The sequence below is a fragment of the Scardinius erythrophthalmus genome, assembly GCF_964197995.2.
Source record: "Scardinius erythrophthalmus genome assembly, chromosome: 10".
Taxonomy (NCBI): domain Eukaryota; kingdom Metazoa; phylum Chordata; class Actinopteri; order Cypriniformes; family Leuciscidae; genus Scardinius; species Scardinius erythrophthalmus.
Window position 1 is genome coordinate 11179014 of NC_138230.1, and position 72089 is coordinate 11251102.

Consider the following 72089-nt stretch of genomic DNA (forward strand, 5'->3'; position numbering starts at 1 on the left):
TCAGAGCGGCACATCAGGTTCCCAGAACAAATATTGTCTGAGATGAGTCACAGCCTGAGTAATTAGAAATGGCGTCTTCCTGAGTCACGGGTGTGCGTCTGCCACTCTATTACTGAGTCATTGGATTATGTTCATTGAACAACACACACCCTCACAATGGGCAAACAGCTCAGTTGACAACGGTACAGCAACACAAGAGTTCTGAAAGAGAACTGCATTCGGGGTTAGATAAGACAATGCAAGGCTTGATGTGTTTAGCTGCAAATGAACTTCTCTTGTTCTCTCTAGGTGATGGAATGGATGATGTCGGAAGTACAGGGCACTGTGGAGTTCTCACTGGAGTTGCACAAGTTTCACAATGTGGATCTCTTCCAGAGAGGGTGAGTGTGTTCTTCTGCATGTTTGAAGGCTCTGATGAATGGCTTTGTAAATCATCTGTTCTCTAAACAACCTGTTCAGGAATAGCAATGTTGACGGCATCACGTACAAACCAGTTTGGATCACTCTGTGCAGTTTAACTGAGAATGTGCTCTCACATTCCAGATTTTTTTTCATGTTCTTTTTAAATGCAATGAATAGATGGCATTGTGTTTGGCGTTTTAGTTCATGTCTCATTAGCTTTCAGAACATATCTTAACAGCAAGTGTTCCTAAAACTAGAAATTTTCTAACTTTTAGCAGAGATATGCATTTTCTTTAATGGAAAAATGCACAAAAAAATGACTCATCTTGGACTCAAGGTTGTATCTAAAACTCCAACCAAATGCTCTCTACTATGAGAACCTGAATAACATCTGCTAAAGGCTATTTAGACTAAAGAATATTCTGCTTTTTACAAAAATATACTACCCTTAAATAGTTTAGAGTCAGTAGGATTTTTTAAATGTTTTCGAAACAAGTCTCTTATGCTCAACTAGGCAGACTTCACCTGATAAAAATAAAAACAATAAAACAGTTTTTTTTTTACTTTTAAATGGTAGTGTGTGTGTGTCGATATGTGTCGCTCTAATTTCCTGTTTCAACAGGAAATACATTAACAGAACTCATGCAATTCCAGAGATTTTTTCTAGGCTATTAGGACTCGTTTACACTGCAGATCTTGATGCCCAATTCTGATTTGTTGCCTATATCCTCTTTTTTTTTTTACCATCCGTTTACACGTTCTTTCAATTGTGACCCATTATCCGATTCATGTGTTTACACTTGACATACTATCTGAAACATCGCGCATACTTAAAGGGGGTTTTGCACAGATGGACGAACGCGAAATATGCTTGAAATTCGTGCTATAAATACGCATTTTCATGAGATCGTGGCGGGCTTTAACGAGGAGCAGTACTGGGTCCGAAATTTTAGGATGAGCAAGCCAACCTTTGATATGTTGTGTCAACGTTTGTCCACATTCCTCTCCTACGACGACACAACGTAGGCGGGGTTTCTCTCGTCATTAAACCGGGGAGATAGCCTAATGCCTCAGAAAATCCGATCTGCCTGTTTACATGACAGTCGCATTGGCACATATCTGATTTATATCTGCTTTATTTCCACAAATAAATGAGGCTTGAAACCGATCTCGAAATATCCGAATGCATGCAATTTTTTCCTGTTTACACAGTCATAGAACACATCCGATCTGTGTCACATATGAGCAAAACATCAGAATTGGGTCACATTTCACTGACAGTGTAAACGAGGCTTTAGTGACACCAAATGAAATTGCAATCTGTTTGAACAGCCTGATTGGCTGAGACATAACATTCACTCAACCAATGGCATGAGTTTGTTAGACGAATAGCAGACAGGGAGAGTCAAACTGAAATGTATATAAAGGGAATATATTTGGTACCACTATTGGTGCACAAAAATAAAATAAATAAATATCACACTTCATTGTATGTGTATTCAACACCTATTTTAGGAGTTTCATCTGTATCTATATGTATGTTTCATGTAAAAAAAAGTTTACTGACAATATTCCCATAGAAAAGTAATGAGGCTGTTATTTTTAGCTACAAGCATATCATGTCTAGGCATATTGGCAGAAATGCAAGCTATTTCTTGAGGAGAGAATCTTCCGTGCTAATAACATTGTTATTTACACCTTACACTTTACCTTAATGAAGTTACTAGAAAAATAACCACTCTGTAACACTGTCAATGCACTCATTATCTACACTGCAAATGCAAAAAACGAGATTGCTTTGACTATAACCAAAAAAAGCTGTATCTGAAGCTGTATTGTTTGCAATATTGACATCTTTACTGATTGTTATATAACAGTGAGGTACAGCTTGCTCGTAGTGTGGACTGAGTGTTAAACACTGTTTTCATATACACCTCCCCGCTAAGACCATAAGGCATCACATGAAGGTGTTCGGTTCAGTAGACTGGTAAATTAATGATTGATTTTTGCTGTTTTTGTACATTATTTTCCTGTCATTGGTTCAAGCCAAATCAATTACACCCTTGCTGCGAGCAGCAGGTGAAGTCTACAGGGAATTCAATGACTTTACAGGTCACGGATTTTTAACTATGCAGCATATAGAGATCTGACTAGGAACTAATTTGAGGTTCAGGGACAAAATTGTGCTGCCCAACATGACTTTTATGATTCTTCTGGAAGTTCTACTACAGTCACTTTGGTGCTAATTCAGTGTTTGGATGAGGCGTTGACATTATAGATAATTGACATGTTATATACTACTGTTCAAGTTGGGGGTTGGTAAGATTTTTTTTATGTTTTTGAGAGAAGTCCCTTATGCTAATTAATTTGATTCAACTTTTTCTATTTATATGTATTTACAATGTAATTCATTCCTGTGATGCAAAGCTGAATTTTCAGCATCATTACTCCAGTCTTCAGTGTCACATGATCCTTCAGAAATCACTCTAATATGCTGATTTGCTGCTCTAGAAACATTTATTATTATTATTATTATGTTGAAAACAGTTGTGCTGCATATTTTTGTGGAAACCAGTGCTACTTTTTTCAGAATTCTTTGATGAAGAGAAAGTTCAAAAGAACAGTAAAGACATTTACTGACGTTTGAATGGCAGTGTATATTAAATATGACTAAATATATAAAAAATGTAATGTATACACTAAATATAAATTTTAAAAAGTGTAAACAACATTTTACTAATTATTTTATAATTACACAAGTTTTTTTATGACAATGGAATAGAATAATTCATGTTAAAAATTCTGCAGGTTCGTTTAAAATGAATTAGCGAAGGCAAAAAGGAGATTAAAATGGGTCAATTATATAGGACTTTACATTGATACTTTTTTTTATTTTACATACAATCAAAATGACCAAAAACTTGAGGTTAATAAAAAAAAAGCAAACTTAATTATTTATCGTATTTAAAAGATATTCCTGGTGTTACTGTATAAATTGCTATTGGTCATAAATAATATAAATTGTTGTGAGTGTTAACAGTGGAGTTGGCAGTTAATTTGTACACATTCTGTGCACTGTTGTTGAAAAAAAATTCTACTAATTGAACTTGTTAATTTTATAACACAAAAGACTGGCAGATGAATAAACGAAAAATAATACTGCCCTGTAAATAAAATGTGCCTATTTTATTCAGACAAAAACCACTTGAATACACATCACACTACATGATTACTGAACTCGTAGGCAACTTCCATAGAAAGACTTGAAGACCACAGAATGCTAAAGGCATTGTTTATAACAGAGAAAGTTCATGTTGCCTTTAAGAAGCGGGCAGAGCTAACACAAAGGCAATCAACAAGGGTGATAAAGTTTCTAAAAAAAGAACCTAACAAGTTTACTCTGTGACTACGAATCTACAATAAAGCTAGACATCCTGACTCTAGCAGTACATCTAAAGTCGGTTACGTCTCATTAGACACCAGATCTAGAATACTATTTCCTCTGTATCCTCAACCAGTCTCCTGACAGCTGTGTGAAGCAGAGGTTGTGATGGAGGAGAGGTCACTCATAATGTTGTTCAGCTCACCGCGTTTGCTCTGAGATTAAAGCAAGGCTGTTGGCTGAAACATCAGCTTTGCAGAGATTTGACTACCCCTTCCCCCTCCATAAAGCAGAAAGCTAAACCTCTGAATCTCCTCTGAAATAATCCCCAGAAGACACAGACTGCTGTTATATACTGTTTGTTTTTACAGCAACTGTATGTACAGTAGTTCCAGCTCCGAAGAGAAGCATCTAACAATAGAACGGGACAGATTGAACTAATACAATGTTAGCCTATATGTGTCTGGTGGAGCCCAACAGAACACGTTATAGTGAGCATGGAGAATCTGTTTGGGAATGAAGTATTAGATGAGCAGTCATTCGTTGGTGTGTGTGTGTGTGTGTGGTATGTGGTTGAAGAAGATGTGGATTTGGTGAAACAGAAAAGAACAAATATGTCATTTTACTCACCGTCAGGTTGTTCCAAACCATTATTTTCTCTGTGGAACAGAAAGAGACATTTAATACAGTTTTTCTTTGTAGTTAAAATGAACTGAGGCTAAAGCTTTAAAAACGATAAAAAAGCACCATAAAAGTAGTCAAAATCATTCACATGCTAAACGCATGCTGTTTGTCACAAGACAAAAACATTGTGTTGCAAAGGTATTGTGTTTCAACTGTATATTAAAAAATGGCACCTCTAGTGTTGTCATTCCTCTAGTGACGATTCTCTGTAAACCAATAAACGTTCTGCAGTGAGTCTAGCTCCACCCTTTAATACAGCGCTACAACTATAATGAAATGACCCTTCACAATAGATCATGCTTTACAGTTAACTTTTTTTGAGAGCTACATATGACAATTTATCTGTTCAATAAAATACCGTACCTGTTGAGTAATAAATACACCATCTCCGCATCTCCTCAGTTCTCGGCATCTCCAAAAAGCCAAGCCGATGTTGATTCTTGTTTAATTACGAGCTCTGTCGGGTTTTCTTGTTGCCAGAAGACTCTCCACTGTTTGGCGTTTTATTTAAATGGGTCATTCTCTGGAGGTTGGATATTTTGCTGCTCCATGTCAACCTTTCCCGCTCGTTGTGACACAAACCTATGCCACTCCCACACCAGACACACGTCAAAATATCCGGAGAAACGTTTCTTGATTTACGTATATGACGAGACACGCAAAGGCAATATAATGTATGTAAGCAATTTTCCTGCAAAATTATAATATATTTTTTTTTTATTCATATGCTTCCAAAAATGCAATACTGCTTCCATTTAGTTAGCAATGTCCAACTTCCTATGATCCAATCAATTCCCAAGGACAAAATCAAGTCACATTTTTTCTTATTCCAGAACCCGTTACACCTGAATATACATCACAATAGGGAAGGAAAGAATAATGCCGCTTCCATTCCATGCCAACTTTAATTCCATGTGGGAAATTTACAAAACTTGCAAAATTAAAAATTGCTTATTTTTTTGTGTAAACGCTAGCAAGAAGTTGTTGTTTTCAGCAGCATTCAGCACTGCATGCTTTAACATGTGCTATATCATTTCAGACATGTTGTAGCTTGTGTTACGCTGTAAACAAGCTTTAGCATGCGCTACAGACATTTAAGCACATGCTGCAGCAGCGCATCATGTATTTCAAACATGTCGTAGGCAGCTTGCACTGCACTGCAGACAGTGTTTTAGCATGTGCTACAGACATTTTAGTGCATGCTATTGACACTTTAGCATTTAGCACTTTAGCAGTGCATGTGTGTTTTGTTGCAGCATGCTGTAGACATGTATTAACGTGAGCAAGTGTTATGGAAACATTTCAGCGTGGAACTATGTTAGACGTATGTTAGCATATACTGTCAACATACTGTGGTGTAGATGTTCTTGCGGAGCTGATGTGAAGTACAGGGATGACCCGACTCCAGAGAGTATGATCTGTGAAGTGCTTCAACATTTAACATGCATCCGCAGTCACTTCACTGGCCAAGGTGACCTTTGTACAATCCCCCTGATGGAGTCTGGGCCGTCTGAACATGCCGACTAAGCTTTCACATTAATTCATCATCATTATTTATGATCAAACAGAGATTCACTGCATAAGATTTCACACTGGCCAGATAAAACAGCTGTTTATCTCGGTCTTGTTCAGTGTAAATGGTATAGGTACATGCATTATATCCATTATTTATTGCCATTTTGTCCTGAAGGGATTAATAATTTAGTCACATTTGTAGAGAAATTTACCAGTATGGTTGGGAAGAGCATCCCACAGTCTTTTATTAGGAAACCAAATCTTGGTTTATGTGTTTTAATTTTTATATATACTATATGCACTAAAAATTATTCTAAAAGTTTGGAATAATTCATATTTTTAAAATGTTTTTAAAACAAGCACACCATGGCTACATTTATTTGATCACAAATACAGTAAAATATTGTGAAATATTATTAACATATAAGTGTCAAAACATTAAATTAACCATAATTCATTAAAACTTCATGATTACCGGTACATAGGTTTCAAGAAATTTATATTATTCAGTGAAAAAAGAAATATGATTTTATTTTATATCTTGATTTTATGTTAATGCTATGTGTTTGTTTTTAAGCAAGGACATCATCTATTTCAGACACACTGTAACTTGCTCTGTGTTTTGGTTTGTCTCTTTTAACTGCAAACTTGTACATATCTGATGATAATTCGTCAAATGAGGTCTAATTCTGGGTCTTTGTAATATGTGAATTAAATCTATAATGCTTCAATAATTCTGTCACTTGCAGCTTCTATCAGGTGAGGGCAGGTCTACGCGTGTCTCCTCGGGTTCCCCACAGAATCACTGCCACAACACCTGGATACACAGGTGAGAACTTTCTATACTGACCTACAGTATGTTGACCTTCTTTACTTTGTGTTGTTTCAGTGTCTCCATAAATTTATGTGTCAGAAAATATGCAACTACTGTAATCAGTCAGTGACACTGGCTAGTGAGTGTATCTTTGATTCCATTTTTTAGATTTAAAGGACAAATTCGGTATTTTACACTTAAAGCCCTGTTTACATAGCCTGGTAATACCAAACTCTGCTACTTCGCTTTGCTTCGTAGACAGAGTCTGGCATGGCATAATTGAAAAGTGTTTTCTTTCTCGCGGGGGCGCTTGTCTGAAAATCATTGGTTACCCGTAAGCCAATCACATGACGTTTGGTTATGGCGTGTGTTATGCGCATGCTCAGCCGCATCTAACTTCCACTGTAAACACATGTATGATGCGAAAACAAAACCATCGAGCGAAATACCGGAGTGAACATGGCTGTGAACAACTTTTGCAGATTATGTGAAGTAAATCTACGCATCCAAGGTACAATCAGTGTCTACGTCACGGCTCTCAGCCCGCCCTCTGTTCGTTGATTGGCCGGCTGTTTTCAGGCCGGAGGGAAACGGAAAGCTATTACGCTGTCTCAGACTGAGTACAGAAGCGAAATGAAATTGAGCGGAAGTACGAAGTCTGACGTAGTCAGGCTACTGTTTACTAGGGTTGGGAATCGTAAGACATTTTCCGGTTCCGGTTCCGCCAAACGATTCCGGTTTCGCTTCTGGTTCCCATTCAATACAAATTATTAAAACAACTAATAAAAAAATAGTAGTACGGCAAAAATCCTTTTTGTGTTTATTTGTCAAATGAGTTTAACAGACTGGTAATGTCAACAAATTCAACATTATTATTTAGCAATTTTTGCAAAAATAATAAATTTTTCTGAAGGAAAATAAATATTTCTGCATTCTCTAGGATAATTTGGGACCTCTCCTATAGCTTAAGCCTTGTATCTTCAGCAGTGGAGAATATCCTCTCAGAAGGGGTAGAATATGATTGAACACACTTGTAAGATCTAGACAGGTGAAACATAATATTTCGATTTGAATGATTGATTCATAAAGACTTCACTTCATTACTGGATGAATCAGCGCTCTAGCAGTTAAATAAACAGAACGTTTTGCGGAAGAACATTGTAGCCGGAGCTACTTCTCTATGTTTATTTCTGTGACGCGGGTGAGTCACTCAGGCACTGTGCTACTCCGCAGCGGTGCCGGTGTAAAGTAGTCCGAGTATAAACGCTTATTACAGGCTTGCTGTAGTGATTCAGGATGAGACAAAAACACGGTTCGAAAAAAGGCATTCATGATGTACTCACTCATTATATACATTTAAATTCTGAAGCGTATTTTCGCTATTTGAAGCGACTTTCAAAAGGTGATTTACTCAGTTTTGGTTGCTACCGTAGATATCAGTGTTTATTCTCGAACTATAAACTTTTATTTCAGTACTTCTGTGATCATTTGAATATTTGTAACACCAAAATACCGATACTGTGTTATTGAAAAGATTGTGAAAGTAAAGCTGTTTTATATTGACAACTGCTCTCTCAGTGACAGCGCAAACAGATTTGAATGTTCCAGTGTGAAGTTTTTGTCATTTAGGAATAAGATTGCGTGAGTGTTTGAATCGAGATCGTCTCTCTCTCTCTCTCTCTCTCTCAAAACGTATATGAGTAGCGCGAGTGCTTTCATTACTATTTTAATATTCATGAGGTGAGTGTGAGGCATCGCTGAAGGATAAACTGCCAGCACTACACCCACACATCGGTCCAGAACCGTTTTTGGAACCGAAACTTAGGAATTTCGCACGGTTCCGGTATTTTTCAAAAAACACTACCGGTTCTGGATAAGAACCGGTTTTCGGTTCCCAACCCTACTGTTTACAGATCGTTTCTGATGAAATAGAATGTTTAAGATTAAAATTTGGACACATGCTGCTGTCCCGAGAATTTTAATCTTAAACATTCTATTTCATCAGAAACGATCTGTAAACAGTAGGGTTGCTTCTATGAATTTATTCCATTAAAGGACAAATTCGGTATTTTACACTTAAAGGGTTAGTTCACCCAAAAATGGAAATTCTGTCAGTAATTACTCACCCTCATGTTGTTCCAACAAAAATCGCTGCAAAAGATGCTTTCCAACATGTGTTTTACCATTCGTTGTAAAACTGTGGACCTATTTTTCCAAACGCCTCACACCCGTACATTCTTCCGTTGAGAGCTTGAATAATAGACACTCCAGCCAAGTTTCCGGCGGCGGAGTAATACCGTACCTCACACAGCACATCCAATACAAGTCAATGGAGTTGGACAAAAACTACGATAAAACCTGTTGGAAAGCATCTTTTGCAGCGATTTTTGTGTGAGCATATCAGTGAACACCCCTGACCACTCGGTAGAGAGGGGGAGGAGGCCGCCGCAAGTGAGTTTTTTACGACCGTGTTGTGAAATATACGCCCCCCCACAGCTGTAGGGGGAGCTCGTGGGGAAACATGCGGCAACAAAACGGAAAATCAGCGAAGAAGTGACCAGAGTTCGCTAGAGTTGCCGAGTTCTCCTTTAACAGGGCCACTGTGACCATTAAAGCAGCACTTCAAATTTTAATTCACCTCCTGAACAACGATTTTAGAGACAATTACTGTAGAATTTGCTGCAAGCACTGTTATTATGCACAGTGCATTTGTTTGTGAGGACTTTAATAATTTTGGTTACAGTTATTCAGTCTATACCTTGTTTTAATGGATACAGGACGATAGTGAAGCCCATCGGAAGAGTCTGCTCCAGGGTTTCAGTCGAGGGCTCTTTCCAAGAGGCTTATGGGAGGATTCCCCTCACTGTTTTTCTACTCCTGAAGTTAAAAATAAATGTGCAGAATAAACCACTCGGATAGAAAGTTTTCTGAGACAAAAATACAGCCTTTAGAGGACACAGAGAGAGAGAGAGAGAGAGAGAGAGAGAGAGAGAGAGAGAGAGAGAGAGAGAGAGAGAATAGATATGAGGCTTTTAAAGTCTGACAAATTATCAATTATGCACTAAAACTATAAAAACAGATCGACAAAGGAAATGAGAGCAAAAAAGATTTGTTCAACATTGATGTTAAAGATTTGAAAGTGAAAGAGTTTACTATGCTATTCTAAATTTTTATAATTTCTTTATTTTATATAAAGAAATTATATGTATGTATGTATGTATGTATATATATATATATATATATATATATATATATATATATATATATATAAAGAGAGAGAGAGATTTTTTTTATTTACATGTCTACAATATTACCCAGAAACTAGAATCTAACAGAACAATTTTCCTATAGTATTATTATTAATAAAAAATAAACAAATGCACTGATACAACATTTCCAAAACCAATTATTGAGAATATCTGCCCATACCATACTTTGATTTTCTTAAGGGGAAAAAAAAGTCTCTCCCAATTTATTATGTAAACTATACAGGGAACCCTCTCATTTTGTATATTGCTATAATATTTGAGGTTAAAATTAACAACAGAGCCTATTAATCTGTAACTGCTATTCATTTTCAGGTATAATCATTGCACTCAAATAAAAAATGTAAATGACGTTTACTTTCCGCGGTTGAAACTGAGCGATTACATGAGCCATTATACATTTTGATAAGTGTACTGTATCTTTCAACAAACCTGTTGGTGTTCATGGAAGGTTTTTTTTGTTTTTTTCGTGTTATAATATGAACAAAAGAGTAGACTAGCGTTCCGTGTTGCTGCTTGAACTGAGGCTGTGAGGTATTAGCCTACATTACGTCACATTTAAGAGCGCCAAAACGCCATTGTTTGAATTTTGTGATAAAATGGACAGAATTTTAAATCTGAGAATTTTCTAATAATCAGAAGTAACAAAGCACAAAGCTCTATGCGATTACTGAATGGGAGGCGCGATACAAATAAAGTTTGGTGTAGGAAAAAAATTCAAGCAATCCTTGAACTATGGGTAGCCTACGGGTGATTCATAGGGTCAAATGGTTTAGAGGGAAAGATAGTTTGTAACTTTTTGTTTTTACTTACTCACCCTCAAGTTGTTCCAACCTTTATGAGTTTCTTTCTTCTGTTGAAAACAAAAAATATATATTTAAAAAAATACTTATTTTATTAAAAAATAGTATTTGTTGGGTGAAATATTTAAGGCTATTTTATATTGCATTATTGTCCAGAAGACAGCCCTCAACTCCAGGAAATGAGTTTTTGCAGGGTGGGATGTCTAAATTCATGGCCTCTCATTGGCGTATTCTATATTAAGCCTAAAGGTTTACATTTGCTGTTGTAATAGTTTTGCTGCGTGACATTTTCTCATGGTTTTCTGTGACCTGAACCCCCTCACCTGATTACACAAACATGCACACTATGTAATTTAGGTTACCTGTGTGTCCTGTTCTGTGTACTAACTTACATTCTTCTCACATTCTCATCACACACTCTGTGCTCAAAACAGTAATCTACAGACGGCTTTAGTTTTATGGCCATCTGACGGCAGTCCGGGACATGGGCGCATGTTGTGTCAGGTGAAAATATAGTCTGTTTTCACAACATTCACAGCTTCTGGTCTCTCTCTCTCTTTCACACACACACACACACACACACACACACACACACACACACACACACACACACACACACACACACACACACACACACACACACACACACACGCACACACACTCACCCCAGCCAGAATCATTTCAGTTGACAGCACTTCATATTATCTACAATTATTTAACACAATATTGTCAAGAAACCTTTTTTGTCATATCTTACCAAACACATTTTTACTTCATTACTAAACTGTTTTTACCCATTCTGCTGTTTACTTGCAATTTTGCTTTCACAGTAGTGAGTAGAGTGAGTGTTAGCATGCTTCTGAAAGTGAAATGTTTGTTCAGTAAGGCCTCAGATACTCGTGATTCCAGCACACTATTAACTACAGATCAAATACTGCCGTCTGAATACATCACTTCACCGTAATGAGCTTCTGGGCACACTTTCATCTTTATGTGCGAGGCACTAACACGACTAGAAGTTTGTTTTTGGATGTCTGCTGTCTGAATAGTATAAAAAGACACATTTCTTTACATTACATTCTCTGCAGTATACGCCATTACTCTAGTCTTCAGTGTCACATGACCCTTCATAAATCACTTTGAAATGCTGATTTGTTGCTCAAGAAACATTTCTCATTATCATCAATGTTAAAAACAATTGTGCTGGAAGCCATGATAAATCCGTGATTTTTTTTTTTTTTTATGAATAAAAAGTAAAAAACAGCATTTATTTTGTAAGACTATAAGTAACACTTTATAAGGTTCCATTTGTTAGTTAACATGAATGAACAAATAAAGCATTTATTAATCTTAGTTAATGTTAATTTCAACATTTAATGATACATTATTAAAATTAATGTATTGTTAATGTTGAGATTCCCCCTTCCATATGTAAAAGCGCTTATACCTAGAAAAGAGCTTTAATGTAACGCATTATTATTATTATTTACATTAAAAGGTGCATCTGTTAATATTTTTTAATGGACCTGAGCTGACTGAACTAACAATGAACAGCTGTATTTTTTTTTTATTAATTATCATTAACAGAAATTAATAAATATTAACAAATGTTTTGATCGTTGCTAGTTAATGCTAGTTAATGCATTTACTAATGTCAACTAATGGGACCTTAATGTAAATTGTGTTAAATAGCCTTTTTTTAATACAGACACAAAAAAACACAGAACAGTCCTAACCAGGAACAAAACAACGCAATTAGAGATTAAAAATAAGATTTGTCCTAACAAACCAGGACACTGATAAATTAAGTATTTCCTGTTCATTCAGTTGCTCATTGTTTTAGTCATATGAGATCAGCAGTTTTTTCTTTGGCTTATCTTAATGTCTTTATTGAGGACTTACAGTGTGTCTCTGTCTCTCTCTCTCTCTCTGTGTGTGTGTGTGTGTGTGTGTGTGTGTATGTGGCAGCAAAACTCTACAGCCTCTGTCTGACATTGAGTCTTGGCACAGCTCTTTGACTGAATGCCAGCAATGGTCTGAATAAAACTGTCACACACACTGGCATCAGCGGCCATTTTGGATCTGTCAGTCATTCTGTCTCTGAAGTGATTTCATTTCCAGTTTTAAAATGCCATCCGGTACTCCGGTTTGGTTCGTCCCTCACAAGTTCTTCCTCAACCTGAGATGCTTAGGATGCTTCCCGCTCTGTATTATTAATTATGCACATTATTCCTCTCATGATCACATGTAAAAAATGTAAAGCAGTGCAACACAGTGCATTAAAATCTCCACAGGTAACACTTCCAGCTTCATACAACACGGACAATATTATAAGTATGAAAAGAATGAATCACATGCCACATCATATGATAATAAAGCCTTAGAGACATGAGCTAAAATGCTAATTCTGACTGTACAACATGTCAGATTGCAGTGCAGTGAATTACCATACTGCACTCGACAGCAGCAGAAACGGTCCTGTTCAGTCTCTCTGTGATGCTCATCAGAAACACACTGTCCTGATTCATAATCCAGTGCTGCTGTGTCCACAAACACCATCCTAACAGTATTTGCAGGAGTTGCTGTGAAATACATAAGATGGTACCAACTGAAATTGAAATCTGTTCATTTAACAGACACTCTTATACAAGCGACTAACAAATGAACAAGTATACTTTGTAAATGTTGCTCAAAAAACATCTTCCTGTATCAAAAGTTTCACTGAAAAAAACTACTTGTAAGATTTACTTAATAAAATCCTCGTAACAATTTGCACAAGTATATTTTAAGTAAATTTTACTGCTACAATATCAAGTACAACTTACGTGTCATTATCAAGTAAAATTTACTTAGTATTGAATGTAACGCTCATGAAGAAATTAAGTAAAAATTACCTATTTACATTTCATTTAGAAGTTATATTTATTTAAAGTAATTAAGTAAAGTTTATTTATTGTTTTATAATTAGGAAGCTTTCTTTTATGAAATTATTAAGTAAATCTTACCATTTAATGAAGTAAATAAGTAGATTTTATTTAATTTTTTTTGTTTTCATTTACTTAGTTTTATGAAATTATAATACTCCCTATAATTATGTAAATATTGCTAATTTCTTTTTTATAATCATGAACATAAATAAATTAACATTTTCTTTATATTTTTCACGAATCACACAATTAAAATACAATTAAACCGTTTATTTTTCAGTCATCAAAAAATGTTCTTCATACAAAAATGAACATTCACAGTCATCTCTTGACACAGGTGAATTCAGTAAAACTTCAGAATTATACTGTAACCCTTGTTTTAAACATAACAAATGTATTTTTAAAAAAATATGCAAAACATTCAACATTCAAAACAGCACTCTGAAATAGTGAACTTTTAAAGAATACCATTACAACTTTAATGTATTAAAACATGAACAGCTGAATGTTTAAACAGTTACATCATACCATAGCATTTAATACAACTTCATCCTTAATCTTTGAACTTTTGGGTAAAGATTAAAGGAGAACTCCGGTCATTTTTTTGTACATTTGGAGTGCTGTCAGTACAGAGAACAACGACAAAAATCGGTGTTGCCTACACCGTGTTATCCTCTTTTTAAAAATTTGCACCCTGTTGACTTCAATGGGGCAAGTACTAAACCTACTTTTAGCCTCGTAACATCCTTGATGTGTCATTACAAGTGCACAGCTAATGTGAGTGATTCCTTCAGAGTGAACACAGTGAATCTGACTGCAGTAGATGTGAAAGATATGAATAAAAGTGATGTTAATTCAGCCAGCGCTCATACCTGCATTTTCTTCCTGTTTTCGGTCGAAGTCCACAGTAGTTGATTGTCGAGTTCTCCACTGTTGCTGAGTTACCTATGATCTACTGCAGTCAGATTCACCCGTGTTCACTCTGAAGGAATCACTCACATTTTCTGTGCACTTGTAATGACACATCAAGGATGTTAAGAGGCTAAAAGCAGGTTTAAAACGTGCCCCATTTAAGTCAACAGGGTGCAAACAGGGCAGCAAAAAAAAAGGATAACACGTGTAGGCAACGCCGATTTTTGTCGTTGTTCTCTGTACTGACAGCACTTCAAATTTACAAAAAAATATTAAAATTGACCGGAGTTCTCCTTTAAGAAGGATGGATGCATCAATTGACCTTTCGCCGAGCCCCGCCCCCCTTAGTTACTGTTGCTACGTCCGACAAACAAATGGTCAAACACGACCAGCGCGACAGATTGCCATGACGGAAAGAGGTATACCCGTGCGTGTCAGTGACCTTTTTTGGAGCAATACCTCCGCGATATCCTCCAGATCGAGGCAAAAAGTGTTACAGTATGCAGTGGAGGGATATATTATAATATAAAAATACGCAATGAAGGAGACACGACTACTATCTACGTCTCTATCGAGGCTAATGCTTAACGTTACCGGTGTTCATACACATCATTTGTGATTATGACAAAGAACAAGGAAACAAGTGTTTAAAAGCATTGTAAGACACTTACTGTTGTGTTTTTGTGTGAAAGAAAAAACTGTCTCTGAAAATAAAAGTGCTGTCAGCAATAATTTCTTATGTGTGTTTTTTCGCATAACACGACTAAAATTTTAAATGCTGCAAAACACATGGGAGTTATATTCCCGATGCTGTAGTTTATTTGATCAGTCACAGTATATCATTAATCAAGCTTAATTTGACTTTTCAACTACAATTAGGCAGGGTGAACTGAAAGCTTTTACAATCTTTTAGCTATAACTTATATCACTGACAAAAGTATGTGGTGGATTTTCTTCCAAAAATGATTTTCTTTCTCAAATTCATGCTTCAAGTTGACAAAGCACAATAAACGAAATCACACAATAACTGTTTAACCAGACATAGCCTTAATTTGCATTTAAATAACTTTCATTGATTGTCTTTCTTAATGCACTTACCATAATATTTATTAGGGGGACAACAGATCACAAAAATCGCGGTTGAGACCATATTTATTAGTGGTGCAACGGATCATAAAACTCGTGGTTCAGACAATATTATGTTTTTTGAGTTACAGATAGGAGTTTTTCAGATCAGAAAAACAAAACAAAAAAAAACTTTAAGTAACTTAGCCATCGATACCACAGCCAGCAGGCGTATTTATGCCTCTTAATGTTCGACACATTTAACTGGGATTGGGGCCGTCCACACTGTTTTATCCATTGTAGCAGTAGCAGTGAAAGAACACAACTCCTCCAGACAATCTCTCGGGGTTTGTAGTGTCCGATTTACAAACGCCATGGGCGCACGCTTCACCATCTTGCTAATGTTTGTCGGACCTGCTCACATAGTAACGGTTGCTATGATGTGTGATTGGACAATGGCCGTTTTGGGGGAGGGGCCGGCGAAAGGTCAATTGGATCTTCTCCATCAGCACCATGGATGGACGACCAGTATTTGAATGATGTGCTGAGTGATGTCACTGCAGCTGTCCTCCTGCATACAGTTTAGAAGAAAAAATATAAATCTTTTGAGAAACAAAAATAGAAAGTGACTTCATTATCACAACAGAATGAACACATACACTTACTAAAAAAAGTATTATCTCTACGATCAACTTAGCGCACGATGCTTTTAGAAACACAGACCTTATTTTGAGACCTCATTTATGCACGATTTAGTGCAATTGAAAAATTGTAGCTTTATGTGTAAACCTTCCTGGGCAATATTCATTAAGAAAATTCAAACTTTTCCATAGTCAACAGTATAACGTTAACGTTACTTAACGTTACAGCAGGAAAGCGGTTAATGTTAATTTTAAGGCCTAATGTTAGCAAGCTAACGTTAGCAGTTACAACGGTATCCAATCAGTTTGAAATTTTTACACGAAAAACAGTGCTTTATGAATCTATAAAACTATTGAAAACTTTTCCGATTAAATATCCGTTAACTAATGTAGGAAGTGAAATGTAAAGGCGGGGTTATAACGTTAATGTACTATGGATAACCCAGACCCGTTACACTAATACGAGGCCATGTTATAAGATCCATGTTATAAGACCGCGGGCAGTTATACGATAATGTCTATTGAGTCAAGTAAACAAGAATCATCAATCAAAATCCTCACAGACCCATCTTTTATTAAATGTAAAACAGAAAGACAAACTTACCTCAAACACGACAAAAAGCAGCCACGCAGCAGCTCGTCAATCCGTCTGACCCAAAGTGGCAGTTAGACTGTCTTGTCCAAACACGCATGTGCGGATTCAAACGCGCTATACTTTTTCGATTAAAATTTACTTAAAATTACTATGTTTATGTGAAGTGACTATAAAATGTTTAAATATTACAAGCAAATATATAATAAGATTTACTCTTTCCAACCAGTTAATTTATTACTTCAATTAAATGTGTAGATATTTCAAATTTTACTTAGAAAATTCTAGTTCTCATTGAATTTTAATTTTATAAAGTAAAAATTATGATGGTTAATTTAATATATATTACTATACCAAAAAGTTCGTTTTTACAGTGTTTGCATATATAGTGACAAATGTTGGATCAGCATCAGCACTAGAACAATACAACCAGAAGCATATGCTCTCATTTACTCACCGGCGCCACACTGTTACAGACTCGTATGGCTTTCTTTCAGTGGTGAAACTCAAAAGGAGAAATTTTGAATATTGGAGACACAAAAGAACCACAAAACACAAAAAGACACAAAAGAACCATAAAAGTAGTCTATCCCTCAGAGTCTCACCACAGCAGAATTACACGGTTTGTCTAATTTGACTAAACATGGGGGAAACACTATTCTTAACACTTTTGGAACACATTTATTTAGTCTGTTAACAAAGTATTTGACATGTTTTATATATATATATTTGTCTAGTGATGGCATATTTAACATATTTAAGGCAAAAAACAACAACAACAATAATAATGGACATCAATGCTTGGGTCTCTGTGGCCTATATGACTTGTGCACGATATTCCAAGTCTTTACCGATTAAATTTGGTGCCGTGACCCAGGTGAGAGTGAGGTTTAGGGGGTGAGTGTAACTCACTCCCCTGATCTCTAGAGGCGCACTAGGGACTGGCGTTAGAGGCTGCAGTCTTTAGTGTCCTTGTTAGTGTGCCTGCCTCCCATGTCGGAAACACAGGTTCAAATCCCGTTTTGAGTGGTGCGAATAGAACCAGAGGGGTTGCATTGGTGCCGTGACCCGGATGGGAGTGAGGTTTAGTGGGGTGAGTGTTACTAACGTAGGCCAGTAAGAGCTGTGCATGTAAACCTCACTGCCCTGGCCTCAAGATGCGAGCTAGCGAGTGATGCTAGAGGCTGCAGTCTTTAGCATCCTTGTTAACGCGCTTGCCTCCCACGCTGGAAACCCCGGTTCGAATCCCACTTGGAGCGGGTCGAGTAGGACAAGTTACACGAGGAACAAATTGATAATTAAGTCACTGAGTGGGTTGTTAACTGGTAAACTGACTGGATCACTGAGTGAGTTGAACATGAGAACTCAAACAGTTCAAGTTGTGATTGATTCATTAAAGATATTGAACTCAAAAGAATAATTTTATCATAAATCAAAGGTTGCAGCTTCTTCATAAATATGCTAAAGTCATAGTATCCCCTTTTTCAGAATGCTTGACTCTGTCTAATTCCTGTCTCTATGAAGCCTCTACTTCTAAAAACAGCTATGTGCTCTGATTGGTCGGCTGGACCAGTGTGTTGTGATTGATCAACCGCTTTGGGCGTGTTTCAAGACTACAATCGAGGTATTTCAGGAAGTTCAGAAATAATAACTCCCTTTGGAGTGACTTTGTGCTTTGTAATTTTGCAGACCTTTTTCATGCTAAAACAGCAACATTACACACTAAAGAAAGCTGAACGTGTAAAAAAGCCTAATAGATCCTCTTTAAGTCTTAAAGTCGGAAGTCTTAAAAAATAAAGTCTTAAATTTCAGTCTGTTCTTCACATAAAGCTATCATTTGACTTCAAAAGACTTGTAATTTAGTGCACAAGTCATTTGGGCTACCTTTAGGATCATTTTTATTGATAATTTCATTATTTTGGAGCTTGACAGCCCCAGGCCTCCTTTATGTTCATTATATTGAAAATAGTGTCCAGGATATTCGCTTTTCTTTTTCTATAAAATTCATCCAGGTTTTTAACAAGCTAAAGGTAAATAATGGCAACATTGTCATTTTTGGGTGAACTATCCCTTTAAGGAATATTATAGATTATACAATATGCCGCATTACAGTGCAGTGCTGTGAATTTCCATACTGCTGTCAGGCGGCTCGAAATAGTCGCTCTGAACACACTGACCTGATCCATCATCTTTTTCTCGGTTTCTGAATCTTCCCCTCCATCAAACACACACCATGACTCCTCTGGCAAGATTCGACTCTACTCTCCGACTCTCTCTCTCTCTCTCTGTGTCTCTGAGGCATTGGCACACTGCAGATCTGTTTTGGTGGCATGCAGCGAGGAAGAAAGATATAGAAAGAGAGAGACAGACAGAAAGAGGTAAGAGACAGACAGACTCAGCAGGGGTCTGTCTTCATGCGAGACCCTCACTGTTCTGCTCAGCACCTCTCTGACACACGCTATCATCCTCTCCACTGAAGAGAAACCCCACTGAGGTGCTGTCATCGGTCACAAAACAAGATCTCTCTCCGGGTGGATGTGGAGCCAGTGGCCACCGTTTCATGGTTATGGCCTTGATGGTGGCTGTTTTAGTGGCTAGAGAAAAACAGGACGAGTAATGCTGGATTTGATGGACGGATTCACGATTTTCTCTCCTTGGAAACTTTCCTTGCTCTTATGTTGCTCTTGAAACTTTTGTCAGATATGTTTCTGCAGAACTGGAGAAATGAAAAGAATTCACTCAAATATGGAAAATGTGTCAGCATTTACTCACCCTCCTGTTGTTCTAAATGTTGACCAGGGACTGTCAAATACTAAAAATGACAATATTTTGCAGTCATGTTACAGTATTTAGTCTTTAAGGCTAAAAACATCAGAAACACATTCCACAAACATTGTAATGTGGCTTAGTTATATTTTGGATATAAATGTAGGCTAATCATAGCTGACTATAGGCTAATCAAACTGGACATAACCGTGACATTTGTTAGAATGTGCATTTTAAATATGCCTAGTCCACAAATGTCACTGTTATGTCCAGTTTTCATGGTAAACAACAACTTTTTTTTTTACTTTTTGAGGCTACTTAATGTAATTTGCTAGAACATGTCTTGGTTACTAACGTAACCTCGGGCGCATCCTGAATTGGTAAGTGTGGTTTCTAAAATATTTTTAAAACATTACACTGCAACTAACTAAAATGCAAAATAAAATAAAAGATTAACCATTGTACTGTTTTTTCAATGTGTGGTGTGAACTGCGACATTACTTAACTAAATAAAATAAAATACATTTTAAAAAGAGTGTGTTTGTGTGTGTGGTTTCTAAAACATTTATAATTACTGCACTCCAACATTACTTAACTAAATGGAATGAAATAAAATAAATGAAAACATTGTACTTTTTGGGGGTTTCTTAAACATTTTTAAAACTTTGCAATGCAACATAACTTAATGAAATAAAATAAATGACAAAACATTGCACTTTTTGGGTTGTTTTCTTAATAATAAAAAAAATTGAATTGCACTGCGACATTAATTAACTAAATAAAATAAATTACAAAGTATTGTACTTTTTTTTGTGTGTGAATATAATAAATATAGGACTTTGAGATTGAGATATACAATAATTGTATTCCTATTTAGGATAGGATAGTATTTTCATTTGATTTTTTGTTTTCTCTCAATTTCATAGCCCTGAGCACACACACAATCAGTCCTGCCAAACACTGTCAGAAGACTACACACTGAATATGAATGAAACAGGTCTACATCTCTCTTTCTGCTGGGAACCATCACTGAAGGTGCTTTCTCTGGAGATGCTTTGATGTGAACGGGGGAGAAACTAATCTTCCTTCTTTCTCTCCGTCTGTCTGTCTGTCTTCCTCCGGGCAGGCGAGTGCAGTTTCAGCAGCGCAGGGGTTCATGATGGCGGAGTGTTCAGTCGGATCTTTCAGATCCTGTACAGGAATGAGGAGGTGACCCTGGAGGACCGCATGAGCTTCAGAGTGCACCTTCTGCTGGACGGTGAGAGGGTGAGTGTCCCGCTGCTCTGAAAACATGTGGATTATGGTCATATCAGCAACCTAGCATTGAAAAAAAAACTAGGCTGGAAGCTGAAAGGTTGTAGGTTCAAATCCCACAAAAAAAATCAGCTGCACAAAATACAGCGTGAGATGGAATAAGAAGAATTTTTTTTTTTTTTTCCATTAGGTCACCTGATGGAGGTTTTTTTCGGTTCCTTGCCACTGTTGCCTTTGGCTTGCTCAGTTGGGGATATTTGGGGATATTTAATTTTAATTAATCAATCAACAATACTATTGATCAGCATTACCAAACGTGGACGTTTTCCACTAGAAACAAACATTGATGTAAGATAAGAATAAGAAGAACTTGTTCCTACTTAAATCAAAATGCTTCTAACTTAAAAAAACGCAGAAGTAAATCGCAAATATTATAGGGTGGAAACTTATACACTGCTGTTCAAAACTTAATTTTTTATGCTCACCAAGGTTGCATTGAATTGATAAAAAAATACAGTGAAAACAATAATATTGTGAAATTATAATTTTTTAAATATTTAAAATAACTCAATTTCAGTGTCACATTATCCTGAAGAAATCATTTTGATTTGGTGGTACATTTTTTTTTTCGGGATTCTTGTGAACAGAAAGTTCAAAAGATCATTAATTTGAAATAGAAATATTTTTTAACAAAATAAGAGCTTTTACTGTCACTTTAAAAGTATCAATCAAAAAAATAAAATAATAATAATCTTCCTGACCCCAAACATTTGAATGGTAGTGTAGCGATTTCTGAGAAACACTGTTGAAAGTGGATTGAACCAAGCAGCACAACAGCCAATCAGCAGTAGGGGGCGTGTCCACTCATGATGGGGGAGGAGAGAGAGTGAGCCAATCAGCAGTAGGGGGCGTGTCCACTCATGATGGGGGAGGAGAGAGAGTGAGACAATCAGCAGTAGGGGCGTGTCCACTCATGATGGGGGAGGAGAGAGAGTGAGCCAATCAGCAGTAGAGGGCGTGTCCACTCATGATGGGGGAGGAGACAGAGAGTGAGCAAAAGGGAGATTTGAAGAAAGACTGTAAAAAGAGAGATGGCTGAGAGACATTAAAATAGAGAAAAGGTCAGAGAATGAAAGCTTCCCACTGCAAGAACCAACTCTTTCTTGAATATATTCTTGTGTACTGTATATTCATCTTTTGATCTTCCTTCCTTAGCTTCAGCTATGATAAAGAGATATCCACTATTGCATTGAGAGTTTGTGCAGTTTGGGGGTGGAGCAATGAAGAGAGGGGTGTATTTGTGTGGGTTGTATATCAACAGTGTTTCTCAGAAATCACTTTAATGAGGGGTGTACTAACTTTTTCCACACAAGAATAGTCTATATTTGTTCATGTAAGTTGTTACAAAATGTAAAACCCATGTGCAATTTGTTAAATTATATTGCCTTTTATTGATCAACATTGATGAAATGCTAGTCCACTATCAGTATGACTAAAAATATTCATAAAAACAAAGAAAAATACTTTTCATGTGGTGTACTTATTATTTCACAGCATTGAATTATTATAATTTCAAATATTATGACTGATCGTACCCTGCTGATACACAAGCTCATTTCAGACATTATGAAATATGGGAAATGGGAAAAAGAGAGACAGAGAGAGGCTGTGGGTGGGAGAGTGTCTTATCAGATTTCTATGGCCATCTTTCTTATTAACCTTGAAGCAGTTATCTGTGCCCGCTCTCCTCCCTGTCTCACTCTCTCTCTCTCTCTCCCCTCAGATAAGAGGTCTAAAAATAGCTTTCCATTTCCCCAGAGCGTGAGTTCAATCAATCCGTGTATCAATAATTGGGGGAGCCCTGTTTGTTTTCAAAGATCGGCGGAGGAGTACACCAGTTTATTACCCTGGAAATCCAGAGTTCTCGCGAGAGCACAAGGTGAATTTGCTCAGCGAGTTAACTCTGGCGTCGAGTAATGATGCTCATTAAATATGCCCTTGTATCCGAGCTGCACCAATCACATCGGGTTATCTGATATAGGCGGGCCAGAGGCGAGCTAAACAGAAGACGACAGCGCTGTGACGTTGAAGTCATTAGTAAACATTGCAAGATGGCTATGGATGAACACCAGTTGTTTGAAACGGCTTTGACCTCTACAATGAACGAGTTAGACTTGGCTTTTTATCTAAAAGAGGAACAGAAGACGGCGCTCTAATCGTTCCTTTGCAAGAAGGGCGTTTTTGCTGTTTTGCCGACCGGATACGGCAAGAGTCTAATCTACTAGTTATCTCCGCTAGTAGCTAAGCGTATGAGGCTTGTTGTGATTGGTCGTAGTGTTATCCAATTGTGTGCAGTGAGATTTTCAAACGCATGCTTGGTGCCGCCCAATTTTCATTAGTCGACGCCAGACCATTAATCTTTCAGATTTAGGTCTGGATTTCCAGGCTACCAGTTTATCAGAACGGGGTGAAACCTTCTGTTTCTACAGGAAATCTGTGGGAATAGCACATGCTAAAACCATGTTTTTATTTGAAGGGTCCTTAAATATGTGTGCACATGTGACAGCACATAAACATGTGATTGTGTGAAGTGGTTATTGGCTGCAGTGGCTGGAGAGTACGCATCTATGTCATCAGTTTCTAAACTTTTCTCCGCATTATTCATGAGAATGAACTCTTTTAATCCAATCACAGTGCTGTATTCTGCATGAGGTCGCATACTACAGTGGAGAATTCAAATAACGCTGTTCTTTTACCTCTGCCTGCTCAGATTTGCGTTTTTGTCCTTTAGACGTGTGTCGTAAGTGTATGTTTCATCTTATTTTTGCACATGTTTGACATATGATTGCATGTGAAATGAATATAACCTTAAATCACTTGAGGGATGGTGTGCTATGATTTTTATAATTGTTTTGCTAGTTGGATGCATAAACATTGACGAAAGGTCCCGCCACATCTAGGAATCAAACTGTAGAGATCATAAAGATCATAATGCAACCACTCAACACCACAACACCAACCAATCACAACAGGAACGCTGTAGAAAAGATCGTGCTGTTTTTGAAACCTGCAGTTAGTTATGACTGACAGGTGTGGTGATGTGTTTCTCTCAGGTGGAGGAAGCCATGAGTGAGGTGGACGTCCAGCTCAAACTAGATCTGCACTTCACTGACAATGAACAGCAGTGAGTCCCTCTCTCACTTTTCCACATTTTCTCCCTCTGCATCATCACTGCCTGTGTTCAGAATAGCATACTATCATGCTATTTGTGCTATATGTGGTCGGTACTCTGCACAGTAAGTTGGATCTTCAGTATTCAGGGAATGACCTACTACTTTCCCTAAATGTTTAGTGCACACGCAGAGCATACTGCACTGGGTACTGTATCCCACAATGCAATGCACTTGATCTTCCATTTACAGAGTGATGAATGAAAATGATTTTTAACATTGCAGACTACATTAGTTTTTTTTTACTACATTGCTATTTACAAAATGCAGTAATATTGTGAAATATTATTAAAATTCTGAATAATTTAATAATTGTATTAAAAAAATAGAATAAAAATAAAAAATAAAATAAAATGTAATTTATTCCTGTGACACAAAGCTGAATTTTCAGCATCATTACTCCAGTCTTCAGTGTCACATGATCAATATTAAAACAGTTGTGCTGCTTAATATATATTTTTTTGGAATCTGCCCAGTTTTTTTTTATTTTTTATTTTTATCTATTTAATGTAGGTAAATAAAATTATAAATTAAAAAAATTAAAGAAATATAAAAAAAAAAATCTTACTGACCCCAAATATTTGACACACTTTTGTGTATGTTTGGTATGGAAAAGTAGCCTACTGGGTAACTTTATTTTAAAGTCCGCGTGAACCGGAAGTTGCAAACGACTTTTCTCCAGTGCTGTGACGTATTTCCCAGTGGAAAGGAATATTGAACAGAGGGCAGGGTTTTACTCTAGCGCTCCTCCTCTCCATCTCTCGCTCATTACAGACTAACGATTTGAGGGGAGTGGTTACGCGTTTCCCAACCCAAGTCCTCAAACCTACGTCATCAGAGAATTCCAGACCGGAAGTAACTTTTCAGACTTTGATTAAAGATTACGACGGCAAACAATTTTTTTCTGTGTTTTAACTTGCACGGATTAATTGTTCACCACAAGACTAGTAATATGCGTTAACAAAGTAAATAGGGTCAATTTTGATTTCAGTTGGACTTTAAGGTGACGTAGTTACTACATGAACTAACTAACTGTAAATTATGCATAATTACAAGTACCTAACCCTAAACCAAACCCTAACTGTAACTCTACACTACAGTACAAGTACATGTAGTTAATTAATATGACTCAGTACTAATATGAGTAAGTACAATGTAACTACGTCACCTTAAAATAAAGTGTTACCAAATAAAGTGTAAATGCCTACGGCATTTTATAGAAAATAGTTTGTCAAAATTATATGCAATCTATCCAATTTTGAATAAAAATATATTTACATTCGGCAGAGATAAAAATCACCTCTGATATTGTTTCATCCATCACAGTGAAAAAGGAAGATCAAATCAAGCGCATTGCATTATGAGAGATGGTATTTCACACAGCACACTTTATTCAGTACATTTAGTAAGTCACATAGTTACACAAAACATTCAGAAGGTGAAAACAACTCACTGAATTAAACATGCAACTCTATGAGGTTGTGAGAGAACAACGTAGCATACATTTGGAAACATTTGCATACTATTTCACATGAAATTTTAAAACAAAATATGTATAAAGTATTCCATTCCAAACACAGCCATTGCCTCCCTCTTTCCTGCAGTTTGTCTCATCTATGTGTGTGTGTGGTTGTGTGCGTATATTAATCAAGAACAGTAAGAGCAACTGCACCGATGGCCCTCAGCTTAAAATACTCATTTACACACACGCGCACACACACACACACTCCTATCTCAAAGCAGCACAAATGAGAGCAATTACTTGAGCCTCTTCCCTGCAGCGGAGCCCCAGAGCAGCGGTCGGGCCCCGTGGCCCCTGAGCTCTGCTGGGACGTCAGCGAGACCAGCTCATTAACTACCATACCTGTCCATCTCACTCTCCTCCTCATGCTCTCTCTCCATCTCAGGAGTTTTCTGTATTCAGCTCTTCTTCTCCTGCTCTTTTTCTCTGGCTGCCACATCTTAGTATAGTTGTTACTTCTGCAGACCTGAGACAATTACATCTATCACATATTATATAATATATAATCTTTCTGTTATTTTTTACATATCAAATCACAAGTACAGATTACATTTGTTTGTTTTTTTGCTGTGTATGATGTTTTTAAATGGATGAGTTGCTCCAGAATTTAAGAGAATTTCACCGCAAAATTACAAAATGATGTTGTTTCCGGCCTCCATCGTTTACATGCGTATGAATGGAGCTTGTAATTTGCTTATCCAAAGTGAATTACATTGCATTCAAGGTGCACATTTATATTTTGCCAGTTTGTGCTTTCCCTGGAATCGAACCCCTTGGCGTTGCTTGCATCATGATCTCCTGTTGAGCTACAGGAAAGCTTTAGATGTTTATTTAGATTGAGATGTTATTTTGCCCATGTCTTTGTGTGTTAGGTTGGCGGATCTCTCTTCAGTGCCTCTGATTAGCAGCAGGACGTTGGGTTTGCACTTCCATCCACACCAAGGCCTACACCACCACCTGCCCGTCATGTTTGACTACTTCCACCTGTCCGTCATCTCCGTCTCAATCCACGCCTCCCTGGTGGCACTGCACCAACCACTGATCAGGTGATCACACCCACCAGTTCTGAGCCAATCACCAATTTAGGACACCAACTTCATAATTTATTTTGCTGCTTTTTAAAAGCATTTTGTCTATAAATTTGATTGTTTTTATCTCGTCCCAGACAAGGACACCATTATTATAAATATTGAACTGTTTTATCAATAATAATAATTAATAGTACTTTCTATATACCACTAATGATGAAAGTTTGAAATTGAATTTAAATTGAATTTATATATATAAAAAAAAGAATAATAATTTAGATACTTTCATTATTAAAGGTGCATTAAGCAAGTCTCTGAGTTTTTGCAGAACTATGCCCTCTCTGGCGGCAAGCGAAACTGCAACCAGAGGTGTGCACGCTCACGGACAAAAGTTTTCTTTTTTTTATCTTACGTGGAGTTTGCGTTGGTGTTTGAAATGAACTATAAGCAGGTCTCTTACAATCCATTTTCTACGGAGAATGCCGGCGAATACACAAACCTGCCAGGCATAGCTATGTGAGCGTGCCGTGAACGCGCATGACGTCACGCCCAGTCTAAAATTCCGGCCCGAATCCCTCTTATTTATTTTACTTTACAGGATTATAGAGACAATCTCAGTGATCAGAGAAGGGTTCATTCAGCCCATCAGGCAATTGTTTAAGCATGTATGGGTTAGAAAACGGGTATTTTTAACATGAAAAGTTGCTTAATGCCCCTTTAAGGCAATGGGGCAAGTATTATTTAGTTTAACTGATCTGAATTACACTGTATAAAAAAAAACTGTTAATATTGTGAAATATTGTTACAATTTAAAATAACTGTTTCCTATTTTAATATAGTTTATATATTAAAAATGTATTTTAATTATTAATATAATTAACAATGTGGGCTACATATACAATTAAAAAGTTTGGGAACTGTAAGATTTGTTTTAATAGTTTTGAAAGAAGTCTCTTATTATTACAATTTAAAGGGTTAGTTCACCCAAAAATGAAAATTCTGTCAGTAATTACTCACCCTCATGTTTTTCCAACCCCGTAAGACTTTCGTTCATCTTCGGAACACAAATTAAGATATTTTTGATGAAATCTGAGCCATGTCTCACTCCTCCACAGGCTTATGGACACCTTAACTTGCTGGCCCAGAAAATGTATTAAAGACATCGTTAATGTAGTCCAAGTGACTCCAGTGGCTCAATCTTAAGTTTATAAAGCGACGTGAATACTTTTTGTGCGCAAAAACAAACAAAAAAACAACTTTATTCCACTTTTCATTTCCTTCTCTCTGGACCTCGAGTTTTTTTTACGTAGAGTAATAGCGCAGCGCATCTGTCGTCACCACGTATCACACATGACCAGAGTCGCCCGATAGTGAGCCTACGTGGTGACGTACAACACAGACGCGCTGCGCTTAAACACTACGTAAAAAGACTCGAGGCCCAGAGAGAAGGAAATGAAAAGTGGAATTAAGTCGTTATTTTTGTTTGTACAAAAAGTATTCTCGTCGCTTTATAAACTTAAGATTGAGCCACTGGAGTCACTTAGACTATATTAACAATGTCTTTAATACATTTCCTGGGCCGGCAAGTTAAGGTGTCCATAAGCCTGCAGGAGGAGTGATCCAGCTCTCAGATTTAATCAAAAATATCTTAATCTGTGTTCCGAAGATGAACGTAAGTCTTACGGGTTTGGAACAACATGAGGGTGAGTAATTACTGACAGAATTTTCATTTTTGGGTGAACTAACCCTTTAAAATAAATGTTTTCTATTTGAATATATTTTAAAATGTAATATATTCCTGTGATAGCAAAGCTGATTTTTTTATTTAATCAAAATTGTAATACTTTTATCATTAGGTGTATAAGGCAAGTATTATTCATGGCCATCTTTGTAGTTTAATGATAAATCCTGTGTATTGTTTGTTGGATCTCTACCTCCAGTTCGTAGGAGGTGTTGCTGGCAGGATGTGATGCATTTTCACTGCTGTGGATCTGTTCTTTCAAACTGAGCTTTTAAAGTGCTAGATCTTTCCCTGAACCCTCCTGAAAGCAAAGCTGTCAAATCCAAAGTGTGTGTATTTGTCAGCTGTCACGTGAAATGGATTTCAGAGAACTGAAGCTTCATAGTGTCAAACATTCTCAAGACCGACATTTACAAACTAATCAGACGTGTGGGTTTATGTTTATGTGTAGGCCTTGTTTTCAGACAGACATGCAATGTAAATAATCTTCCCTGAGAGCGGATAACAGCTGCACACATTGATAACACTACAGGTACTTACGTTCAGTGATTTGTCTTCTAGTTTTGCGCGCAGTGGTAGGGGGTCGTGGCTGGGGAAAGGGTCTCCAGAGAGCGAAGCTCCGCCCTCTGCGATGTCAGTGGAGAATCTGATGTTTGGGGCTGGATACTGCAAACCTGTTCCGACAGAGGTAACCACATACATCAGACAACTCATTTGTTTAAATGATTGAGTTTTAATGAATTGTGTGAATAGCATAATTCACTCAAACAATTCTTGCAGTATGCATATCGTATTATATTTGCATTGTGAGATGATGTATGAGTATCCCACAATGCAGTGCAACATAACTTGACCTTCCATTTTGAATGTAATGAATGAATTGAAGGTATCCTAACAAAATGTAATGTGAAATAAAAAGGGGATATTTTGTCATTTTTTTTAACTTTATTTGCTTTAAAACTACTGGGCGCGTAATGCAATTATTTCGTTTAAAAAAGCCAGGCAGTATGCATAATATATTCCAAGTATTTTCAAATAATACCTGCTTCAGTTGGCTCTAGACATTCAGCCAGAGCCATTTAGAGTTAAACGGCATAGATAATTTGACCTTTCTGACCAGAAGCTGAGGACAAGTAGCCCTGCATTTTTCTCTGATTGGAAGAATTGAGAGGTTTCTCTTGCCTGTGGAGATTTTCATTTAGGCAGGACATGGTAACGAGGTCTCTCGTCTCCGTATGGGTCCTGCGTTTACACCCCCCCTGCAGGGCACTTTATTAAGTACAGCGTTACGCTGGAGGGAGGCTGCGTTTGATCATCGTAACGAGCCCAGCTTTACTGGCCTCCAACATGAGGAGCAAGCACCTCTCTCTCTTTCTCTCTCTCTCTCTCCTTTCTATAAGCGCTCGCCAGCCTCCTCAGCACTTTTACTTTACCATGAAGGATATAATGTGATACTTTCCTCTCTGTATACTCTTTTCTCTATATATGCCATGCGATTAATCATTTAATGACCTTTGTCAGGTTTCCCACCACAATTACAATGAATGAGGACTGGAGATGTCAAACTTAAAAATAGTTGGTTACACTTTATTTCGATGGACCGCTTTAGACATTATACTAATACTAACTAAGTAACTACATGTCAACTCTTATTAGAGTATTAGTAGACTGTTAGGTGTTCGAGTTAGTACAAGCAAAGTTACTTTGTCTTAAGTGCACCTTCAAAATAAAGTGTTACCAAAAATCATATAATATACTTCTGAATCATATAATAGCTTTATGTGAGAACTAAAACTTCAGTGGACCTAAAATTAAATTAGTTTGTTTTATATGCTCCCTGTTAACTGCTGAAACTGAAGTCGCTGGTGAGTTAAACTAGATCAAACTGACTCCTGAATGTACTTGTAATATATACAGTAGTGTACAGACATGCATAAATGTGCTTGGACATTTGTACACATGTTGACCAGATGGCCGCCCAGTGATGGCGCTATCCCACGATACAAGGTGGCATATTTACTCTGCACTCGAGCTTTCTTACATTCAGTTATGAACTCAATCTATGATCGATGTTGTTTTTACGTGAGTGTAATATTGACTGTGTGTTTTCCAGCTGTTATAAAAAGTGAGAAAGCACAGAGCAGATGTTTGTTTGTGTGTGTGTGTGTGTGTGTGTGTGAGAGAGAGAAAGAAAGAGAGAGAGACACTGAATTCAGTACGCATCTGTTTGAGTCAAAAGCACATAACTGAATGTAGATTACAAAGCTTCACACATATAATGACAACGTTCACCACTATCTTTACACTCAAACATAAACACATTACACAGTATACACAAGTATGCAGTAAAGACATATTATAGGCCCAACAGACCCACAAGCACCCCTGCATAAGAAGAAATGTTTCTTGTGCAGCGAATCAGCATAGTAGAATGATTTCTGAATGATCATGTGACTCTGAAGACTGGAGTAATGCTGAAAATTAAACTTTTCATCACAGGAATAAATTACATTTTATAATATATTCATATAGAAAATAGTTATTTTAAATTGTAAAAATATTTCACAATATTACTGTATTTTTGATCAAATAAATGCATTCTTGGTGAGCAAAAGAGACTTTTCAAAAACATGAAAAATATATATTTTACAGAACCCAAACTTTTAAATCAATAATAAAAAAAGACCTGAACAAAAGATCACAGTAGCACTTTCTCACTCTGACTGAAAATGCTGCAAATCAAACAAAATGCATCAAAGAGTGACACTATATATATATATATATATATATACACACACACACACACACACACACACACACACACACACACACACACACACACACACACACACACAATTTAAAGGGCACCTATTATGCAAAATTCACTTTTACATGGTGTTTGAACATAAATGTGTGTTGGCAGTGTGTGAGCAAAACCACCCTAGAATGATAAAAATCCACCCAGTAGTTTTTTTACTATCTCAATAAATCATAAGCACTGTCTCAGAACGAGCTGTTCTAGATTTCCCTCACTGTGACGTAGAAATGAGCTAAGCCCCACCGACGTGATTTGATTGACATCTGGTTTTGGCATAGACCCCGCCCTCGGTGATCTGCATCCTCAGCGACAGCCGGTAATGTCTCCTAAGAAGTGTGTTGTGGGATGTAAGAATGGACATACTAGTCTTCACTGACATCAGAGCCACTGAAAACGCAGCGGATGGATTTTATTTATGAAGAAAAGGCACCACTTAAACTTCCTAAATACGAGATTCATTTTCTGACTAACTGTTTAGTGAACGAGGGTCAAAGTTAATCCTAGAGTGTGGATCGTTGCCTACAGTTCGCGATCCAACGTCACCTCCAGAAAAAGTAAGTGTATTTTATGATTTTTGAGCAAATAGTCATTTCAATCGATGTCAGCAAGTTCAACAACAAATGCGTCTAAAGCTATTTATTGTCGTCGTCAACTCGTCATAGGATGTCTCAACAAACAACGTCAGACAGTTTTATGTCACGTAGGCATTTTTTTGCAGCATTTACAAATGTAAATAAATTAAGGTCTGCTCTATCTCCATAGACAGTAGGCTATATAAACGTCTATCTCCCTCCCCTTAAGAAATAAATAAAAAAAATTCGTTTGTACTTCACAGTAGTGTGTGTGTGTGTGTGTGTAGTTTCAAAAAATTGCGCGAACGTTATCAGTTCGTGTGTGTGAGTGTGTGTGTGTGTGTGTTGCACATCCATAATGGCAAAAGGGACGCGATTAAAACTTTGTAAGTACAGAAATGTATCAAATAACCATTCCGAGACGTTTAGTCCATTCTCTTTCGTGTTTATTCTGTGCCAGACTCTCTTCATCATCTAGGTCCAGCAGGGCGGGGATATGCAGCTCATTTACATTTAAAGTGGTAGACGCCAAAACAGCTCTTTTTAAAACAGGCCCCAAAAATGACATTTTCAAATGGTTATAATAAATTAACTGTGGCGTATTTTGTGCTGAAACTTCACAAATGCATTCTGTGGACACCCAAGACCAATATTACATCTTCTAAAAAGGGGCATAATAGGTGCCCTTTAATGCAATTGTCAGTGCAGTATGTTTACACTACTGCTACTGAACAGAGAGGGTCTGTGCACTTCCTGTCGACGGGACGTCTCGCGTCGTTCTCCATAAGCGAGTGCCACGTATACACACTCCTATTTTACTGCTGGGAAACTGACTGCGTTTAAAGTTTCACCCTGCGTTTGATCTTCATCTAATTATTGAGCTTCAGGCTCAACTAAACATAAACATACAGCTGCTGCTCATAACAACCACATCACACATAAATTATATCAGATTATATCTTAATCTACATAGAAATTATATATAGGGATAGATAGATAGATAGATAGATAGATAGATAGATAGATAGATAGATAGATAGATAGATAGATAGATAGATAGATAGATAGATAGATAGATAGATAGATAGATAGATAGATAGATAGATAGATAGATAGATAGATAGATAGATAGATAGATAGATAGATAGATAGACAGACAGACAGACAGGAATGATCTATTCCCTTTTTCCTCTTTTAGTCATAAGAAGCATGTGCTTTTAGCTCTTAAATGAGCATTTATGAGAACTCAGCAGTGGCTGTGTAACTAAAGTTGTGCTAGATCTAAGAAAACATTTGTTCAGCGTTTATGCAACCTGTTTATGTGTGTGCAGAAATAACAGGCAAGAAGTGTGACATGCAGTAAAATCTGACCTCCACCCCGTATGTCCTGTGTGTGTGTGTGTTTGTTTCCAGGGCAGTTTTTACGTGCCATCGGAGAACTGTCTGCAGAGAGCGTACACGTGGCACCGGCGCATCTGTAAACTGTTGCTGGCGGCTCACAGAGCTCTGCGCTCCTATTACACAGTACTGATGAAGGAGATCCCTCAACTGCAACGCAAAGAGATGGGTATAAACACTACCTCTTACGTAACTCATTCAACTTTAAATGCATGTGGCTTACTCATTGATGATTTAAAGGGACAGTTCACTCAAAAAAATGACAATTCAGTAATCATTTACTCACATAATTAAATGATGAAAATGTAAAATTAAAAGAAATATAATTTCAGAATAAAAAATTACATTAAAATATAACACTTAAAAAAGAGGAAACATTTCATTTGTTTACCTGCAAGAACTTGCAAATGTGTTGTTAAACTACTGTATTGAAATATTAACTCTTTAAGCAAATATTTTAATCAAAGGGGTTCGGCTGAAAAAAAACTTTGGGAATCCCTGCATTATATCATTAGCAACACAGACATCCTTAAAGTTCCCCTGCAGTCAGTAATTGTATTGCTTAAAACTCATCTGTTATTACCAAAATGACATAAAAAAAGTCTTCGTGCCTTAAAATAGCTTGAATGTAACTCTACACCCTTGCCTCATTTACGGCGCTGATCCACTTTTGCGACACGACTGAATAGGGGGATTCATCATCGTATTCACCTGTAGCGCTTCTGTGAACGGAGAAAAAACAGGATAAAATCCATAACTCTATACTCTATCCATACTCTTGTGGATTAAAAAATATTTTTAATCCATAAAATGAATGACTCCGTATGAGCATAAGAATTGGATTAATGATCCATGCTGAATGTGTCTGGTCTGACTCAGTTCATCATTGATTGGGAGAGAACAGTTCAAACTTACTGGCTGTGGAAATCAGTGGGCGTGTCTCATTATACTATAAGCAAAACGGCGTGAAATAACGCGCGCTCTGTGCAACCAAAACGCCGCTTTTTACGGCGTCATATGGCGAGATGAACGGCGTAAAAAGCGGTGCTTTCCACGCACACTAAAACACCGCCAAATACGCCGTCATTGACGTATTTTGCGCGTTTATTACGCCGTTTGTAATTACAACGGCGTATTTTGCGCCGTCAAATACGGCGTTTTAAACCATATTTGACGGCGCAAAATACGCTGTTGTAATTACAAACGCCGTAATAAACGCGCGAAATACGTTTGGCTGTAAACGCGATTAATCTATAGCGCAATTCTGAACCACTTGGCTTGCCATAATAATAGTGGAGAGCGGTGCGACAGAAGTGTTGCATGGACAAGTGGATCAGCGCCGTTAGTATATGCGGTTCAATGAATATGCAAATGAGCCCCGTCTCCACCCACTCACACCAGCTCAGAGATCCACTCGTTGACGATCACATGTTGACGTGATTGGTTACAAGGTAGTTTGTGACATCAGAAACACCAGCGATTTTAAACTGTTTTTGAGACTGTCTTTGTTTCATTGCAGTTTTAAGGAGAAAATATGGTGGTGTTGATTTATGAATTTGCACAAGGTTTGTCTTAACGCATATTAAAAACACCACATAGAAACAACATTAAAAGCTTGATTTTCACCACAGGGGGACTGACAATAGCATAATACAGTGATTACATGATGGATTGTAATACACATACTGGACTAAATGATCACCATATCCATTGATCATGGTATTCCCATGGTACTCAAAGGGACTTAAAGGAGAACTCGGGTCAATTTTAACATTGAGCTCATTTTTTTGTACATTTGGAGTGCTGTCAATACAGAGAACAACGACAAAAATCGGTGTTGCCAACACCGAGTTATTCTATTTTTAAAATTTGCACCCTGTTGACTTCAATGGGGCAAGTACTAAACCTGCTTTTAGCCTCTTAACATCCTTGATGTGTCATTACAAGTGCACAGAAAATGTGAGTGATTCCTTCTGAGTGAACACGAGTGAATCTGAATGCAGTAGATGTGAAAGATATGTATAAAAATGATGTTATTTAAGCCAGCGCAAATACCTGTGTTTACATCCTGTTTTCGGTTGAAGTCCAAAGTAGTCGATTGCCGAGTTCACACGCGTGATCATAGGTAACTAAACCTACGCGCGTGAACTCGGCAATCGACTACTTTGGACTTCAACCAAAAACAGGATGTAAACACAGGTATTTGCGCTGGCTTAAATAACATCATTTTTATACATATCTTTCACATCTACTGCAGTCAGATCCACTCCACTCATTTTCTGTGCACTTGTAATGACACATCAAGGATGTTAAGAGGCTAAAAGCAGGTTTAGTACTTGCCCCATTGAAGTCAACAGGGTGCAAATTTTAAAAATAGAATAACTTGGTGTAGGCAACACCGATTTTTGTCGTTGTTCTCTGTATTGACAGCACTCCAAATGTACAAAAAAATTAGCTCAATGTTAAAATTGACCGGAGTTCTCCTTTAAAAGAAAAAACATGGTATTACCATGAGACTTTTATTTTGTCAGTGGCATTTGGCATGGTCTAACTTTTTCCTAATGTTCTTGTTACCAGAGGACCTTCCCCTTGAAGAAACATTAAACCAGCTGACCACTGAACTGCAGGTTTGGGAAACATAATCCAATAACTGTAAAAACATACAATTAATGGCAATGAAGTGGGTTCTTTAATACCATTACGTGAATCAGTATTGTTCTGTGACTAAATAAGACTGACTTCTCTCTCTCTCTTTCTCTCTCTCTCTCTCTCTCTCTCTAGCTGCAGAGTGGCCATGAGAAGGTAGCTGAACAGATCAGTAAAGATCTGACGCAGCTCTGTGCTCAGCTGTCTGCTCTTTGGACACAGTTTTTGGAAGCCACGGTTCCTAATCCACATATCCGCTCATACCTGGCCCAGGAGCACCACACGCTCAGGGTGAGAGAGGCTGTTTTATGTTAGGCTGGGAAGTCACTGACTACATTTTATCTGTTTAAAGGTACACTATTTAACTTTTGGCCCTCTAGAGTTAAAAAACTAAACTGGATGCATTTTGGGGAAGAACATTGTTTTGGTTGTGCTTCGGCTCTGTATGACTGTATGGATGAATGTGGATATTCTACTGCTCACAAAACATTCACTACCAGCCTTAAGAGATATAACCAGTTTAGAAGGAAAGGATCTCAAGCTAACTAGCTGAAGACGTTACTGTAGATTTACCCATTAATAGACACGGTACTTCCTTTAAAATAAATTACAGCACAATGCTACAACAACCATAATGACATAACCCTTCACAACTCTGTTATATCCAGCGAACCCCGACTGACGCGGTTCATGTTCCTGTGCGGAACCTGGCTCTCTGCCAGTTCTCAGCCGGGCGAACTGGAGCCTATCGCGAACTAGCCGCGTGTTTCCACAGACTTGTGGAATGAATGATGACATAACATTGCTACGTTGTTTACCTGACTATATCCAGTCTAAAAACAAACAGTGCGCGTCCCAGTGTTTGTGCAGGTGTAACCGGTCCTACTAGACCCACTCCGAGCGGGATTCGAACCAGGGTCTCTGGAGTGGGAGGCGAGCGTACTAACAAGGGCGCAGCCTCTAGCATCAGTCGCTAGAGCGCCTCTTGAGGCCAGGAGAGTGAGGTTTACACATACAGCTGTTACTGCCCTACGTCCTTAACACAGGCAGCGCAGCACTTCTGTTTTGTTGTTCACAGTATCAGTGGTGATCTAGCATAAAGGCTGCTCGCATGAAGTCCTGGTACTCCGTATCTCCGTGTTTGTTTTTATCAGCAGACTCTCCTCTTCTGCATTTTCCCTGGAGGTTTGAACTTTCTTACTTGTTGTGACAACTAACCTATGCCACTTCCACACCATACATGTGTGAAAGTAAATGGGCAAGTTACGTATTATGCAATTTCCCGCGAAAACCATCCCGACGTGTCTAAAATATATACACTTATAATAAGCTTACCATAGTGAATCAGGGTAAGACAAAGACACGTTTTGGAACAAGCACTGATGATGTATTGACCTGTTTTAAAATTTTGTCAATTTTGAACGAAAAGAAAGTTACATAGTGTACCTTCATGTTTCACTCAGAGTTGGGACTTTTATGAGCATGTTCAACACCCATAGTTCTTCTTATCTAACCCTGAACTTACCCTGCTATACAGGCACAGCAAAAAATGCTTTTCTTACTTAGTATTTTTGTCTTATTTTCAGTTCGAATATCTAAAAAATCTTAAATCAAGATGCATTTGACAAGTAAAATGATGTCAGATATTAAACAAGATTATTTGTCTTACCCCATTGGCAGATAATTTAGCTTGTTCAAGCAAAAACTCACTTAATTTAAATTTTATTCCCTCAGAAAACAAGACATAATGGGCCCTATTTTAACGATCTGAAACGCAAGTGTCAAAGCGCAAAGCGCAAGTAACTTTGTGGGCGGGTCTTGGTGCTGTTGCTATTTTCCCGGCGGGATAAATGACTCTTGCGCCAGGCACAAATCTAATATGGGTTGGTCTGAAGTAGCTTCATTATTCATAGGTGTGGTTTGGGCGTAACGTGAAATAAACCAATCAGAGCGTCATCTCACATTCCCTTTAAGAGCAGGCGCGCTTGTTCTATAGCGGATTCCTATTATAACGGCGGATTTGCCACGCGCGCGCCAGGAGCGGTTCACAGCCGAGGAGAGCAACACTCTCGTCAGGGACGTTGGGGATGGAGAAACCCACCCAAATTAACTTCGGTTAAAAAGGCGTATGATAATTTGGGTAAATGTGTAAGCTAGATGTATGCTTTTATAATAAATTGTCTATCTATCTATCTATCTATCTATCTATCTATCTATCTATCTATCTATCTATCTATCTATCTATCTATCTATCTATCTATCGTAATAATGTATGATTTGCAAAAATTAAAACTTCTGCTTCTGTGTAGATGAGAGAATCAACGTGTATGCGTGTTGTGCGCCCTTAGCATATGAATAACATGCGCAACGCGCCACTGACTTTAAACTAGTTTTTCCTGGTTAGTGGCGCAATTGTTTTCTAAACCTGCAAAATAGCATGAAGGAACGTTTGCGCCGGAACACGCCTCCTTTTTTGCTCTGAACCGCCCTGGGGAGCGCAAGTTCATTCCCTAGTTTAGCGACGTGCTTCTGTGGAGGGAAAAGCGCGCTTTGTGCGGGTGCAAAATAGGAATGATACATGCGTCGGTGTACAAAGTCAATTGCGCTGGGTGCAAGACAGGGCCCAATTTCTTACGTTATTTGACTTGTCTATTAAATGCATCTTGATTTAAGATTTTTTGTTAGATATTTTGACTGGAAACAAGACAAATATACTAAATAAGAAAAACAAGGCAAATTTCGAATGTGACAAGCCCATTTTTGCTTTATGAAACATGCAAATTCAAATACAATAGCTCACTTCATAATTCCAGCAACAAATTGACATTATTCCCTGATTGCTAACAGTAGAATTAGTCTCAAGTCAGTCTGATTTATATTATTGTAGGATAAATCCTGCAATAAACTGCGGTTTCTCCAACTCTTTCCAGCATCCCTCTGTTTTCTCTAGAGAAATGTATTAGACATAGAAACTTTATCTCTTCTGATACATGCAGTAATTCCACCCACAGGAGAGCTCAGCTTTTAATTACAGAACTGTGAGTTATTACAATGATGAAAAAGATGAAGAGATGAATCCAATTTTGACTTTATTACTAGAGCGGATTTATTGGTCTCTCGTTTTTTTTTTTATAAAATATTTCTGCTCACTGTGGAGGACGTGTGTCTGATCTTAAAAAAGAAATATAAGACACGACATTGTAACGCATTCAAAATGTGCCAGCAAGAGAGACTGATGTATAACTGAGCATGATCTACAGTGACTTATTCAGTATACTTATTTTTATTTTGAAGTGGGTGATTCTTCAATAAAAACTTTTTTTCAAAGAAAAGATTTTTTTGTTTTCACACAAGCTTTAACAACTAAAAAGTGTTTAAATCACAGGTTCTACTTTCCATGTTAAAAAATACTATTATGTTCAGTTTATTAGGTATTTATGTACAATTTATCATTTTATTTCAAGAGTCGATTCGAATATTTAGTCAAAAGTACCCCTGATTGAAAAATCTTAACGAACAACAAAGAATGTGCCATTGTCAAATGATTTGTGTACATATTAAATGTGTGTGTTTGTGCAGGTCAGGAGATTTTCAGAAGCGTATTTCTTCACGGAACATCCCAAAGAGTCCTCGCTTACATTTCAGGAGGAGCTGTGAGTCTTTTATCATAGTGTCTGTCTTTCTAGCTTTCTACCTAGCTATTAAAACAGAGACATAACCTCACTTGTTCTAAATAAAGCTAATTATTATTACTGCACCGATGACTCTTACAAAAAAGCACTGTGGCGATATCACTTTAATACCATGGTGCCATATAGCATAGTTTTGTTTAATTTGTATTTCTGCTATAAATAAGAGTAATTAACATAGTACATCAAGCCTGTAACTGTGCTATACATACAGACTGAAACGGCTGTGTATCCCTCATGACAGTATCAACAGACACGCACAGGTGGCCACCGAGATGCGCAACTCTGATTACCTGCTCCGAATGCCTCCACTTCCTGTGGAATGCCTGGACATTGACGGAGACTGGAACAGCCTGCCAATCATCTTCGAGGACAGATACGTGGACACGCCCTGTTTAGGTGACAGCCAACAGAGACCCTGTTTAAAAGAGTACAAATTAATGGATGCATGAATTAATTAATGACCGAACTGAAATGAACAAACAAACAAATGAATGAATTAAACTAATGAATGAATACGTTAACTAATCATTGAATTAATGAACACAAGATTAAATGAACAAACAGAATAATAGTGTGATAATGAAAGAACATAATAATGAGCTTTTGAGCAGACAAACTTGAATGGACGAATGAACTAACAAATAAATGAATTAATTAACATACAAATGATTGAATGACCAAACAATAATGAATAGAAAAAAATTAAGGAAAGAATGACAATATGAACAAACACATTAATGAAAGAATTAACTTACAAATAAATGAGCGACCTAATGACAGAAGAATAAATGAATGAACGAATTAATTAACCTGATGAACTAACAAATGAATGAGTGAACTAAAGAATGTAAGAAATTAATGATTAAATGAACAGAAGAATGAATGAGCGAATTAACAATCAAATGAAGCAACAAACGGATGAATGAACAGATGAACAAGATGATAAACAAAAAATGGTGTTGACCCAAGGTACACATTACAGTATCCATCCTTTTTTTTTAAATAACAAAACAAACACAGTTAAAGGTGAACTAAGTAACTTTTTTTTACCTTAACTGAACAGCTTCGGAGTCATTGGAATGGTTATATTACTTTTTTCGGGTTGAATGGTGGTTGTTTCGCACCCCCCTGGTGCCCGTGAGCGGAAAATACGCACTTGCAACTTTGAGCCGGCAGGCCGCCGGCCGCCGCGTCAGGAAGTCTCGCGTGATATCAGGTCTCGCGATGTAAACAATTGCTTTACGGCCAAAAGAAATCTGCTAAAATACTGTCATTATTGCGCTCCCTCACGCTGTCCAAACCCGAATGAAGAAGACGTTTTAAAGAATGTCCCATCTGCTTTGATGTCGTTGATCTATAGCCTCTGGTGTCTGAGAATCACCAACGAGTTTTTACAACAGTGTTGTCAAATATCTATTCCGAAGCTGTGGGGGGAGCTCTAGAGAGAAACCTGCGAGCAAAAAGCGAGAATATAGCGAAGAAATCCCGAAGCTACTGAGCCCCGCTTTAAACACTTTTCTCTTTCTTTGTTCTAGACTACAACGTCCATGAGCAAAATCAGACTGTCTTGAACTCTCAGCCATCTCCTGAGCCAACCAGAACTATCAGTCCAGTTGAAGGAACACAGGACACCAACTCACCAGCATCAGCCCCTGAGAAACCTCCCTGTGAAGACCGCATGGATTTGCCCAAGGACATGACGCTGACTGGCCAGCAGGAGGATCGCATCACTAATTATAAAGAGACCGGACTGATTGGCCGTGTGTGTGAGACAGATATTGATAGAAGTGAATGCATCGTGACAAGCAGAGATTCAAGAATTGAGTCTGTTGACGAAGCCACATGCCGATATGAAACTGAGGAAGGAATCAATGTCGACTGTAGGTCTGTAGACAGCGATGACACAATGGACTCAGATAACCTGGAGAAAACTAGTTGCCAAAAAGAAACAGTTAACTTTGATGAATCTGAACATGCAGGTCTAAAACAAACTGATATCACACAAAGTACTGATTTGAGTAGCAGACAGACATTGCTGCTTGTTGACGCTGCAGAATTTCCCGACCACACCAGTCTTGACAGCTTTGAGTTCTTGCCCACTCACAACCATGACAACCATCTTCAAACACCAGGCAATACTGGGAGTCTTGGCAACGAGGAGCCACAGTCAGAAGACAGATACATCGACGCTCCTGCAATGGATTATGGGAGCAAGGATACATCACCAGCTAATCTACTGAACACCAAGTCTCCTTCTCGTAACGCTCTACAACAGAACCGTCGCTTGTCCGAGAACCCGCCCAGGGGAGTGTTCTTGGGCGGGGCTAAGCTAATAAACCGCTCCTCCTCCGTGATCTCAGACTCCGGTATTGAGAGCGAGCCGAGCTCTGTGGCCTGGACCCTGGAGGGTCGAGGAGTTGTCACAGGGAGTCGTGACGTCTTGCAGACCTTGGCGCGGTGCCGGGCGGCGCATCAGAGCTCTCTCGAGGGCCTACAGACGGAGAGTCACGGAAGCCTTCCCAGTGCCACACAGGCCTCTTTGACCTCCATTAGCTCGCTACCGTACGAGGAGGAGGAGGAGAGGCAGCTCAACACTTTGACCAAATCCGCCTCGGCGCCGCAGATCAGCAGCCCCGACGACACCGAGGAGGATCGTGAAACACCCAATCAGGTGGACTGTGTGGCCAATCAGCTGAGGCTGAGCGAGGAAGCAGCCAGTGAGGTGAAGCCGAATCTTCAAGGCGTTATTAGAGAGGACAAAGAAGAAACAACCAATCAAGAGAAGATGAATGTTTGTATGGCCAATCAGCTGAGGCCGAGTGAGGAAGCAGCCAGTGAGGTGAAGCCGAATCTTCAAGGCGTTACTAGGGAGGACAGAGAGGAATCAATCAATCAGGAGAAGAGGAATATTTGTGGGGCCAATCAACTAAGGCAGAGGACTGAAGCAGCCGATGAGGTGAAGCAGAATCTTCAAGGTGTTACTATGGAGGACGGAAACGAAACAACCAATCAGGAGACTGACACCGATGAGTCGTCCAATCAGGAAAAGACAGATCTTGCTTTTGTAAATACAGAAATGTTACTATACCAGCAATTTTTGATGGATAATGGTGTTGAAAATGCCACACTGACTGAAAACTCTGAGGAATGTCAAGGAAACGTATTGCTTAAAGAGTATTCTAGTGTAATGGATGACAAGACAGAGATTTGTTGTGAAAATGAGTACTGCAAACACAAAAGGGTGCTAGAGTCAAACGCATATCAAAAGGACCATGATGACATCAGTGTCTGTAACATTCATTTGAATGAACTTGAGGAATTAAGCATGGAGAACCTCCCAGATTTACCAAGCAACGACAAGAGCGGTCACGGAATTATGGCCAATGAGAAAGAAAGGCTCGCAGATCTCATCAAGCTTCCGGCCAATGAGAGAGAGCAGCAGGCACTAGAGGGGCAGAGCAGAGCCAATAAAGTGCAAAGTACAGGTCTGGCATTCGTGAATAAAAAGGTGGTGGAGGTTGTGAACCTGTCGGTGTCGTGCGCTCCCACATGTCTGCCCTTCTCATCCGTACTTCGAGATTCGCCGTCGGTCAGTGGAATCTCAACACGCCAAGCCACCTCCCCAATTACCCATCAACCCCTGGGCTCCTTCGGAATCATCTCCTCCAACACCTTCTTCGGGGCAGACCAGGAAATCAACGAGAGAATGATCAAGTAACGTTTTCTTTGATTTTAACAAAGCTTCATGCTTAAAGTCATTTTTTTTGTTAAGTGTGTTAAGTTATTAAATTAGTCACTACTGTGTGTCTATATACTATATAGTGTGTCACTTTTACTATTGCTCATGCTTAATGATTTGAACAAATCGCTGCACCTAGGTAGTAAATTGTCCTGCACTATTTGGGATAGTGTAGGAATTTTCAAAAATGTCACTTTCCCAATCAAACAATAAAACTGCAAAGGAATGCAATAAATCCAATCAAAAAACCTTAGCAACTACATAGCAAAAAAACCCTGTCCCACTACTACTTTAGTGCATTGTTCTCTGTAGTATTTAAGTTCTTCATTGCTGGCTTATAGCTTCTATAAGGCAAAGGAAGCTCTGCTGAGTGAGCTGGTGTTCAGAGGCACTCTCTACAGTGATCTCCCTCACCTCGCCTCCGATCATCCGTACTTCCCCCCTGAGGAAGACGACACAGAGTTTGAGGATGGGATACACCTCGTGGTGTGTGTCCATGGACTTGATGGTAAACGTTCCAACCTTAAAGACATACATTTAGATTTATAGAGGTTTACAAAACATTTAAGATGAAAAATAATAGCTGTATCTGTTGCACATTTTTTTGTTTACCAGGTAACAGCGCTGATCTGCGGTTGGTCAAGACATTTATAGAGCTCGGGCTGCCAGGATCTAGACTGGACTTCCTCATGTCAGAACGCAACCAGGTAGAACATCCACCCAATCAGCACACTTGTTGAACTCCATTCAGCCAATCAGAGCACTCAGGATGTTAGATCAGAATCCATCTGCAGTTTAAAAAAAGATCACGCCAATAATCTTTTCAGCAATATTTAAGTATATATTAGCAATATTTTAATATTAAAAAATAGATCATTATTATAGATAACAATGAAATGAAAACTATTTGGTGAACTCTAATAGCAATACTCATGTAATTTTAACAGTTAAAAAAATAATATAAATGAATGACTAACTGAATGGATAAATACAAACAAACACATTTTTATGTTCCAAAAAAAGAAGAAGCATGAACCAGGGTTCATATCGTCAGGGAAAGATGAGGGCATTTAAAAAGTATGTATTTTCCACATTTTTTTTTCCTCCTCAGATATACAATATGTCATTATTTTATAAACTAATTTAATCATGTCAACACAAAAACAAGCAATTATCACTCTGTGACCAGTTAACACCATAGCTGCGCACAGTAACCAATCAGAAAGCTCCAATCCCCCTCAACAACCAATCACAACATCACATGGTCCACAGTTTAAGTTTGATCAGCTTTCTGTTGGCATTCTCTCATTTTCTGTCTCCAGGTGGACACATTTGCAGATTTTGACACCATGACTGATAGACTTATGGACGAGATAATTCAGCACATCCAGCTGTACAACCTCACCATCAACCGAATCAGGTTTATAAACATTATTACCTCAATAATATAATCATTATTTCCTCAAGCAGAAACCTCTCCATCATATTGATATTATATCAGTGCAATCAAACCACAGCCAATTCCAGCAGCACAGCATCAGAGCTCAACCTACGGGTCTGAACTGTTTGTATTTAAAACATTCAATTTCATGCTTTTTGCAATCCAGATACTCACAACATCTAATAGCAAGGCCTAACTAGGCCATACTTACCAGTCAAACATTGACACTATATGACTTTTTAAAAGCATGTACAATGTAAACAAAAGCACAAATTACAGACTAGTGCGCCCTCTTGTGGTTGGACATTTAGATGCATCTGCCACAACCACTTTACAGTAGCTAATCATGTTTTAAGCCTCATTATTTTTGTATTTGCATCTGGATATTCATGAACAATCTGACATGCATGTATAAATTGTGGTCTTTAGTGATTGCTTGCTATAAAATAGTATATTGTTGACAAAATGCTTGATCCAGATGAAGTGTAGCATGAAGTGCTTCACTTTAAGGAAATGCTTTTAGAGTCAACAATACAAATAGTGTATACAGAAGTTAAAGAGTGATATTGGCTCATGGATGGCAATAGACCACTAGAACTGCATATGCTATACTTATAATTGCCACTAGATGGCAGTAGAGTAAAAGAAAGGTAGTGTTTGGAATTCAGAAGCAATTAAATCTAAACATATTCACACAATGCGCTGGAAAATTGAACAAACATTTCTCCTAGTTCAGTTTTAATCCTAATTTCACAGTCATTTCACTGTCTTTTAATATACTTCCCATTCTCTGCCCTCTCTGTCTTTGTTCCTACTATAAAGTCTCTAATGTCTTTTCAAAATCAAATGTTAAAGTTTAATGATGATTGTGTGAGACTTAATTAAAGCTGTAGCTCCTAAGTAAAATGTAGAAATAATTAGCATGAAAAACTGAATCCTCATTTTATTTTTGGAAAGTTTGATGCCTGACTGTTTTGTTTCCTTTCTGCAGTTTTATCGGGCACTCTTTGGGGAACGTCATCATTCGCTCTGTTCTGACCCGACCCAGATTTCGCTGTTACCTCTGTAAACTCCACACATTTCTGTCCCTGTCTGGACCCCACCTGGGAACGCTGTATAACAACAGCACGCTGGTCAGCACAGGTACACACAGAAATACATCACACACATTCAAACCCTTCAAAAGTTTTAGGTCAGTTTTTTTTTTTTTTTTTTATGAACATTTTCATTCTATTCAGCAAGGATGCACTAAATTGATCAAAAGTGACAATAAAAACATGTATAATGTCAAAAAAGATTTATATTTTTCATATAAATGCTGCTCTTTTGAACTTTCTGTTCATCAAAGAATCCTGGAATAAATGTATCATGGTTTCCACATAATTCTGAACCCTTATGACTTCTTTAGGTCTATGGCTAATGCAGAAACTGAAGAAGTCTGGATCTTTACTCCAGCTTACGTTCAGGGACCACACTGACCCACGACAGACCTTCCTCTACAGACTCAGCAAGAAACCAGGTACAGACACATGGGGAAATAAGCAAGGATGAACACCAACACATAAATACCTAAGTTTTCTTACTTTCTTTGTCCAGGTCTCCAGTTCTTCAAGAACGTGGTGTTGGTTGCCTCCCCACAGGACCGATACGTGCCCTTCCACTCGGCCCGCATTGAGATGTGTCGGACAGCCCTTAAAGACAGAACCACAGGTCTGTTAGTTCAAAAACTCCCTGTTCCAACCCAGAACTCCCTAGAAAGGACATAGCAACCCCCATAGCAACCAACAGGAAAACCTCATAGATATATAGGCTGCTATACGCAAGCGTTCTGCCATTTTGGAACGGTCAGATCCAGTCTGTGACACTCAAGAGCAAATTGACTGTACATCTGCAACCTAGTTATTCACATGAATTCAAATATCTATATCTAACATTAGCAGATGATTTTTACAGCATTTACCTTTACATTAACTGCATATGGATATTGTATATTGAATTATACATCAAAACACAAACCAGTGTAATGGAGGCCAGTTAGTAAAGAGCTGTGCAGGTAAACCTCATACCTCAAGAGGTCCGCTCGGAGTGGTGCGAGTAGAACTGAAGGAGGTTACATTGGTGCTGTGACCTGGGTGGGAGTGATGGAGTGATTGTAATGGAGGCCAGCTAGTAAAGAGCTGTGCAGGTAAACCTCACTCCTCTGGCTTCAAGAGGCCCACTCAGAGTGGTGCGAGTAGAACCAGAGGGATTACATTGGTGCCGTGACACAGATTGGAGTGAGTGTAACGGAGGCTAACTAGTAAAGAGCTGTGCAGGTAAACCTCACTCCTCTGGCTTCAAGAGGCCCACTCAGAGTGGTGCGAGTAGAACCAGAGGGATTACATTGGTGCCGTTACCCAGATTGAAAAGAGTGTAACGGAGGCTAGCTAGTAAAGAGCTGTGCAGGTAAACCTCACTCCCCTGGCCTCAAGAGGCCCACTCAGAGTGATGTGAGTAGAACCAGAGGGATTACATTGGTGCCGTGACCCAGATTGAAAAGAGTGTAACGGAGGCTAGCTAGTAAAGAGCTGTGCAGGTAAACCTCACTCCCCTGGCCTCAAGAGGCCCGATCAGAGTGATGTGAGTAGAACCAGAGGGATTACATTGGTGCCGTGACCCAGATTGAAAAGAGTGTAACGGAGGCTAGCTAGTAAAGAGCTGTGCAGGTAAACCTCACTCCCCTGGCCTCAAGAGGCCCGATCAGAGTGATGTGAGTAGAACCAGAGGGATTACATTGGTGCCGTTACCCAGATTGTAGTGAGTGTAACGGAGGCTAACTAGTAAAGAGCTGTGCAGGTAAACCTCCTTCTTCTGGCTTCAAGAGGCCCGCTCAGAGTGGTGTGAGTAGAACCAGAGGGATTACATTGGTGCAATGACCCAGATGGGAGTGAGTGTAATGGAGGCCAGCTGGGAAAGAGCTGTGCAGGTAAACCTCACTGTCCTGACCTCAAGAGGCACACCAGTGACTGACACTAGAGGCTGCAGTCTTTATCGTCCTTGTTGGCGCGCCTACTTTCCACATCCGATCCCGATCCGAGCGGTGCTTATAGAACCTTTCATTCTTACTTCTAAAAGGTTATGCCATTACATCTGGAATTTATAGCTCGGTAGTTTATACAACAATAGACTGCACAATGCTTTGACATTTTCAATGAAAGTTCATTGATTGGTTAGTGTGAGTGATGAACAGTGTCATGTTAACTGTTCCAAGATGGCAGACAAGTCGACGTGTCTGGAGCGGTTGAACCCCATCTACGTAAACACACCTATGAAACACCCTGGCATAATGCTCCAGAAACCACATACCAACATTCTAAAACACTCAAAACAACCTAGCAACCGCATATTAATGCCCTAGCAACTTCCAGGATAATCTAGCAAGTACATAGTAACACCCTAGCAACTGGTTGGAATGCCCAGAGATCAATCACTTTAACAATTCTTTAAATTTTTACATATAAAATTCAAATAAACCTGAGATGGTCCTGCACGCATATCCCATTGGCAGCAAATAGCTCAGCCATTAGAGTGAATGAAATTTAATGAAAAGGAAGCTGCGATAGGAAGTTAAAGAGAGAGCGGGAGGAAGGAGAGCGTTCTTCATTTTATGAGACTGTCACCACTGAGAGTGCCGTGCGGCTCTTTGACAGGTATTTTCCTCTCGGTTTGAGAGACAGATTAGAGAATTTAGCCTCTCTGTGAGTGTCAGTGTGACAGACAGAGCTAAGGATACACACTCTGAACTGTCACATACACACACACAAAGACTATGATCACATAGAACAATGGAGGATGCCTAGAAATAGAGACTTTGTTTGGATATGAATGTGCACACTATGTCAATGCATAGCTAGTTGCAGAAAGTAAAAAATGGTAAGAGCTTTCGCAATATGACAAGGTCCAATCAGATTGGTAGGCCTAGGCTTTTCAATAGTCTGTTCGCACAGGTTTTTATCAATCCACTGGGAGACAAAGTCATGTTTACGGATTCTTAGGCCCTTCTGGGAAATAATTAGTCACTAGATTTGCAGGGTTTGCAAGGTTTATTCAAGACTGTTGTATGCCGTTGATTTGCAAAAATAAATATTTTGACTCAGCCCAGATATATTTTTTACAAAACAAGCTAAAATGGAAGTCAATGAGGCAAGGCATTACACCAGAATAAATGTTACTTTTATTTATGTAGGATACAACAGGGCTAAAGGCACACCTTAAGAAAAATGTGCTTTTCACTATTCCCATAGTGTATAATTGCAGAAAAAAAATACTGTTTGTATTGAACATTGATGGAGCAACAGATTTTGTGTGAAAATAAATAATGAAAGTGGTTTATTACCCACACATGGGGTAAAAGGCTCACCAGCATGGGACAAAAGGCACAAAAAATGGTTACAAATACTTTAGATAAAATAATGTGCTTTTAATAATGTCTACGTTAAAGGGCACCTATTATGCTCCTTTTCACAAGATGTAAAATAAGTCTCTGATGTCCTCAGAGTGCGTATGTGAAGTTTTAGCTCAAATATCCCAACAGATCATTTTTTACAGCATGTTTAACTTGTCAATTTTTGAGGCTCAGAAAAACGCACCGTTTTAGTGTGTATCCCTTTAAATGCAAATGAGCTGCTGCTGCCGGCACAGGGGGCGGAGCCTCATGAGTTCGCACTCAGTGTCAGGACAATCTCATCTCACGGAATGATAATATCAAAACTCTCAGTCTCAGTAGCGTGTTCATTTCGACCCAGAGTCGGACAATAATGCGTACAGGAGTCAGAGAATATATGCTTTATGGAGATTGTTTGATTACGGCTATAACTTATTTGTTATCTGCTTTTATCCACTATTAATACAAGCCTGCTGTAGCAGACCCCGTCCGAATGATGGCAAAGAATATACTGATGAGTTCAATGAAGTTTATTGTACATCACACAAAAGACGAAGCGTTAGTTTCACTCCAGGAAATCACTGTAAGAGCTGAATAAACAGTAGGCTATAATACGTGCACATTAAAGTCTTATCCATAAACTCTCTCTCTCTCCCTTTCATTATCATCAACATACACAGCGAAGTACACAAAACACTCATTATAACTAACAGTAAACAAATATATACACAACTTTTCAGAGGGGGCTTAATAAACTGGTAAGCTTTATATTCGAAAAACGACTCGGATGAACTGTAATAAAGTGCGCAAAGTGTAACACCAAACGCAAAGTGTATATTCGCATCGTGTTACTCGCTCTAGTTTACTTGCGGGATGTTTCTTGTTTTTCGCATCACTCGCACGGATAAAAACATTGCGCGAAAAGAAGTGTCTTCGCGCAAATCATCATCAACAACAAAATTTCAGAAGCGTCACGCAAATTTTCCGCTGGAGTTGACATTTTTCAACTTGCGCGGAAGACGCGATTGAGACGAATATCGAGCGTTCGCGGCAAACGCGTCGCCCAATTAGCATCATTCGCACCGCCTGGCACGAATTCGCGTCTTTGCATTGACTTTGTATGTAATCTACTCTCACAAATAATTAAACTCACGTTTGCTGTGAACACGGCCTAACAACGAGAGTAAATGAAGACTGCTATGTTCATTCTTACATCCAACAACAAAACACCTCAATCGTTTAGAAAACATTCTTGTCTACAGCTGCTCTGGCATCGAAACAATGGCGAACTGTGTACAGCTCACTCAGGGCGGGTCTATGCTAATACAGCAGTGTCAGTCAACTGTCGTGGGCGGGGCCTGTGCAAAAGTACATCACATTGCCCTGAATCTGAGAACGGCTTTTTCTGAGACAGTCTTTATGATTTATGGGGATTTAAAAAAAAAAAAAAAACACTGGGTGGATTTTTATCATTATACAGTGGTTGTTTACACACACTGCCAACACACGTTTATGGTCAAACACCATGTAAAAGTGAATTTTGCATAATAGGTGCCCTTTAATACTTGTTCAAAACAGTTACTTCAGCAAAGTTTGTACTATTTTCAGTTTATTTTGGTACATAAAATAATTCATTGTTGTTCAATAAATATGCTGTCATTAAAATATGGTTAATATAAAAATATATTTTAAAAATACACAATTAAAAAAACAAAATTATTTTCAAAAGTAAAGATTCTGAAAGCACTGAAGGAGATCCCATAATAATATAATATATATTTACAGTAGTAACTATAAATTATATTTTATTACATGATAAGTACATTTTTAAATATGGTGGTTTCATTATAAATATGGCGATTATCTAAATAAGGTGGGCACCCAACTTTATATATGATATTTACCATCTGAATCTAACCATGTCATTTCAGCAAATGGAAAATTCAGCACACTGTTTATTATCATGTAAATTTTTGTGCCTTTGGCCCCAACAGCAGGGATGCCTTTTATCCCAAATACCATACTTTTACATATTTTTCTGTTATTGAAAACTGCTACTTTAACAACAATCATTAAGAAGACATTATCCTCACCAAGCTGCATTAATTTGATCAAAAAATAGAATTGTGAAATATTATTACAGCTTAAAATAACTTTTCTATTTGAATATATTTTAAAATGTAATTTATCCCTGCTATGCAAAACTGAATTTTCAGACAACATTACTCATCTTCAGTGTCACATGATCCTTCAAAAGTCATTCTAATATGCTGATTTGCTGCTTAAGAAACATTTTGTATTATTATCATTTTGGAAAAAAAAAAAATGCAGGATATTTCGATGAATAAAAAGTTCAAAAGAACAGCATTTGAAATGGCAATCTTTTGTAACAGTGTAAAAGTCTTTACTGTCACTTTTCATCAATTGAAAGCATCCTAGCTAAATAAAAATTTCATTCATATTCCATGACAAAAAACTAACACTAAACTTTTGAACACTATATGTGACCCTGGATCACAAAACCAGTCACAAGTCGCACGGGTATATTTGTGGCAATAGCTAAAAATACATTGTATGGGTCAAAATTATTGATTTTTTTTTTATGCCAAAAATCATTAGGATATTAAGTAAAGATCATGTTCCATGAAGATATTTTGTAAATTTCCTACTGTAAAGATATAAAACATTTATTTTTGTGAGTGAATGCAGCACAATCGCCAACATTAGTGGAAAACTTTAAAGGTGATTTTCTCAATGTTTAATTTTTTTTTGCACCCTCAGATTCCAGATGTTCAAATAGTTGTATATCGGCCAAATATATCCTAACAAACCATACATCAATGGAAAGCTTATTTATTCAGCTTTCAGATGATATATAAATCTCAATTTTAGACTGGTTGTGTGTTGTTGAATGTTGAATGTAATGTGTGTGTTGCCCCCTAACAGGTCCAGTATATACAGAGATGATCAATAACTTACTCCAGCCATTGCTGAGCGCTCCAAACTGTCGTTTGATCCGACAGAACGTGTTCCATGCGTTACCGAACACCGCCAACACGCTGATCGGACGCGCGGCTCACATCGCGGTGCTTGACTCTGAACTCTTCCTTGAGAAGTTTCTTCTGGTGGCCGGGCTCAACTACTTCAAATAGCCAAGCTTCAGCATCTCAGTTCTGTGAGAGAGCCAATCAGACTACATCCTCACATCAGCCAATCACATTTCATTTCAGAGTCATAATGAGCTCTGGAATTTTTTCAATAAGTTCAGTCTATGGATGCAGAGAGAACAGAAATTGAAGATTCAGAACATGAATCTGAATACATGTATGTAAAATTTGTACAGAAAGAACACTGTATACTAAGCAAATAGCGGAAGGCCTACACACGCCTTAATGAAGCTTTGACGTAGTAACTTAACATTGAATAATTATAACTGGAGTTAATCATTTGAATGTAAATTCAGTGTGTTGTGGTTTTGTAACAACAGCATTGGTTCTTCTTCAAGAGTCAATTCAGTCATTCACTTGGCGTTTAAGTATCACGTTATGAGAACGCTTCAGTGTTTTCACGTTCTCATTCTTTTATAGTTTGTGTTTCGACTGTCATGTTGTGAAGTGAGAATCTCACTGTGAAATAAGCCAAATCCATTCTTCTATGTATCGTAATGGAATTCATTTCCCTGTAACAGTATTCACTTGGTGAAAAGAGCTCATGATCTGAATGCGTTTACCATTCCAGCCTTAACTATCACAAAGTGAGTATTTCTCAACATTTTCTGTCATTTCAGTGTTTTGTTGATTCGTTTCAAATGGTTTGTTCACTAGAATGAACATTCTGTCATCATTTACACACCCTTCATGTCATTCCGAACCAGAGTTCTTCATTATTCCATGGAACAACAAAGGAGTGTTGGGGTGTCAAACTCCAAATATGACAACATAGCCCTATAAAAACATGAAGGAAAAAAACAGTCATTATAAAGCTGATTGTACAATGACACATTCTTGGAAGACATTTTCAAATAAGTTTGTTGCAGTTTAACTGTTTGAGCGAGCATTCATAACTATTTTCTTTATAAATACTTAATGGATGACTACATATTCGGGATTGGATGGGCTAAAATGTATGAGAAAGAGGTTTTGCCGTCGCACCCAACAGAAAATGTATTTCGTTATGTCATGCTTTTGTGACATACTCTTCCGAACATCAACGGAATACTTTCATGCTTTACTTATAGCGTTTGCAAGGCAGGACAGCGCAATACTTGCCTACTTGAATTGTAATTGGTTTTTACATCCATCCTATCATCTTTAGCCTCTTTTACACTACACTTACCACAGAAATTACGTCTCTAAGAAAAGGCTTTGATTGTATGGAAAGGTTTAAAGCTACCGTTCAGAAGTTTAGGGTTGGTATTAAGAAGTTTGTAATTTATTCCTGTGATCAAAGCTGATTTTTTTTAGCATCATTACTCCGGTTTTCAGTCACGTGATCCTTCAGATATCATTCTAATATGCTGATTTGCTGCTCAAGAAACATTTCAGAAACCATTCATGAATATAAAGTTCAAAAGAACAGCATATATTCATAATAGAAATAGCCACTTTTCATCAATTCAATGCATCTATGCTGAATAAAAGTATTTGTTTCTTAAAAAAAAAAAAACCCTGTTCTTTTGAACGGTACCTAAAACTTCCACTCCTTTCTTTACAGCACTGATATTCCCTTATTTTAGATTTTTTTTTAACATTAACCTTTATTGTTTCCCTTAAGAATTGTTGATTGAAAAAAGTGTCTTAGTGTTTTATGGTAGTTGCAGCCCTGTTGTGTTTGTTTTATGCATTTTATAGTGTGTGAAAAAATGTTCTGTTAGCAGTTTTGTGTGCATTGTCTGGTTGTCTTGAGATGGGTGAAACGGTTTCAATTGCCATGTCGTTGTGTTACATTCACAGTGTGTTGGGTTCTTGGTCTGTTACTCCCCCAGAGCAGCATATCTTATTTATTGCATTGCATCAGACTGGAATGACCTCGGTTTGATCTCTTGGAGGGATCATAACGATGCACGTTCTTAGTTTTCCCCATAAAGGCTGTTCTTCATCTGTCTGCTCCTCAAGGGTAACACTTACACACATCTCTCTGCAGCCACACCTCAAGTTTTCACCTCGTTCAGCATCTTTAGCTCTCGTTTTCCATGAGTTCTGGGTCTCATTCAGCCGCTGTCAGCACCGTGCGATTGGGTTTAGATCAGCGCCGCAGTGTCAGCAGACTTCCAAGATGCCCTTTCTGTCTCCGCTGAGCTTTTATGTACACGCTGTCTGACTGATGCTTGATTAGTCGGTAAATACACTGTCACCATGATTGACACTAATTTAACTCCGCCTCTTAGTACGCGAGTGTGTCACGTGACTCGACTGCTTCTGTTACCGCAGAAGGAGCCATCAGGCATAATGCCCCATTACCCATCATGCTCTGCTGCACTGGGGTCTTAGTGTGCTTGTTTGTTTGTTTGCCAGCTAATGTGGGCTGATGGAAGAGTTTGCTCACACAAGTCAAGCATATTAATTACGGAAATAGAGCTGATCTGGAGTGCGAATACTGACCAAGGGCAAAGGCATAAAATACATGCTGTAAAAACGTATTCCCCTTGAAAATCCCCTTGAAGTAGTTGAACCCTTTATTAACCTACAATTATTGTAACATGTTCAATAAAGCGCTAAGTGTTAGATAAGAAAGTACAAAGGAAAGTGTTGACATTTCTTATAGAAGCAGGAAATTGGTGTGGTACACTATCTATACTAATATATATATATATATATATATATACACTGTATGTATAAGTATGTGTATCTAATTGATATATTAACTTATTTTTCCACACATCTATTTCATGCTAAAAAAGTATTGGCAAAGTATGTACAATAATATTTTTGTGCTTAATATGTTATTTGCAAAAATATATTTGATCAGAACACACTTACGAATATCTATCCATGGATGAAGATGCTTTTTGGGTCTAGATGCTGTAGTAACGACAGATTTCACAATCTAATCAATTCCCATTAGATGAAGTCCTGCCTTTTTCTTGTTGAACATCCTGCTGAAATATGTCACATAAGGGAAGTTAAATGGGATACAAACAATAATCCATGACTTGAATCATCTTTCCTTTTACAAAGTTACACCTTCCTCTCTCTTTAATTCAAACATTATGGTGATGGATCTCTATGACACAATAAGTCCAATTCAAATAAAATATTTAGGAGTGTGTGTGTGTGTGTGTGTGTGTGTGTGTGCGTGTTTTTATAAAGAGGCAGCTCGTCTGGGTAAATGTTGGGTAAGCGGTTCTTCATTCAGAGCTATTTATTTCCAGAATACGTTTGTGTTTTCATCCAGATCTGTGTATTAAGCCATGAATGTGAAAACAGATGAAAATGTATTCACTGTGAGACTGTAACGTGTTTATTTGAGTTAGTTTTTCATCCAGTATGGATTTTTCACATTTGTGCCAATAATATTCTGATGTTTTTTTCTGTTTGCTTTAATTACTGTATGTGTCCCTTGTAGTAGCTTATGCCCAAATATATAAATAAGTATATATTCTGTGTACATTAAGAAATATTACATTATATTATGATCAAATGAAGTATTACAATAAATAGTATTCTTCTTTCTTCGTTTATTGTTCTTATTGAAATTGTGCAGTCACCTGACAATATCCACAAACAACATCATATTTAAAAAAATGTAGCAGCATAGTATAAAAGAGATGGGCTGTATTGACCAATCAAAATCAATATGCAGAGGAACCATTTAAACTACATTACTTGTAGCAAACAGGCTACTCAATGCCAATGTTTTATAGTGATTGTGTGCCAATGGGAAGGATTTAGGCACTCAGTTTGCATAAGAAGAGTAAAATACATTTAATGGGTGGTTTATTGCTTTAATCTATATTATCTGCCCTCTATATTTGTAACTATACACTGTAATCACAGTCGTGTTTAGTAGCTCTTAGCATGTTCACCATATCAATTGTTAAATAAAGATTAGCGTTTAATAATGAAGTGCAGACCTCAATAACTTGACCTTGAATTAAAGGAGGATTACACATTTCAAAGCACGACAGTAAGTATGCAACATTCAGTTCATCCCACAACAAATCCAGAGAGATTCCCAGGTATTAATGAGACAAAGCCTGAAGGCTCCTGGCGCAAAACACTGTAAATCCTCTTAAAGGTCTTGTATGTTGTGAAACAACCCTTCTTGAGGATGCCGAAACCATCAAACCAATCGAAGCCTGCCAAAATGTGACTCCCCTGGCTATGAGGGATGTCCTCAGGAAATACATTCACGTCCTGGTGCACGTTCAGAAGAGTCATTTTTCTTTCTCAGCCTGTTTGTCATTTAACTCAAAGATTTGGCATAGTCTGCAAGGAGACTCATCTCAGAATCGAATCAATAAAGCCGCTTCCTCCCACAACGGCATACGAACGGAGCCCTCAGACAGATGGCAGCCATTGAGATACGCACTGATACAATAAAGCTTTTCATTCATCACTTATCAAGTGAAAACAAACACAAAATGAAATGAAACAAAGACAGCGAACCCCATTTACCACAGGCGTTTGATGCGGGTCATGCGGATTTCAAGTGCTCTGGGACCAATTCTGCTTATTTCGGTCTGTTTTTCATGTAGCCTGTGGGCGAAAATGATTTTTGTCATTAAATCCATCACAGGCCCTGACTGAAAGAGTATTCATTAGTTTGCGATGCAGTGTGGGAAGCTGCTGGTCATTATTAGTCCCTCGACGAGCATTTTCGAGGAAGCCATTGTCAATAAGTGAGAACTCCGTAAGGAGTAATTAGCATGCTATAAATTCAGACTACGCGGACAGTAGCGGCCTCTCACAAGGTCTTATTAGAACACATGACACCAATGGGAGAACGATAGCCAGATTAAACAGGACAAAAGAAGCAAGAAACATTTCTTAGTATTTGTTTTTGTGGAAAAGAAGGTGCACTGCTGCCAGTTAGTATTAGCGATTACAGTATCCATATCAGCATAAGCATTTCAAATGGCTCAAGATCCCAGAGATATTAGAGCTTGTGTTACGGCACAGGTCTAACCAGACAAATAAGGTCAAAAATCATAATAAAAATTTTTATGTATGTATAGACAGTAGGGGTTGCACAGACTAGTCGACTTAAATGCTCTGCCATGACGCCATCACGTGCAGATCGCGCACACACAAACATTCAGTAGCGGAGAAATGTACTGTCAACATTGTTCTGCGATTTATCAGTAAAATAGCTTAGAAATTGAAACGTTCTAGCATATATTTCTTAGTAACTAAAACCCACAGCTTCACTATTAGTAGAGAGACGCTGCCAGGTAGAATTAATTCACACGCACTCGCTCTCTATAAAGCATTCATATGTAATCTTTACTGTGCCACTTTATCTGTATCTGATTTAGAACGAGCAAAAATCTGTGAGAAATATAATGACCCAAAGACAAAAGAACTGATAAAAAATGAGCTGTTATGTAGGAGCAATAGCCTTGTCATATGCCATAGCTGTGCACAAGACAACCTGCGTTCGAGTCTCAACTCGAGGTTCAGGCTTACTTGTTTATTAATGACGTCATCAACGACTAGTTGACATCGACTCGAATTTAATCACACAAATGTCGCCTTGAAAAAATCTGAAGTCCTTCAACCCCTTAAAGGCAGACAGAATAAGCTTAATATTTAACTATCATTCAATCAACATTATGTTGCTTCAGAGAATATCTTAGGCGTTTTTATCCATACAATTAAAGTAAATGTGACAAAGGGCCGCAAAACTCGAAAAAAAGACCAAAAAGCACTACTGTTCTAAATTTGGGGTCAGTAAGATTAGAAGTCTCTTATGCTCATCAAGGCTACATTTAATTAATAAAAAATGTAAGTAAAATTGTGAAATATTATAACCATTAAAGAAAGTCCTTACTTGTTGAATATATTACAAAATGTAATTTATTCCTGTGATCAAAGCTGAATTTTCAGCATCATTACTCCAGTCTTCAGTGTCACATGATCCTTCAGAAATCCTTCTAATATGCTGATTTGCTGCTCAAGAAGCATTTCTTATTATTATGTTGAAAACAGTTGTGCTGCTTAATATTTTTTGTTAAAGTATATTTTTTCAGTATTAATTGAATAGAAAGTTCAAAAGAACAGCATTTATCTAGAATAAAAAAAAAATGCAACATCATAAATATCTTTACTGTAACTTTTGATTAAATGAATGTCTCCTTGCTGATTAAAAGTAATGATTTCTTTCAAATACATAAAAATAAAACGTACTGACCTCAAACCTTTTAACGGCAGTGTATTTTCCAAGTCTTACAAATCTATATGATAAGCTTTATGTGATAAACAGATTGAAATTTAGGCTGTTATTCATTGACAATCTTCTCCTAGCTGGCAAATATTTGCATATTCAAATGGTGAAATCACCATTCACATTCAATGCAAGAAAAAAGTAGCATCGGCATCCTGCTAAGTTTCTCCTTTTATGTTCTTCAGAAGAAAGAAAATGGGTGTGAAATAACATAAGGGTGAGTAAATAATGACAGAATGTTCAAGTTTGACTGAACTATTCCTTTGAATAAAGGTTATATAGCAAAAGGTTCAAAATATATTTGACAAGATGTTTTCTGCAAGCAAACAGATGAAGTCTGCTGGTATGACATGACTTAATAGAAAACACATTCTGTTCCCTGACATTCCTTCACACAAAGCTACTCTTCAATTTGCACGCTCACAAGAGCTTGACACTTCAAACACCAACAAGAGTTTGACAAGAAACTAAAGCCAGTGGAAAAATCAAGTGTCCATCACAGCACATATCCTCGTGAAAGTTGTATTGCTTTCTGCCATGCTCTTTAGTTTTAAGGGCTTGTTCTTTGGAGACACTTTGACGTACACTTATCAACTATGAATGTGGCCATCTGTGCTTTGCAGATGCGCCTGTCTTATGGGCACTGTTACACTGTTAAAACAAAGTGTTGATGAGTGGTGTTTGCAAAGACAAGAATCAGTATTATTTTTGCTCATGCTGTTAGGTTAAAATGTGAACACTTTTGGCACAAAATACATCAAATTATACAGCTTGTTTAAAGGGACAGGTCACCAGAAAATGAAAATTCTTCATTTACTCACCTTCAAGTTGTTCTAAACCCGAGTTCTTTCATCTGTTGAACACAAAAGAAGATATTTTGAAGAATGTTGGTAACTAAACAGTTGCTGGTCCCCACTGACTTCCAAAGTATGCAAAAAAAAAAAAAAAAAAATGCCTTAGAAGAACCATTTTGGGTTCCACTATAAAGAACGTTTTGTCCAATGGAAAAATTCCATGGATGTAAAAGATTCTTCATGGAACTGTAGATGTAGAAAATAACTTTATTTTCTAGTTAGTTTCTAGCTAGTCCAAGCTTTTCTGAGTTATCTTGGATCACCAACAAACCAGCTACCAGTTGGCCATACCAGTTTAGAGGTGGTGAAGATGTATTTTTTCAGAACATCATGGCTGGTGAACCAGGTAATTATCAGCTTGGATCAGCTTTACAATTTCAAATCAATAAACTTTATTGGCATCTATAGTTCCAAGAAAATGTAACCAATTCTATTCAATTCGAATTCTATTCCACAAAAGGTTATATGGGATAGTTCACCCAAAAATTTAAATCCTGTCATCATTTACTCACCCTCGTGTTATTCCAAACCTGAGTTTCTTTCTTCAAAAAGAAGATATTTTGAAGAATGTTGGTAACCAGACAGTTGACGGTAGCCATTGGTTTCCATAGTATTTTATTTCTACTATGGAAGTCAATGGGGCCCATCAACTGTCTGGTTACCAACATTCTTCAAAATATCTTCTTTTGTGTTCAACAGAGATTCTCATACAAGATTGGAACAACTTGAGGGTGAGTAAATGATGATTTTTTTTTTTTGCAATACTAAAAATGGTTATTCTATGTATCACTGCAAAAACCCCTTTTTGAACCTTAACGTTTAATAGTGTAGAGTGGACAGTCTAGAAATCAGCTACCATGTACCAAAAACACAACTAACCAGTGTCACCAGATTTTCCCACATGGTGTCTAGAGACCAGAATATTATAGAGATTTGAGGGTGGGCTCTTTTCGACTTCTGACTACCTAGCAACCAACCAGGACAACCTAGTAACCACCAAAAACATCCAAGCATCAAGTTTTGCACTGGCGAAAGGTAGGTGTATTTACTCTTCCCTCAGTGTCTCGTTCTCTCTCTCAGTTTGTCTCGCTCCCAGACTGCTCTTTGTATTATCAGGAAGTTGAGTCATCTGCCTCATTACCTGGAGAAAGCCGTTAAATGGTCCATTATCAAACGTGATAGCAGCTTTCCTGCAGGAAGAGAGACGTGGGCAGACGTTACTGGAGATCTGTGGTCTGTCTTTCGCCCAAATCAGATCACAGCTTTTCCTTCACATGATTTATATTAAAGGATTCTTTATAGGTTCAGTAGAACTTAAGTTCCCTTTCGTGGTCACTCCGAGTTACGTCGGATGACGACGATTGGGGTTTCGCTTAGAAAGCCTCTCACCTTCGAGTATATAAAACGAGCCAATGGCAATGAAATGCCATGGGTCTGCGGAATTTGCACAGCGTATCTCCGCCCACCGCAGGGGGTATATAAGGAAGTACGCTGCAATATGCAGATATGTTTTCGCTTCGGAGCCAAGTTCAGTACTTCACTCCACAAGCCTTTTGAGTGTCATCTCAAATCTCTTCGAGACGAGCGGCTCTTCAGTGTGTTTGTGTGACGGCGCTTTCCAGCGAGATCGCATTTCCTGCTGCTGATTTGTGCAGTAATCTGCCGACAGTGAGTGTGTTTCTCCCTGGGCGCTTCAGCACTCTGCTGAGCTTTTCCACTCTCTAAAAGAGCTGCACGCGGCACGTCTTTTTCAAGACGGTTCGCCCGTGTATTTTCTGGATGTGTGTGCGCACTGTGCGGTCATCTGCCTAACGGTCGCGAGCGCTGTTTTGCGTGTTGGGCTTAATCACGCTTGGCAGCGCTCGTTGATGAGTCATGTTTTCATTGCAAAAAAAAAAAAGAAAAAGAAGGGAACATGACCATCGCGATGTTTATAGATCAAGACTCAATGATCTCCATGTGAGTAGAGTCCCCTCTGCCACACCCCAATTTATCTCTTCCTCGAGAAGAGATACTTTGGCTGGTGGCCAGGGTGATCTGAGGGTTTGGTGTGGCACAACAACCGACGAGTCAATTCCTCGGGCCACACCCCCCTCCACATCGCAGACCATGCACTCACAGCATCACAAGGTGGGCTTGATTCCTCTGGAAATGAAGTTTCGACTGCGTTGCCTCCCACGGGAGTGCCATCGTTGCCGGGACCGATCCAGAGCTGTCAGCCATGCTTTCCCGGGCAGCTGAAAGCATCGGCTGGAGTGGCCCCGCCCTCCCCCCGAGCGCTGTAAGCTTCTCCCGGACGTGCATCAGGACGCCTGCGCTGCGCGAGACTCCACGTGACTTTCGCGGCTCGCGGGTGTCCTCCGCCTTCGCTGCTTTCGATCGCATGGTGATCATGGTCTGTATGTTCCCCGTCACTATCGTGGCACGGTCATGCAGTACTGTGTGTCGCCTGCGCCTTCGATGCAGTGCTGTCCCGGGAGTTCTGTCGAACCGGCCGCAGTGGAACGCTAGTCCTTCCCTGGCCAACCCTGGCAGAACGCGGAAAATTTTAACCACGCCCCTATGCTGGGACGCTATGCCTCCCATGCCCGGCCTGGTTGTTCCGCCACGCACACTACTGACCTCGCTCTCGGGCAACATCGGTACCTGCGTGATCCCGGGTCAGGTGATGTCCACTATGTGGTCCAGACATGGGCTTAGCCAGGTTGATGTGGTAGGGTCTGAGAATTAATTTTCTCAGCTCCCCCATGTCCCAGGCTGAGCTCTTTGGCGGTGTGGCTTCGGCCACCTGAAGCAGACTCAGGTTCTGTACCGATGGTCATCCATCCGTGCGGTCTCCTTAGTCTTCTTCCCGCCAAGGCCCCCTCCATTCGGCTGCTCCCCTCGGGCCTTCACCAGCTCTGAGTAGGAGGAAGTCGCAGGAGGGTGGCGCTGCCCGTCTCCGCCCCTTAGACTGCCACGTCAGTCTAAGCAGCACCCTTGAGGCGGGCAGCCTGGTCGGCGGTGTGGTTGAGGACTGCGCCCAACAGTCTTCGATCACTCCAGAAGCGGACTGAGGCTATGCACTGACGGTCATCCGTTGGTGTGGTCTGCTTAGTCCGCTTCCCGCCGACGCCACCTCCATGCGGCTCCTTCCCTCGAGCCTTCACTGGTCCGAGCACGAGGAGGTCGCTGGAGGCTGGCACCGCCTGTCTCTGCCCCTTAGCCGGCTAACACCTGGCTAAGCAGCACTCCTGAGATGGGCAGCTTGGAGTTAGGGCTCAGTTCTTCGGGGAGTTGGGAGCAGGACCACTCCTTCCCCCAGTGGAGGGCTGGGGGAGAATCTTGTTCTAAAGAACTGATGCTCTTTCTCTGAGCTTTAAGAGGCAGTGGATGACAGCACGCGCCGCCCACGGGCCACGCTCCTCTCATCCCCCCTCTGTCGCCAGACCCCTGCCAGAGCACGCCCCCGTGGGACGCGCGCCCTCCCCTGGCCTCCTCTGGCAGGATGCGGTTTATGACCGTGCCCCCGCACAGGGCCGCTATGCCACCCTCGCCGGTGCCGGTCATTCCGCCTCGCTGCCCCACCGACGGTACGTCTGTGGTTCGTATGACCCCGCTGGTGCACTTTCTGGAGGCCTGGTTAGAGCTTCCCAGACTGTCCCGCTGGGTCGCGAGAACCATTAGATTCGGCTACGCGATTCAGTTCGCGATATCTCCTCCCCGCTTCAGGGGAGTCCGCTTCACTATGGTCGGGGGGAATGCCCCTGTCATGAGAGCGGAGGTCGCCACCCTACTGGCGAAGGGTGCGATCGAGATTGTCCCTCCAGCCGAGATGAAGTCCGGCTTCTACAGCCCCTACTTCATTGTACCCAAGAAGTCCGGTGGGTTACGGCCAATCCTCGACCTGCGCGTCTTGAACCGCTCCCTTCACAGGCTGCCGTTCAAGATGTTAACGGCCAAACACATCCTCCAGTGTGTACGGCCGCAGGATTGGTTTGCAGCGATCGACCTGAAGGACGCCTACTTCCATGTCTCCATTTTACCTCGACACAGACCGTTTCTACGGTTTGCTTTCGAGGGGCAGGCATACCAGTACGCGGTTCTCCCTTTCGGGCTAGCCCTGTCTCCTCGCATCTTTACGAAGGTCGTCGAGGCAGCCCTTGTTCCCCTCCGGGAACACGGGGTTCGCATCCTGAACTATCTCGACGACTGGCTAATCCTAGCTCACTCTCGAGGCCAGGTTTGCGAACACAGGGACCTAGTGCTCCGGCACTTAGCTCGTCTGGGCCTTCGGGTCAACTGGGAGAAGAGCAAACTCTGCCCCGTGCAGAGGATCTCTTTTCTCGGTATGGAGATCGACTCGGTCGCCATGTGCGCGCAGCTTACGAGCGAGCGCGCGCAGTCACTGCTGACTTGTCTTCGCCAATTCGAGGGCAAGAGTGCGGTTCCACTGAAACTATTTCAGAGGCTCCTGGGGCATATGGCATCCGCAGCCGCAGTAACACCGCTGGGATTGCTTCATATGAGACCGCTTCAGCTTTGGCTTCGCGATCGAGTCCTGAGGTGGGCATGGCAACACGGCACGCTCCAAGTCCCAGTGACTCCAGCCTGCCGTCAGACCTTCACCCCGTGGACGAACCTCAATTTTCTACGGGCCGGAGTGCCCTTAGAGCGAGTTTCCCGGCATGTTGTTGTATCAACAGATGACTCCACCACGGGCTGGGGCGCCATGTGCAATGGTCATGCTGCCGCGGGCTCCTGGACAGGACCCCAGCGCCTTTGGCATGTCAATTGTCTCGAGTTGCTGGCTGTACGTCTCGCCCTGCACCGCTTCCATGCGCTGCTCAGGGGTCAGCACGTACTAGTCCGAGCAGACAATACCGCAACAGTAGCGTACATCAACCAACAAGGTGGTCTACGCTCCCGCCGTATGTCGCAACTCGCTCGCCACCTCCTCATATGGAGTCAGAAGCATCTGAGGTCGCTTCGAGCCATTTATATCCCGGGACACCTGAACCGGGCGGCCGACGAGCTGTCTCGAGTTCGGCCTCTCGCTGGAGAATGGCGGCTCCATCCCCAGACGGTCCAGCTGATTTGGGATCAGTTCGGCGACGCACAGGTAGACCTGTTTGCCTCCCACGACTCGTCCCATTGCGACCTGTTTTATTCCCTGACCGAGGGCACGCTCGGCACGGATGCACTGGCGCACAGCTGACCGCGGGGCCTACGCAAGTATGCGTTTCCCCCAGTGAGCCTCCTTGCGCAGACCTTGCGCAAGATCAGGGAGGACGAGGAGCAGGTCATTTTGGTTGCCCCGTATTGGCACAACCGGACCTGGTTCTCCGAACTAGTACTCCTCGCGACAGCACCTCCCTGGCCAATTCCTCTGAGGAAGGACCTCCTTTCTCAGGGACGGGGCACCTTATGGCACCCTCGTCCCGATCTTTGGAACCTCCACGTGTGGCTCCTGGACGGGACGAGGCAGGTTTGAGTACCCTACCACCTGCGGTGGTGGCTACCATCACTTCCGCTAGAGCATCGTCCACGAGACATGCCTATGCGTTGAAGTGGAACCTCTTCGTCAACTGGTGTTCTTCTAAACATCAAGAACCCACGAAATGCCCGATCAGTGTCGTGCTTTCCTTCCTGCAAGAAGGGTTGGAGCGAAGGCTGTCTCCCTCCACCCTGAAAGTGTATGTTGCCGCCATTGCCGCACATCACGAAGCAGTCGATGGTAAGACTTTGGGGAAGCACGATCTGATCGTCAGGTTCCTGAGGGGAGCGAGGAGACTAAATCCTCCTCGTCCTCCCCTCGTACCCTCTTGGGACCTCTCAGTGGTTCTAACTGCCCTGCAGAGTGCTCCATTTGAGCCTTTGCAATCAGTGGAGCTTAAGTTCCTGTCTATGTAGACAGCGCTCCTGGTTGCATTGGCCTCCAGCAAGAGGGTAGGGGACCTGCAGGCATTTTCGGTTGACGAAGCGTGCCTGGAATTCGGGCCGGCTAACTCTCACGTGATCCTGAGACCCCGGCTTGGATACGTGCCCAAGGTTCCTACCACACCCTTTCGAGAACAGGTAGTGAACCTGCAAGCGCTGCCCTTGGAGGAGGCAGACCCAGCCTTGGCACTGCTCTGTCCAGTACGCGCCCTTCGTGCTTAAGTAGACAGAACGCGGTGTTTCAGGACCTCACACCAGCTCTTTGTCTGTTATGGTGGGAAGCTGAAGGGAAAGGCTCTCTCAAAGCAAAGGTTATCTCACTGGATAGTGGATACCATTGCTTTGGCATACCAGCAGCAAGGTCGTCAATGCCCCCTTGGTGTGAAAGCCCACTCCACTCGTAGTGTGGCTTCTTCTTGGGCTCTAGCGCATGGCACCTCGCTAACAGACATTTGTAGAGCTGCAGGCTGGGCGACACCCAACACATTCGAGAGATTCTATAATCTCCGAGTAGAGCCAGTTTCTTCTCATGTACTCGCTTCAACCAGCCGGTACTAGATTCTGCTCAGGTGTCTTCGCTTGCTCGCCATTCCTCTCCACGGACGGGATACGTGCGATCATCTTCTCAGGTGAGTCTAATAAGCTCTGAGTTCCTCCAGCACTGGTTACGTCAACGCCTGAGTTATGCCAATCTGCCATAACACAGCTCTTGCGCTTGACTAGGTGCCTCCATGTGCATGGTCCCCCCTTTGGGCGACCCCCACATGTGTATTCCACTGTAAGTCTCTTTTGAGCGTGTGTCTTTCCCTTGGCAAGCCACCTTGCCACCCCTGGGGTTTAAATATTCCACCTGCGGCTGGACACCTCAGTGATACCCCATATGCATCCCTCTGGGTCATATGTGTCTCTCAAGTCCCCCCCTTAATGGTTGGGCATAATTGCATATTTCTCCTGAGATATGCTTCCCAGTGTACCTTGGTATTCCTGTGTTAAGTAGGACTCTTTCGTTCGTGCTATTCTCACAACAGGGAGCTCAGACTTACGCAGGGCACTGGATGACAGCCGAGGTGGCGTGATTAGACTGGAACCCCAATCGTCGTCATCCGACGTAACTCGGAGTGACCACGAAAGGGAACGTCTCGGTTACGGATGTAACCCTCGTTCCCTGAGTAGGGAACGGAGACGTTACGTCTTCCTGCCACTTCCGCTGTATCGCTGAAAAACGCCTGAGTTCAGTCTCGGCTCCTCAGCGAAGACATATCTGCATATTGCAGCGTACTTCCTTATATACCCCCTGCGGTGGGCGGAGATACGCTATGCAAATTCCGCAGACCCATGGCATTTCATTGCCATTGGCTCGTTTTATATACTCGAAGGTGAGAGGCTTTCTAAGCGAAACCCCAATCGTCGTCATCTGACGTAACGTCTCCGTTCCCTACTCAGGGAACGAGGGTTACATCCGTAACCGAGACGCTCTATGATCACATACATAAAAAACATCAAGAAAAATATGAGAAAAAAACATCAGTTTATAAAAATATGCATTTCAAAGAAATGTTTTTGTAAGACATTACACTCTGATAAACTTTAAAAAACAGAGTTTTGAAAAGTATAGCCAGAATATTAGAAACACGAGTCCAAATGTATGTGGTAATGCTGGTATTAAAGCTTCATTGGTTTTAAACCCAGAACATTCCTTTATACTATATTAAATTATGTTTCTATATTTCGGTCCATTTCTATGGTCTGGAAAGAGCTAAACAGTTTAACGAGATCTTACATGTTTACAGGTCACATGATCTTTCTTTCCCAGCAGCCTGTTCTGGTAGAGCAACATGTTTAGTGTGTTTTCCAACAGTCTGCCTGCGCTTGTCACGTATGATGGATGCAGAAACATCCCAGACTGAAAGCGAGCTCTGGCGTTTCTGGGATATGACGAATCTGGAGGACTGCAGGAAGCCACAGATCGGTCTCTAACAGGATAAGAGTTAGGCAGTTACAGCTGTTATTGATTCATATGGAAACTATTAATGGAAATTAAATCTTAACAGGTTAGAGCATGGCAATCTGGATGCTTTAGAATGCTTCTTTTTTTATATCAAATTTGGGCAGTTTTATCTTTTTTAATACTTAACTACAAAAAAATAACTAGACTGGTATTATTATAAATTAAAATAAGTTTTGGGGAATCTGTACGCCTTAGAGTGCTTTTTTATTTGATTGTTTTTTAATACTTAATACCAGTCAAGGTAATTTTTGTTTTGTTAATATTATAAATATAATTATTTCTCCTTTTTTTTTTTTTTTGAGAAATGCATTTGAAAGGCTTTTTGATTTTAATAAAATTGTGACATTTGTATACATTTTTAAAATACTTAACAGTTTGTTTATTTAATTATACATTTAATTTTCTGTAGTTACTATTATACATACAATTATTTTAGGGGAATCTGTATGCTTTACAATTTTTTATTGAATTAAATAAATTTGGGAATTTTTACGTTTTTTAAATAATTAATACCAGTTTATTTATTTATTCATTCATTCAGTAGTTATTGCTAGAAATAATGTTTTGATGAATCTGCATGCTTTAGAATGCTTTTTATTTTAGTAAAATTTGGCCATTTTATGTTTTTTAATACTTAATACAAGTTTGTTTGTTTGTTTATTTATTGTCGTTATTAGTATAAATTGTTTTGTGTCAATTTTTTAACATTTCTTATACCACTTGGTATTTTGCGCATAATGCTATTTGGGCTTTTTTTTTTATGGTTAATACCAGTCTTGTTACTTGTTAACAATTTGTTTCTGAAGAAAGTGTTTGCCTGTGGTTACTTGGGCATTGCTATGTGGTTCTGAGAGTGATTTTTAATTCGTTGCTACTCGGTATCCTACGGTGACCGGGAGGGGACATGTTCGGTTCACTTATTTTTGTCGTGGCCACAACATATAAACTCGTGGGAACGTGATAAGTCGTGGGAACGTCATAATATCTCGTGGGAACTTCATATTAAGTCGTGGCCACGAGATCATTTTGTTGAGGTAACGACATCATTATGTCGTGGCCACGCGTTGAGGGAGCCACAGCGGCCAATACTGTAACCATACCATAGACTGGGCTACAGCAGAGATGGAGATGACAGAAGAAATAACATTTTACTTTAAATTAGGAATGTCATATAAAGATATAGAGCGGTCTTTGGCATTAAGACATGGGTACGTTATAAAGATAAGCGCATTCTTAGACTTTTTTTGTCGCACGCATATTTAGGGACCGTCTCAAAATTACATGCGACATTGGCATAAACGTTTCTAACTTCAATAGCATTTGAAGACAATGACTTACAGTCATAAAACCAATTGTACATTGTTCACCCAGGTCTCATGTATGATGCACACCTTTTAGATTTTTGATATTTTTGACAATAAACTGCTAAATCATATGCAAATATTGTAGGCCTATTTCACATACTGTATGGGATCATACACAAAATATGACAATATTTAAAGCTCAATATCATTTGAAGACAATGACTTAGTCATAAAACCAACTGTATATTGTTATATAGGTCTCATGTATGATGCACACCTTTAATATTTTTGATATGTATGACAGTAAACTGCTAAATCATATGCAAATATTGCTATGTATTTCACTACTATATGGGATCATACAGAATATGACAATATTTAAAGCTCAATAGCATTTGAAGACAGTGACTTACAGTCATAAAACCAACTGTACATTGTTCATATAGATCTCATGTATGATGCACACCTTTAATATTTTTGATATGTATGACAGTAAACTGATAAATCATATGCAAATAATGCTATGTATTTCACTACTGTGTGGGATCATATACAGAATATGACCACATTTAAAGCTCAATAGCATTTGAAGACAGTGACTTACACAGTCATAAAACCAACTGTACATTGTTCATCTAGGTGTCAGGTATGTGGCAGTAGTGAAATAGGCCTACAATATTTGCATATGATTTAGCAGTTTATTGACATAAATATCAAAAATCTAAAAGGTGTGCATCATACATGAGACCTGGGTGAACAGTGTACAGTTGGTTTTATAACTGTAAGTCATTGTCTTCAAATGCTATTTAAGTTAGAAATGTTTATGCCAATGTCGCATGTAATTTTGAGACGGTCCCTAAATATGCGTGCGACAAAGTCTAAGAATGCGCTTCATATGTGTCTTTCACTTATAACGTACCCATGTCTTAATGCCAAAGACCGCTCTATATCTTTATATGACATTCCTAATTTAAAGTAAAATGTTATTTCTTCTGTCATCTCCATCTCTGCTGTAGCCCAGTCTATGGTATGGTTACAGTATTGGCCGCTGTGGCTCCCTCAACGCGTGGCCACGACATAATGATGTCGTTACCTCAACAAAATGATCTCGTGGCCACGAGAAAAATATATCGTTCCCTCAACATATGATCTCGAGGCCACGACTTTGCATCGCGTGGCCACGGCATAATGATGTCGTTACCTCAACAAAATGATCTCGTGGCCACGACTTAATATGACGTTCCCACGAGATATTAGGCTTGTTTGAGATGAGCAAAATCTGCGCAGAATCGATCACCGGTGATCAGCGCGAGATGCATGCCGGTTAGAAATGTGTCCGAGTGCGGTCCGCCTTGCTCTGATGTCATGCTGACGTATGTCAAAAATCTCTCGCGAGCGCAAGGCACACCTGTCGGATTCTGCAGTCGAGCGCAGTTGCTCTCCACCGACTGCGCTGATCAAAAGCATGATGGGAAACGACTTACTGACGACACAGCTTGATGTTCATTGGTTTAAACAACCGTGATGTATTGTTCTCTTTTAACATGTTTGATTTTAAAACTCTGATATCATGTTTTATGTATGTGTGAATATTCCCAAACTATCTAACAGTGCGATCTCTATGGATTATGCAATGTATTTTTTATAAAAAGAAAAGAAAAAAAAAACACACGTCTGTATTAAAGAAAAAAAGACTGATAAACATGTATTTGGAATGGAATTCAATAAGTAGGCTACTTTGGGTGTCTTGTTCATTATATTTATTTTCATATAAAAGCAACAGAAAACTTAAATTCCATCCAGTTTATTAGCAACACTGTGCACGAGCGTAAATCCCACGATATCCGTCTTTGATCTCACAGCTGTCAGATCCACTGCGAGAAGAGAGATCTGTCCGGCTTGCCTGCGCTTTTTTCACTCCTCCCCTCACTGCAGCCGCCTACTCTCGCCTACATTTCAGGCGAGGCAAGGCGCATCTCAAACAAGCCTACTATGACGTTCCCACGACTTAATATCACGTTCCCACGAGTTTATATGTTGTGGCCACGACAAAAATAAGTGAACCGAACATGTCCCCTCCCGGTCACCGTAGTATCCATGTTTTTTCTGGGTTTTCTTTAGGTGGTTTTGTTAGGTGGCTTGAGTCAAAAGAGCCTATGATAAGTAGGGATGGGAACCGAGAACCGGTTCTTCTTCAGAACCGGTGCCCAGTGAATCGATTCCTTGGAACCGTTAGCATGCCTGCTTAACGATTCCGCTTATCGGTTCCGCTCGTTCAAATGTGACACGACGTCACACACGTGCTGCGTTGTTTTGGTTCAGAACGTAGCAAACACTATGAGCAAACATGGCATCGAGGCAGAAGCGCTCTGACCGCGTCCTAACTACATGCGACGCGACACGCGATAAAAAGTATCATTTTCCATGTTAATTTCCATGTTAATGAAGTTTAACCAGCCGCGACACGCGACGATCCTATTTGAAACGGATCCTATTTTACAGCGACGTCGCGCTGGAACAACAATCTCAAAGTGTGACAATGATAATATCAGGTACTATTTAATAGTGTATAATGTGACTGAATATCATTTAGTGCTCCCAGCTTTGTAGCTGTAAAAACAACAATGGATTAGTCACATCACATCAGATCTTGAAATTAAACAAATGGAAACTAAAACGTTCAAAATGTGATGAAAACCTGTGTATTATTTGACAAAGATTGTTTTAGTAACTCAATAGCCTAATCCACATGAGCACTGTTAATATTCCAAAAGGCACAAGCTCTTCCTAAACTGTTTTCAGTCTGTGTTTTTAGTTTTTATGGCACATAAATGGCAGTTTTATTAATTTTTTTTGTCCGGACCAATGAATGTGAAAATGATCAATTTCCTAATCCTAAGGCACTCTTCTTGATAATCTTTCAAGGCACACACTAGCGTGGCATGGCATACTGGTTGAGAAACACTGCCCTAGGCTATAGGTCCCTGGACTTTACTTTGAGAAGTAGCTCACCTACTTTTAGGTTTGTTCTGAGGTTGCTACACATAATTTGTGTATACTCTGTGCTGTGTCTTCTGATCAGATATTAAAGCGAAAATTAAACAAATTTGTACTTATTCCCTCACCCAATAAGAATCGATAAGAGAATCGATAAGGAATCGGATCGATAAGCAATATCGATAATGGAATCGGAATCGTTAAATTCTTATCAATTCCCATCCCTAATGATAAGTCTAAAACGATTTTGTGCTTGTTTCATCATTTGTCAGGTGAAATTAAAATTCATCACGTGAAAATAAAATCCATCAGGTAGAAAATTAACAGCACAAAAATTATGTGGGATGATT

At 39.3% G+C, this 72089-nt stretch overlaps 1 protein-coding gene across 1 annotated transcript; it reads left to right on the forward strand.

The window, feature by feature from the left end:
* Nucleotides 1–243: 243 nt before the first annotated feature.
* fam135b (family with sequence similarity 135 member B) lies at nucleotides 244–52425 on the forward strand (the record flags this gene model as incomplete). The annotated part of the gene is made up of 19 exons (XM_081377676.1): nucleotides 244–380; nucleotides 6733–6812; nucleotides 20896–21035; nucleotides 24137–24207; nucleotides 26648–26821; nucleotides 29106–29232; nucleotides 33348–33501; nucleotides 35910–35959; nucleotides 36114–36269; nucleotides 39558–39631; nucleotides 39912–40066; nucleotides 41206–43384; nucleotides 43751–43917; nucleotides 44025–44116; nucleotides 44732–44829; nucleotides 45842–45993; nucleotides 46259–46369; nucleotides 46447–46560; nucleotides 52220–52425. Exons 1-19 carry the CDS (start codon nucleotides 292–294, stop codon nucleotides 52423–52425), a joined length of 4389 nt encoding a protein of 1462 aa, XP_081233802.1. The 5' UTR covers nucleotides 244–291.
* Between the last annotated feature and the right edge of the window lie 19664 nt (nucleotides 52426–72089).